The 69223-nt window shown below is 43.6% G+C and overlaps 1 protein-coding gene across 6 annotated transcripts; it reads left to right on the forward strand.

The window, feature by feature from the left end:
• Positions 1 to 15507: 15507 nt before the first annotated feature.
• ADNP2 (ADNP homeobox 2) lies at positions 15508 to 48306 on the forward strand. Of its 6 annotated transcripts, XM_041739495.1 has the most exons (5): positions 16051 to 16971; positions 17874 to 17993; positions 23746 to 23866; positions 38773 to 38862; positions 43047 to 48306. In XM_041739495.1, exons 3-5 carry the CDS (start codon positions 23759 to 23761, stop codon positions 46251 to 46253), a joined length of 3405 nt encoding a protein of 1134 aa, XP_041595429.1. In that variant the 5' UTR covers positions 16051 to 16971; positions 17874 to 17993; positions 23746 to 23758; the 3' UTR covers positions 46254 to 48306. The 6 variants fall into 6 exon arrangements, with proteins under 6 accessions (XP_041595432.1, XP_041595428.1, XP_041595429.1 ...); XM_041739498.1 differs by lacking the exons at positions 16051 to 16971; positions 17874 to 17993 and adding an exon at positions 15508 to 15772; XM_041739494.1 differs by lacking the exons at positions 16051 to 16971; positions 17874 to 17993 and adding an exon at positions 15602 to 15768.
• The last annotated feature ends 20917 nt before the right edge of the window (positions 48307 to 69223 follow it).

A 69223-nucleotide genomic window follows, 5' to 3' on the forward strand; every position in this document is an offset into this window, starting at 1 on the left:
TGTCCTTAGGTCTAAAATGAGTCTCTTGCAAACAGCAAATAGATGGGTCTTGCTTTTTTATCCAGTCTGACACCCTGCGCCTTTTGATGGGATCATTAAGCCCATTCACGTTCAGAGTTACTATTGAAACATATGAATTTAGTGTCATCATAATACCTATCCAGTCCCTGTTTTTGTGGATTGTTTCTTTGGACTTCCTCTTTCTTTTACAGAGTCCCCCTTATTATTTCTTGCAGAGCTGGTTTGGTGGTCACATATTCTTTCAGTTTCTGCCTATCTTGGAAGCTCTTTATCTCTCCTTCTATTCTGAATGAGAGCCTTGCTGGATAAAGTATTCTTGGCTGCAGGTTCTACTCATTTAGGACCCTGAATATATCCTGCCAGCCCTTTCTGGCCTGCCAGGTCTCTGTGGAGAGGTCTGCTGTTAACCTAATTCTTCTCTCCATAAAAGTTAGGGATTTCTTGTCTCTTGCTGCTTTAAGGATCTTCTCTTTATATTTGGAATTTGCAAGTTTCACTATTAAATGCCGGAGTGTTGAACGGTTTTTATTGATTTTAGGGGGGGATCCTTCTGTTTCCTGGATCTGAATGCCTGTTTCCCTTCCCAAGTTAGGGAGGTCCTCAGCTATGATTTGTTCAAATATACTTTCTGGTCCTCTGTCCCTTTTGGCGCCCTTGGGAACCCCAATTAAACGTAGATTTTTCCTTCTGAGGCTGTCATTTATTTTCCTTAACCTTTCCTCATGATCTTTTAATTGTTTTTCTCTTTTTTCCTCAGCTTCCTTCCTTGCCATCAACTTGTCTTCTAGGTCACTCACTTGTTCTTCTACCTCATTAACCCTCATCATTAGGACCTCCAGTTTCAATTGCATCTCATTTAATTGATTTTTAATTTTGGCCTGATTAGATCTAAATTCTGCAGTCATGAAGTCTCTTGAATCCTTTATGCTTTTTTCCAGAGCCACCAGTAGCTTTATAATTGTGCTTCTGAATTGGCCATCGGACATTGAATTGTAATCCAAATTTTGTAACTCTGTAGGAGAGAGGACTGTTTCTGATTCTTTCTTTTGTGGTGAGCTCTTCCTTCTAGTCATTTTGCTCAGTGCAGAGTGGCTGAAAACAAGTTGTACTGGAAAAAGGAAGGAAAAAGAGAAAAAAAGGGGAAAACAAACAAAAAACAATAAACAAGAAGGGGTATCCTCTGAAGCTATACACTGTAATTCCCTCGACTTCCCCTGGAACTTTCCAGCACTGCTTGGTCAAGAACTTGCTCTTCTACTGTCCTTCCAGCTGGTCTTTTGGGGGAGGGGCCTGCTGTGCTGATTCTCAGGTGTGTGCACCTGGGGGAGCTGCTTTTACCCCCTGCCAGGTGCACGGCTCAGTGGGAGCTGTTTATCCTGTGAAGCCCCTGCTCCCTGGCAGCCCTGCTCAGTCCCAGGCACAGGATGACACCAGGGAGAACAACAACAACAGTGGCGGTGGCCAGCTCTCCAGCTCTAGAGTCAGGCCCCGCAGTAACTCCTGCAGCTCCCAGTCCGCAGGGGCCTGGATGCTCTGGTGGCGGGGGGCGCCGACGTGCACAGCTCAGGGGCACCCAGCGGCAGGAGCGTCCTCACTGTCCTGTGTCCTCCTGGCCTCCGCCTGTCCCAAGAGGAGTGCCGGATCCTGGGCTGTATCCCCCGGTGCCTTGGGCTCCGGGGCCTGTGCGCTGGAATCACGCTCCCGGGTTGCTCAGCCCCCTCTGCCCGGAGCTGCTGCCAGAGCTGCCACCTGGGCTGCTCCCAGGGCCCCACCAGGCATGCGCTCCAGCCCTTTAAGGGCCTCGGCAATGGTGTGTGGCGCACTCTCTCCCGGGGTTCACTTCCTCTGTTAGTGACCCTGGGAGCCTGGGGGCTCCACTGCCCCTCCTGGGATCCTGCCTGAGTTCCCTGCGAGCGCCTTTCCATCAGGGAAGATTGGTAAAGTTCCTGCTTCTCTGGGACTATGCTTTTGTCCTGGAGTCTCTTGCCTGGCCTTAGCCTGGCTCCTGGCAGGGCCCCTCCGCCACTGGATTGTCTTTTATTTATTTATTTTCTGTTTTCCTACCTTGTTAGAAGCACAAACTCTTCTCTCTATAGCATTCCAGCTGTTCTCTCTTTGAATCTCAGGCCGAATTTGTAGGTTTTCAGGATGATTTTAAAGTTGTCTAGGTAAGTTGGTGGGGAGAGGTGACTTGGGGACCCTACTCTTCTGCCATTTTTCCCTGCCCCCTCATTTCATTTTCATACAAAATCTTGAGATAATATTATCCTTAATTCATAAATGTGGTGGTCTACAGAGGAGTTCCATAGTGGCCTGAGGATATTCAGCTCATACATGAAAGCCTATATTAAGACAAGTTTTGCCTGACCCTAAAGTCTGTGTTCCCTCTTTTATGTACTATGTCATTCTAGCAAGTTCCTTAGAGCTCTGCCAGTCACTGTGTCACCAAGGATAATTTATCTGTTATGTAAGGCCATATATGTCAATGCCATTGTTTTAAGATATGTGTGAAGCTGGTGCTTTCCCATATATTTAGACAATATTTATAAAACAGCATTTTCTCTTTACATAGTTATGGTCATAATCAATTATTAGACTTCAGACCAAAAGGCAAATGAATATAGTTGAGAATATATGAGTTAGCATACTTGTCAGTATAGTTTTTGTTTTACAATTGAGTCCTCTTTGATTGTGGGAAAATCCCTGACATCAAAAGCTTACTCTAAACCTGTGGGCCCATCACTTTGAGAAGAGGTTCTACCTCGGTTCTTTGGAAGGTCAGGGTCTCTCAAGGGGTGTGCCAAGCTGTCATCTATCTGCTCCCTCCCTAATATGCAGGGTTGGCATGTGGCCATCAGGCCTGCTAGCTGTTACTGCACAGCAGAAGGTCTGTGACAGAAGATGCACAGTGCCGCCCGGGTTCCTGGGTGTTTGTGAGCAGACAGTCAAGAAGACTGGAACAGCTTTAGATGGCGGCCTTAGGGGAACATCCCTTACCTCAGATGAGCAGATCCCAAGCCATGAACCCACCATTATCACTCCATTCTTTTTGTGTTAGAGACTTTCCTGGGTTAGAATACAAACACCTCAAGGAGGTATTGATTAACACCTGGATAACTCTCACTCCCCCACTGCTACCTGAGCTCAGATTAGGTAGGACCAAAGATCTGGAGTGAGATGAGTGATGGTGGTGGGTGAAAGGGGCTTGAGGGCCTTTGAGAGAGGACTGGACGGGCATGTGCTCCAGTAGCCTCATTTGTTTCACATTATTCTAGATCTTCCCCACACATGCTGCTGAAAACCTATGTGCTTCTGAGAAATTGTTTATTTTATCCCTTTAACAAAGGCTGTAGATCCTGACTGGCAGAATAGCCATACAAACGATGGTGGCCAGAGCCTACGACAATAGGACCTGGTCAGTGACTATAGCTGCTCTGTTGTCCACTCCTGTTTCTGACTCAAAGAAAGCCTGATTTCTTCCCCAAGCCCATGACATTGGTTGCCTCACTTCCAGGAGCCACTTTACAGCATACCCAGGCCCACAGCCTCCATCAGGACACCCCTGAAGTGTCCTTTGTTCCTGTTGAGTCTCTGACAAACCAAGGGATGGTGGCTGACCCGTTGGCCATAGCAAGCTTTGAATACATAACTTCTGCTTGTTTCCATTCACATGGCATCTATTTACTTCCACAGTTATGCAGGCTCTGCCAAGGCCCAGTCTGCCCTGTCCACACTGCAGCCCCACCAATGACCAGGTGTGGTCCCCACAGAGGCCCTTGTAGGTAAGCTGGCAGAGGGTCTGGACTCTGAATCTTTGATTGGAATTTCTAAGCTATTCTCATGTTTCTTCCCAGATCTTGTTATTGGTTCCTTTTTGTGTGCCATCGTTAGTGGGATCAGACCATTCCTTTCCTTTCCTTTTGCTGTCTTTGCATTCTTGTTTTTTATTATTTTTAAAAGATTTTATTTTTCAGTCAGCTCAGCACCCAATGTGGGGCTCGAACTCACAACCCTGACATCAAGAGTCACGTGGTCTACCAACTGAGCCAACCAGGTGCCCCTGTATTCTGGATTTGTGTTGTGCTGTCTAAAGTGTTTTGATTGTAATGATAAAGATTGCAGAGCAGACCTCCAGCATCAGCCCATGAGCCTGTGGTTTGAGCCAGCCTCACAGACAACTGGTTTGTAGCTCCCATGGACTGGTGTCTTCTTGGATAGACAGTTGCTGTGTCACCAATGAAACCAGATGAGGTTGTCTTTCTGTCCCAATCTTGTGTCCTGAGAGCCTGGCTTTGATTCAGAGAGAGCATTTTCTCTGGTTTTCCACTTGCTGGGACTACTATCAGGTGGGAGCCTGAGACACAAGGTGCATTCCTACCAGGCTTCATCAGCTCTCATATTCTGGGTCTAGAGCCTCTCCTCCAGGAAGACTCCTGCTTCTGATACATACTGTTGTTTATAACCTGAAGACTTGTGCCTGTCTTTCTCAATGGCATAACTCTACCGAGGATGATTTGGTCCAGTCTGAGGAACATATGGCTTGAAAAAAGTTGTTCATTTGAGATTTACAAAAGAAAGGAAATGAGATTTCTCAGGCCCAAATGGGCAGCATTGCTTGATTAGTAGGTAGAGCCCTCCAAACTATATTCTGAATAGAAAATTATTTCACTTGAAGGTTATTTAACCAAAGCTAATGAACAACTCAACACACTTTAGCAACAAACAGCTAGCGCAATCCCCTCAGGAGCACCTCCTATGCCCATAGGCCTATGCCTTCTCATCCCTTGTCCCCTCAGGAGCACCTCCTATGCCCATAGGCCTATGCCTTCTCATCCCTTGTCCCTGGTTGCTCTCCATCTGTACCTCTATTGGTTCCACCCTCTTCTTCTCATCATCCAGAAAGAACCCCTGACTTTCCCAACAATTCTCTTAAAACCTCAAATTACCAGTCTTCCAACAAAGTTCAAGAGCAGTTTTCTCATATGTGTCTTCCAACAGACAAAACCTCTGTCTTGAAGGTCATGAAGAGGCTGTTAGAATGATGTTGTGGGAAGGCATCCTTCACCTGCTGGTGATGGAGAGGGCAGCACATGAGTCCCTTGCAGTATTTCCCCATGTCTGTGTACAGCAGGGCAGGATTTAGCAGCAGAATTGAAGTCCCTAAATGCATAGGCTTTCCCCATTGCCAGGTCATAGGTAAGTGATGTGTCCTTGAGGGAGTAAACCATGTGGCTGTAAGGGCTAGTGGGGTACGTTTAGCCAAAGGAACTCAAGGTTTCTGGAAATTTTGCTAGTTTTAATTTAAGGATGTCTTTGGCTCTTTCAGCCTTTCCAGAATATTGTGGATTGCAAAGGTGGTATAGTTTTTAAGCAAGTAGTAACTCTTCACAGAATTCTTTCATAATGGTTCCTATACTGTGTACCTAGATCACTTGATATAAAAGTTGGGATGCACCTGGTTGAAAACAAAATCAGAGTTTTTAGCAACTGTAAAGGGCTATAGCTTTTTGGCAAGGAAATACTTCAACCCATCCTGAAAATATGCATACAATAACTAAAACATATTCAAATCCCATGGAGAGTGGAAGCCAGATAAAATCCATTGAGGTTATTTAAAAGGCTCTTGAAGCTTTGGTTCCAGGCCATGTTCCATTGTGTTGGTTAATTTTATGTGTGAAGATGATGGGGTACCCAGATTAAGCATTATTTCTGTGTGTCTGTGAGTGTATTTCCAGATAAGATTAGCATTTGAATTGGTGTACTCTGTAAAGCAGATTGCCCTCCCCATATGGGTGGGCATCATCCAAGCTACTGAGGGAATGAATAGAACAAAAGGAAGGAGGAATTAGCTCCTTTTATTCCTGCCTGCTTGCATTACCAACAGGCTGTGGACTGGCATTGCACCACTGGCTTTCTGGGTCTTCAGCTCACACAACAGATCATGGGACTTCTTAGCCTCCTTAATTGCGAGGGTCAGTTCCTCATCATAAGTCTTCCTAACCTATGACTTTGCTCATGTCCCTCTCTCCAAGATAAAGAATCAGTTATTTAAATCTATTGATAAAAACATCTATTGATCAGATTCTAGATAATTCTGGATTTTAATTCAACAACTTTCATAGAGCAATGGGCAAAATACCTGCCACCGGAAAGAGAGCAACAGAGATCTAAGGTAAGGCTTTGGTCTACATCTTTTTTTAAAAAATATTTTATTTATTTATTCATAGAGACAGACACAGAGAGAGAGACAGAGACACAGGCAGAGGGAGAAGCAGGCTCCATGCAGGGAGCCCAACGCAGGACTCGATCCCGGGTCTCCAGGATCACACCTCAGGCTGCAGGCAGCACTAAACCCCTGTGCCACAGGGGCTGCCCTGGTCTCCATCTTTGTCACAGGCAAGTCCCTTATTCCTGGATCTCCATGTGCCCTGGCTGGATACTACCTTTTTGGGGGCCAGGACAGTTGGTGCTGCTTGCCTCAGACTAATACCTCATTCACTAGGAGAAGTACTCTGAAGCTGGTCTGTATAGATAAGGTAGACACCACAAGGCTGTTAACCCTAACTTAGACATGAGCTCCAAAATGAGGCTACCTTGATCATTCAGACACTTTTCCTGGATGGCTTTCTGATTCACTGTGATGCCAACAACCACAGCAATGCTCCCAAAGGTGGAAACTCTACAAAGAGAAGGAGAGCTACTCTTTCCCCTAGAGAAACTGTGACCACCACTGCCCTGGAGCACTGTAGACTGGCATACATGGTGATGGGTGGTGGAGCTTGCTCTAGAGTCCTTTCTGGCTAGTCAGGGCAGGGTCTGTGCCACTGCTGATGCTTCTTGCTGTGTGTGGATCAATGAAACAGGCAAAGCGGATCAGACCACACATGGCTGTAAGGAAAAGCCATCTGTCTCTTGAACATGAATCCTCATGGTCTATGGGTTTTTTCTCTTGTTTGGGTTGGGCAAATGAAGTTTATAATTCCAAAGCACCCTATAGGACTATGAACTGGGGGCACCTGGGGGTTCAGTCAGTTAGGCATCTGACTCTTGATTTCAGCTCAGGTCATGATCTCAGAGTCATGGGATTGAGCCCTGTGTCAGACTCTGTCCTGGGTGTGAAGCCTACTTAAGATTCTCTCTGTCACTCTCTTCTGCCCCACCCCCAAGACTATGAATTGTTCTTGTCATTGTCCCAGTGGTCATGACATGACATTGCTCTGTCACATCCTGTCTTGAATTCTTGTGGGCAGCTACTTTCTCAGGTCAGCCGGTTGCCATGATGACACAGCAACAGAAAGAACAGATGTCATGATATGACTGACTGGAGCCAACGAGAGTCCCTGAGTTGTGAAGGTCATCAGCTGCCCATGAAGTGGTCAGCCTCTCACAGGTGTCAGAAAGACCAGCGAGGAGGGGGCATTGGGAGACTAAGTGGACATTTACAACAGTCTCTGTAGCCATCTGCCCAGAATGAGAAGGACTTGGTCAATGACTGCCGGCTTCTCCTATTTTCTCCTCTTCCAAATTAGGGCCAGCAGAAAAAAGTGACTCCCCACACTGTGTACCCCCAAGCATGAGCTGTCACAACTCCGCTTAGCCACTTCCAACTGCCCTGAGCCAACCGTCTCCAGTCAGAGTGTCCTCTTCTGCTTACTCTTGAGTTTCCACCAAACACAAGTGGTGGTGGCTGACTCACTTGTTGGTGCAGGATCTGAATAAATGGCAGCTGTTGTGTTCTCCCTTGGGTGATCTTCATTTGTTTCCACATGACAAACTGGATTTATGTAGATTATAAAACTGTGTAGAACAAACAGGTGATAAAAACTGAAACTGGAGTAACCTTTCCAAAACATACACTTGTTTAGATCATCCCCTTGCTTTAAAACCCTTTGCCCATTGCCCTTGGAATAAATCTACTCTTTGTAACTGGACATAATAATCCCTTATTGGTTTTCCAGCCTTCTCTCCCTTGCACTGGTAACCAAATTGGACTTCTTTTATTTTCTGTAAACATCTTGCTCTCTTTTCCTTTCAGGCTTTGGGACAGTCCATTTCTTCTACCTGGAACACTTTTCTATCTCTCTCTTCACCTGGGTACATTTTCAGTATAGACATCACTTCCCCTGCCAGCTCGTTCCAATGTTTGCCTGGGTAAGATGCTCCTCCTGTTGTTCCTGGACTACACCATTATTCCACAAGTTGCTATTCCATCGATTACCATACCATTGTAAGCTAAATTACACTGGTCATACATCACACCAAGCTTGACTCTGTCAACCCTCCCTGTAGTGTTACAATAGTTCATGTAGATAATCTGAATTAACATATGTGAAAATTTTCTTCTGAAGAAATGATTTCTAGAATTAATTATGATAAAATTACTTTCTATTGGCAGGGTATCTAATGTTTTGCCAATTACATAATAACACCAGTACCACCCTTTCATGAATATGGCGCGAAAGTCGAAGAAGGAAGCTCCTGCCTCTCCCAGAGCCGAAGCCAAAGCAAAGGCTTTGAAAACCAAGAAAGAGGTGCTGAAAGGCATCCAAAGTCACACTAAGAAGATCTGCACATCACCTACATTGAAACGATCTAAGACCCTGTGTCTCCGAAGCCAGCCCGAATACCCTGGAAAGAGCATCCTTAGGAGAATCAAGCTTGACCACTATGCCATCAAGATCCTCCAGACTACTGTGTCAGCCATGAAGAAGATAGAAGACACCACACTTGTGCTCATTGTGGATGTCAAGGCCAATAAGCACCAGATCAAACAGACTGTGAAGAAACTCTACGATATTGATTGGCCAAGGTCAACAGCTTGATCAGGCCTGATAGAGAGAAGGCCTGTATTTGACTGACTATGATGCTTTGGATGCCAAAAAAATTAGGATCATTTAAACTGAGTCCAGTTGGCTAAATATAAATATAATTTTTTAAATAAAAACCCCCACCAACACCAACTATAGAATTCACAAATTTATCTTATTGTTATCTTATTGTCCTAATAAACCTAGGAAGGTGGTTGCCTACAAAATGATTTGTATTTTAAATTTATTATTGTAGTGCAGCCCAGGTAGCTCAGCGGTTTAGTGCCAACTTCAGCCCAGGGCATGATCCTGGAGACCCGGGATCGAGTCCCATGTCGGGCTCCCTGCATGGAGCCTGCTTCTCCCTCTGCCTGTCTCTGCCTCTCTCTCTCTCTCTCTCTGTGTCTCTCATGAATAAATAAATAAAATCTTAAAAAATAGATTTATTATTGTATTAAAATATAGAATCACAGGGTAGATATGACTCCAAGAAGCAACTTTCCTGTAGTGCCTTTTTTTGTACTAGAACCTTTGTGTTTGGTTCTTTACTCTCTCATCAGTGTTCATAGCTTTATTATCACCTACATTATGGTAACTTTAAATTTATATTTCTACCCTGAGTTTTCAGATTCAGACACCCAGAAGTCTTTTTTTTTTTTTAAAACCTCCCATGAAGGGAGCCCAACGTGGGACTTGATCCTGGGACTCCAGGATCACACCCTGGGCCAAAGGCAGGCGCTAAACCGCTGAGCCACCCAGGTGTCCTGACACCTAGAAGTCTTAACAGTTATATCCAACATGGTTAAGATCAAATCTGTGATCCATAATTCTCTCTCCAGGGTTTCCACTGTCTGTCTCCCTCTTTTTTGAGGTTATTTATTCTATTTGATGACACACAGTGTTATGTTAGTTTCAGGGATACAATAATGATTCAACATCTCTATAGTACTGTGCTCACCACAAGCGTAGCTGCCACCCATCACCTTACGACACTATTACAATACCTGACTATATTACCTGTGCTGTACCTTTTATTCCTGTGATTTATTCATTCCATTACTGAACTCCTTTGCCAACTTTGCTCATTCCCTCTTCCCCTCTGGCAGCCATCAGTTTGTTCTCTGTATTTACAGGTGTGTTTGTTCATTTGTTTTGATTTTTAGATTCATGTATAAGTTAAATCATAGAGTATTTGTCTTTCTCTGTCTTATTTTCCTCAGCACATCCTTTAAGTCCATCTTTTCCGCAGATGGCAAGATCTTATTCTTTTTTATGGCTAATATTGCATTGTATATATACACCACATTCTTCTTTATCCATTCATCAGTCAAAGGACACTCGGGCTTCTTCCATATCTTGGCTGTTGTAAATAATGTTGCAATAAACATTGAAGTGCATGTATCTTTTTAAATTTGTGTTTTTGTTTTCTTAGGTTAAATACCCAGTAGTAGAATTACTGGATCACATTTCTATTTTTTATTTTTTTTGAGGACCCCCCCCCCCCCATACTGTTTTCCAGAGTGGCTGCTCCAGTTTGCATTCCCACCAACAGTGCATGAGGTCCCCCGTTTCTCCATGTCCTCACCAAATACTAGTTACACCTTGTAGTTTTGATTCAAGCCATTCTGACAGGTGTGATGCAATCTCATTGTGTTTTGATTTGCATTTCCCTGATGATGAGTGAAGCTGAGCATCTTTTCATGTGTCTGTTGGCCATTAGGGTGTCTTTTTTTGAGAAATGTCTGTCTAGGTCCTCTGCCCATCTTCAAATTACTTGGTGTTGAGTTGTTCAATGCCATCCTTCCTGACACTTCACTCACAGCAGTGTCCGAACTATCATCATGCCTTGTTCACGTCACCTCCTAATTATCTCTCATAGCTGTCCACTCCTCTCCATCTTCAGAGCTCCTACTATAATTTCAGCTCCAGATTACCATCATCTTCCAACATGTTCCTTGTTGGGTCACTCTAACAAGCTCCTAACTCTTGCTTTACATCTACCCTTCTCTCATCTCTACTGTTTCCTTCCTGATATAGCCAGCTATATTTTCCAGATGCAAATCTAATTCTATCAACCCATCCAGTGAAAACACTCAATTGGCTTTTCATTGGTCTTAGGAAGACCCAAGTGGCTTCATGATCTGGTCCCTCACCTACTCTCATAGCATTTTTCTTCCTGTGATGTGTGCTTCAGTTATTCTGGTTTCATTCCTCAGTCTGCCTAGGACATGCTCCTTCCAGGCACAGGGTCTCTGCAGGGGCTGTTCCTGCTGCCTGCAGTCACATCCCCTTACCAAATCTAGCTGTTTTGATCCACTAATGTTTTCTTGTCCCTCTGACTTCAGGTTGTTGCTTCCTTAAGACTGCTACTCTAGATCAAGTTTCTGCATCATAGATGCTTGGAGAACATATCTTCTTCAGGAGTGTTTACCTCAGTTTATAATTAAATTCTCATTGTGTAGCGATTTCACTGATGATGTTCTCCTCCGGTGGATTAAGCTTTTGTTTTCTGCTCATCATTGTCTCCTTGGCAATGACACACAAAAAGTATATATAGAACACAGGACAAAAAGTATACACACACAAAAAGTAGACACACAAAAAGTATATATAGAACACAGGCAAGAAAGACACACAAAAAGTATATATAGAACACAGGCAAGAAAGGAGTGATTAGATGTAACTTATTCATAAAGAATAACTGTCCCTCTTTTCTGTGGAAATTTCAGTGGTTTTAGATTAACCTTAGCAATTTATTTTATTGTAGATGAGCATGTGTACAGCTTGTCTGTTTATAGCTCAGTCAGGGGTGCCAAATATAGCTGTATGCTGTGCAGACCCCACAGGGAGACAAGCTAAGGTGGGGGCAGTTGGAGCTGAAATCAAGCCCACTCTGTTCACTCAGATCTGTCTCAGGATATGATGCTTCCCCCCTTTCTTTACACATAAAAGCACTTGTATCTCCCAGCTAGGGCCCTCAGGGCAGCAAGAGCCCATAGGGCTTCTCCCCTGTAACTGGGTACAAAGGTAGCTGTGGACAGACATGTCAGAGTCTGGGACTAGTTTAAGATTGTTCTCTGTTCTGTGGTCACTCGGATTGCACTCTCTATGCTGGACAATTATACTACAAATGCCGACGCTGATTATATGAGGTGAACTAGGAAAGATTCAGCCTACCCTCCTTTAAGCCCAACTGAACAAGTAAAATCAAAGCATCTATACTTATATTGACACCAAGTCGGTTAAGGAAAAGCAGAACACACTTGTGTGCTGTGACATGATTTGCTTACATCTTGGCCATGTGTTTTCCTGAGTCTTTGAAAAGAATCTTGACGAGTCTCACTGGGCCATATTGCTCATTCCTTCTATGGTGGGGAGGGACAGTCCTTTCAACACCAAAGCTGTTGATTATAGTTCGAAACATCACTCATATATCAATGCCGAAGTATTTAGGGATGTAGTGGGCTGATGCACTCTTTGAGTGCATCAAAAAAAAGAGCATGGATCAAGAGATGCAAACATAGATAGATAGCTGGGCGATAAAGCAAACAGCAAAATGTTAATTGTAAAAGTTCAGTGATGGTGTTCACTGTATACTTATTTCAACTTTTCAGTATGTTCAAAATATTTCATAATGAGATGGGTAAAACTTTTTTAACCAAATTTTATTAAAATTGTCTTATATAAAAATTTTTAAAAGATTTTATTTATTTGACAGAGACAGAGCTCGAGCACAGGCAGGGGGAGGGGCAGAGGAAGAGGGAGAAGCAGGCTCCCTCCAGGGATCTTGGTCTGACCCAAGACCCTGGGATCATGGCCTGACCCAAAGGCAGACGGAACCCTCAACTGACTGAGTCACCTGGGTGCCCCTAAAATTGTCTTATGTTTATTTTCTTTTTTTAAAGATTTTATTTATTTTTTTCATGATAGACACAGAGAGAGAAAGAGGCACAGACACAGGCAGAGGAAGAAGCAGGCTCCATGCAGGGAGCCTGACGTGGGATTCGATCCCGTATCTCCAGGATCACACCCTGGGCTGAAGGCGGTGCTAAACCGCTGAGCCACCCGGGCTGCCCTGTCTTATGTTTATTAAAATATTTATTTATATTATATTTCTTAAAGTAACCTAGGCATCAGAGATATAGTGGTGAAGAAGACATGGTTCCTATTGGTACAGCTCTTCTGACAGAGAAACACATTAGCAGATGGTGATGAAACAACCCAGTGAGTGCAGTGACAGACGCACAGAATGTTCTGGAATACCAAGGAGATGTGCCCACCACAGTTTGTAATGTTTCTGTGTGGAGTGGTAGCGGTCAGGGAGATTTTCCTGAAAGAGAGGGCAGCAGTATGCAGCCTTGAATGGGAATGGGATGAAAATTAGTTCTGGCAGTGGAGAGGATAGGAACCCTATGGGCACTGCATGGTGTTTCAGGAACAGGAGATGGGCTGGGACTGATCAAGCTTGGAGAGCTTGTGTGCTGTGCTGACCACTGGGCTTGTTCCTGGGAGGATGTGGAATGGCAGGGTCCAATTTGTCTTAGCTACATCACAAGGATGGCTGACTAGAGAATGTACCTGTGGAGCCAACGCTGGAGACAAGTTAGGTGCTTGTGTTGGTGTTCCTCAGGAGATGAGCTGAATTCCAAGGCTGCAAGTGAGATGACAGATTTGAGGATTGCTTAGAATGTAAAATTGGAAAACTGGAGATGGTAAAATGAAAGACAATCAATCACACCGCTTACTGTAATTACAAGGAAGGATGATAAGCTGTTTGTTTGGAACATTTTAAATCTGAGTGAGGGAGACCCAAGTGGGGCTGCCCAATTGGCAGCCAGAAAAATAAAAGTAAAGCTTAGGAAAGAGGTAGATATATTCATTTGGAATTGAAATAATGAAATTTGAATCTGCAATTGAGATTAAGAAGGGAGAGTATGCAGAGTAATAAAGTGAGAGGGATGGGATTTCTGATACCTAGTACAGCACCTGGCATATAGGATGTGGGTGATGAATATGTGTTGAAAAATGAATGAAAGTGAGCACAACCCTGGAGATCCACATTGAAGAATGCCACATTGAAGGCTGAGGAAGGGAAGTTGATGAAGACATAAGGAACAGAGATCTTGGAGAAGATGGAGGGGCATATCTGGAAGTGGTTAGGGAGAGAAGAGCTTCAGGAGAGGGAGATGGGTGACAAACGAAGGGTGAGGACTCACATCTGTTCTTGGGTCTAACGATAATGAGGTCGTCGGTTACCTAAGAGTTTCTGCAGAGTGCTGAGGGTTCAGAGCACAAGGATGTAGAGTTCAAGGTGCCCAGGCCACATTGGGAAAAATGTGACCAAATGCTCTCCTTATAACACCTTGATCTGGATCAAAGGGGACTGGAAGGCTTTAACTTTACTTTTCATCACACCCATGATTTCAAGGAAGATACATAAGGATATCATACCCATTTAGCACTGACTCATTAGCACATTAAATCATAACTCATAAATAAATATAAAGATTAAACTCTCCTTCAATTATGACTTGTATTCCTGTAGGGAAAAGGAGCAAACCGTGGTCATGTCATGCAGTTCAGAATTTAACACATTTTTAAATTACTTCCGTTATTTCGTGCCTGTTACGTTTTTGGTCACTGGGGAGGTCCACGGCAGGGCAGACTGGGGGAGGGGCATGGCCAGCACATCCTCTCAAACTAGGTCCATGGTGAGGGTGGTCGTTGAAGAAACAGGTGCGCATGGTGCCACCAGGAGGTCAAGGAACCTCCCGTCTGAGGGTCTTAGGGTTGTGGAAGGAGACATGGTCTTCTGCTGGAAGTGAAGTTGAGCAGGGCAGGTGCTCAGAGAAGGTCGATGAGGTGGGGATGGTCTGGAATGGTCATTAGGGAGCCAGAAGAGGACAGGGCCCCAAGAGGTAAAAGGAGGTGTTTGCATGCGCACCCAGCCTCTCACTAAAGTGCAAGATCCCTGAGGGCGGTGTGGTCCTTGTCTTCCCCCGCAAGTCTGACTCAAGGGATGAAGACCCTTCTGAAAGCTCCCACTCCATGTGGAATATCATATTATGGCTTCACAATTAAAATTTGGGCAAAAGTGAACTTTTAGGCCAGTTAAGAGTTTTTACAAGTGTATGCAATTAACCTCTTCTCTACACAACGTATAGTAGCTCTAACTAAAAAAAATCAGACTTCTCAAGAAAAAGTGTGACAACTTTCTCAGGAAATAATCGTGAGGTCAGGAGCCCCCATCAGTCCAAGGGCATTCTTGTTAAAGCTCTGAGAGCCCAACTTGTGTCCTCCAATGGCAGCGCAGGATTCTCCTCGCAGCTGGCTTCCCATTGGCTCTGAGATGTGGGCGGGGCCTCCCATTCCTGCCCCTGCCACTAGCTCCACCCCCATTCCATGTAAATGAAGTCAAAGCTCTGGTGAGCACACGTGATTGGTCACGTGGTGGACGGCGCCCTCGCCCCGCCCCTTCAATGACGTCATCAGCCACTCAAACTCTCGAGAGAGTTTGCAGAGATGCTAGTGAGAGGCTGGCAGGCCAGCCCACTGTGGCAGGAAAGGGGTGAGGGGCGGGGGCTCCAACAGGGACCCTCCCCCCACCCCCACTCCAGAGCTTCCAGTCCAGCTTCAGGGAGGGGCCCCAGGGGTCCTGTGGGCAGTGCCCAGGGGGGGTCCCATGCATACTCTCCTCCCATTGGCTGGCTGTACTGGCATGCAAATGAGGGTGCGCGTCACTTCCGGAGGCAAATCGAGCGCCATTTTCTCTTTCTGGCCGTGCTGGGAGGAGGGGACGGGGTCGCGCGGGGGTGGGCGCGCGCCGAGGCGGGGGTCCCGCCGCGCGGGGCGGAGGCGGGCGGGAGCGCGGGGCCCCGACGGGCCACGGCGGCGCGGCGAGAGGCGACGGGGGACGCAGCGGCGCTCCGAGCGCCCAGCGGTAGGTACGACCCAGGCCCAGCCCCGCGGCGACGCCCCCGGCCCTGCCCGGCCCAGGCCCGCGGAGGCCCGACGGCGGCCGCGCCCCGCCCAGCCCCGCCCACAGCCCGCGGCCGGCGGCCGCCTCCCGCCTCCCGCCTCCCGCCTCCCGCCTCCCGCCTCCCGCCTCCCGCCTCCCGAAGCCTGCGATGTTGGCCCGGCGTGGGGTTCGCGGCCCGGGCGGCGGCCGTCATCCCTCCGCATCACGTGGGCGTCGGGGGTGGTCGCGGGGGGCGGCGGGGCAGGACGCGGCGGGGCGGGGACGGCCGAGGGACGGAGGGACGGAGGGAGGGAGGGAGGGCGGCCCGCTTGCTCCGCGCAGCCTGCGCCCGGGGAGCCCGGCGGGAGCGCCCAGGTCGGCCGTGCGGGTCCGGGGGCGCGGAGCTGGGTCCGGGGCGGGCTCCCCTCGCGGGCTCCCCCCGCGCCCCCGGCGCCCACGATCCCGCTGCCTCCGCGGAGCCCGCCGACCCGGACGGTCAGACGGACTCCGTGCGGACCGTGCGCACTTGCATAATCCGAGTCAGGGGTGTTACGTGTCCGAGTATGGGCGGGAGACTCGCCGGAGTGCTGCTCGCACGCGTCCTGGTGGGACGGAAGGTGCTCACGGTCCCCGGAGGCCCCGAGGGGCCGGCTGTGGGGGGGGGCCGCCGGCGCACGGGCGCGACCCCCGGGGCGGCAGGGCACGGAGTGCAGGGATATCCCGCGGAGGCCACGGCCACCGGGCTGCGGCGGGGTGACAATCGAGTGCCGTCAGGTGGGCTGGCATCGGGGCTGCTTGCAGGTGGTCCGTCGGCGCGGAGGGGGGCCGAGGGGGCGGGGCTGCTGGGGTCTGCGGTCGAAGGCGGGCACCCCGCTTTGCCCGGCGCGCTTGCAGCATTGGCGGGTGCTGCGGCCCCGGACCCTGACCCATGTTCCGCACCCCGGCTGTCTCACCGTGTTAGGGCCTGTCTACACGGCCCCTGGGAGGCCGCAGCTCGGTGCCGCAGGATTGTGAGCGTGCAGTGGTCTGCTGCGGTGGTCCGGACGCTTCATTGGATGCTGGTGGTCACCGTGCCTCTGGTCCCCGCCCCGGGGACAGACCACTTAACTACAGCTCGTGGTTGTGGACCCAGTTGGAATCCAGGACGTGCCCTAATGGACTCTGCTGCTGAGACTGCTGTGCAGTGTGGGTGTTTTTGGCACATCCCTCTATAACTTCAGTTTCACACGATCTCCCAAGTTCCTGTGAGATGACCTGAACCACTCATTTTTGGAGTGGACTTTTTCCAGAATGAAATGATCTTAAGTGATCTTGATCCTAAAAAAACAAAAGAAACTGTAAGTGCTCCCTTGGGAAATCGTATTTTCTTGTGCAGTGAGTGGAATTTGGGGGAGGCCCACGTGTATCACCCACCGATAGGAAATGTGCAATTGACCACTTAGGTGGACAGGGTCGTGCGGCCACCTTCTGCTGCTGTGTCCTAATGAGGAAGGTATGCATTTAACCTGCTTGGGAGCCACAGTAACCATGGTGAGGGAATGGGGTGCTTACATTTGAGAATCAAAGTTCTTGTTCTCCAGATTCAGGAAAGGACAGACAGTTCCTTGGCCCTACTCCCAAGGCTTCAGCAGGTAACTACAGGGCCTAGTTGCTGACAGCCTCATTTCCTGTCCTCCTGAGAGTTAGCCAGGCTGCAACAGCCTCTGGGAACCAGCCTCTGATGATGCGCCCATCCCCAAACTAGTGCTCAAAGTCCACTAGTGCTTGGATGCTGTGCTTCTCAGAACCCGGTGGTAAGATCCAGTTTCAAGATTAGTGCTTACCATGTGAAGCCATCCTTCTTTGCCTGCAGTAAATGTAGCTTGCTTCCTTGTTTCAGATACAAGTGGGTGATGGTTTTAACCTTGGACAGGTCTGTTTAACAGCTCTGGGGAAAAGGAGAACCCCAAAGGATGGAGAACAGATGGAACTTTAAGGATGAAATGAAAGCAAGTAGAGTTGAGTGGAAAGCATCTAACAGTGATTTTCATTGAGGCTTGCTCTGGCTGAGGAAGCCAGTGTGGGCTTGAAAGTGACCTTGTGTTTAGCTTTTAGGAACACCCTCATGAGGTGCTTGACAGCTCCTCAGTGAGGCTCTGGGGCTTGAACTCATGACCCTGAGATTAAGAGTCAGACGCCCAACCTGCTGAGGCACCAGGCGCTCCCAGGTGAGGCTTTTGAAGGCTAGAACCCATATGTGCATTTCATTTTTAATAATTTTATAATTTTTAACTTTATTTCTTAGGATTTAATGTTCTTCAATTATAAAGTGCTAAATGATCCTTCAGTCTCTCCTTCTACTGAACCTAAGATACACTTTTGACATAGACGATGAGATTTGGAAAACTCACTCCAAATTAGCTTTTCAGAAACTTTTTGTTTCCCTTGTACCTACTGGGAATTCCTCCCTCTTACAGGTTAACCCTTCCTCCCTCTGCCCCACCCATTTGATTCCAGTCTGCCTCTTTGGTTTTATTTACCTTTGGTCAAATATATGGAGACTTTTTTTTCCTTTACCTCGGTCCTTTTTTGGTTCTGATCTGTTCACCTAGACTGTCTTGGGCTCCAACTGTAAACCCTCCCATAGCCGTTTTAAACCTTTATGGCGCTTCCCACACGTCTTATGATTCCTGTTTTATTTTTATCTCTTTTGTTCATTTATTGTGAACGCTTGCTGTATGTTATACTCTGTGATTGGCCCCATGCAAAGAAAACATGATTCCTACCCTGGAGGAGTTTAACCTAATAGAAGAAATAGATATATAAATGGATCATTGCAACAGGGTGCCATGCAAGAAGCATAAACTCTGAGGGGCACCAGGCATGCACTGCGGGAAGAGGGGTGACAAGAGGAGTGTAAAAGTGGAATTGCTGACTCACAGATGTTGTCATTTAAAATCTTGGGAAATATGGCCAAACTGCTTCTGAACATGTAGAAATTATGATTTTTCCACTTAGTTTCACTGCTAGTGGATATTATCAATGTTTAAAAGTTACTGTTCTGTTAGTAAGATTGGCATTCGTTATTTTAACCTGATGTTTTTTAACTTGAACTTGATTTTTTTAGTGTGATAGCTTACACATTAAAAAAACTTTGAAATAGTTGCAGACTTATAGAAAGCTGCAAATATAATACAAAGAACTTTTTTCTCCTGAAACATTTAAAAGAAATTAGCTAAGCAAGATGCCACATTACCCCAAATATTGTCTGTTTCCTACAATAAGAGCAGTCTCCTACATCCAGAATAAAACCATCAGAATCAGGAAATGAATAATTATCATCAAATCCTCAGATTCCACTGAAATTTTTCCAGTGTTCCAATAATATTTCTAGTAAAAGAATTAACTTAGAATTGCACTTTGTATTTACTCATTTTTAGTCTCTTTCAGCGGGCAACAGTTCTGTAGTTTTCCTTCCGTATATATATTTTTAAAGTGTGTAATTCATGTCAAATTATATAGTCCAATGAAAGAACATTTCTGGTACACTCCAAAAAACCTGTTTTCATTCCCAGCCAACTGCTAACCTACCTTCTATCGCTGTAGTGTTGTCTCTTCTGAATATTTCACATAAGTGGAGTCAGATGATGTGAGGACTTTTGCATCTGGCTTCTTGCACTTAGCGTGATGCTTTTGAATTCATTTGTTTTGTGGTGTGTATCAGTACCTAGTTTTTTGTTTTTGTTTTTGTTTTTAAGATTTTATTTATTTATTCATGAGAGACACTCAGAGAAGCAGAGACACAGGCAGAGGGAGAAGGAAGCTTCATGCAGGGACCCCGATGTGGAACTCGATCCTGGGACTCCAGAATCATGCCCTGGGCTGAAGGCAGGTGGTAAACCGCTGAGCCATCCAGGGATCCCCAGTACCTCGTTTTTAATGCCAAGAAACATTCTGTTGTATGGGTATACCACATTGTGTTTATCCATTTACCATTTGAAGGACATTTCAATTTCCATGTTTTGGCTGTTATGAATAGTGCTACCTTGTATGGTCTGGACACTTTCGAATAGTATAGGCTATTTTGTGCAGTGTCTATTAATTTGGGTTGAGAAGTCTACCAGACTTCTGTGAATTACTCTTCTTCCTTTGGTATTTATTTACTTGTTTATTTAGAGGATGAGGAGGGACAGAGAGAGGGGGAAAGAGAGAGTCTCAAGCAAACTCCATGCCCAGTGTGGAGCCTGACTCAGGGCATGACCTCACAACTCTGAGATTATGACCTGGGCTGAAATCAGGAATTGGATGCTTAACCAGCTGAGGCACTTATGGCGCCCCTTACTTAATTATTAAGTAATTTTAGGGAGGTGCTTGGAAATCATGTACATATCTCACTCCTCATCAGATTTTCAATATATTTAATTTTTATCACCATGTTGATGATTACCAAATCACGCCACAATTTTGTAGAATAAAGCATTTGGTTAAAATTCAGTAATTCTTTGAATCTAGAGTTCAGACTGGAGCAGGGGAAATGGCTTATTTCTGTTCCTTATCTAGGAAGACTCAAAGGCAGAGGTGACTTGAGAGCCAGGTGTCTAGAAGTGTCTTCACTTACTTGTCTGGTGGTTGAGGTTGGAACATCTCTGTATGGTCTCCATGTGGGCTAATTGAGCTGCCTCATGACATGGTGTCTGGATTCCAAGGTGATGGTGCTCAGAGAGTGAGCAGAAGCTTGCTCTAGTCTTGGAAGTCACATGGGATGACCTCTGTCATACTTTACGGGTTGAGTCAGCCACAGAGTTCTGCCCAAGTTTAAGGGGTGAGGCATAAGTGCCCCACTTTGGGGGAGAATTGTCAAGATCATATATATTTTTTTAAAGATTTACTTATTTATTAGAGCATGTGCAGAGAGAGTGGGAGAGGGTGAGAGAGAATGTGAAGCAGTGCCCAGTGCAGTGCCCAATGTGGGGCTCGATCTCATAACTCCGAGCTCACAACTGAGCCAAAATCAAGAGTCAGACGCTTGACTGACAGAGCCACCCAGGTGCCCAAGGTCATATTGCAAAAGAGCATGTGGGGTGGGAAGTACTGTTGCATTGTGTTTTGAAAAATTCAGTGCCACAGGTTGTAATCTATTACTGTCATTTATTTTTTGCCCAAATTGTCTCATATTTGGGTGGTGGGAACTTTTTTTTCTTTTTTAAGATTTTATTTATTTATTTATTCACCAGAGACTAGAGAAGGGGCGGGGGTGGGGGGAGAGGCAGGCAAAGATACAGACAGAGGGAGAAGCAGGCTCCATGTAGGGAGCCTGATGCGGGACTTGATCCTGGGACTCTAGGACCACGTCCTGGGCCAAAGGCAGACACTAAACCACTGAGCCACCCAGGGATCCCCAGTGGGAACTTCTTTAAGCTGGTTTCTTTTGAGTCCTTTTGACACGTCTCACCATTCTTTGAACAACTTGCTTATTTTCTGGTGTAGGACAGTCTTAGCTTGTCTTATCTTTTCCATGCTTCAGCCCTAGAATCAACCATTTTTCTAAGGAGTCCTGGTTCTTTGTGGAAAGCGGTATTTAGAAAGTAAGATCTGGGCGGGGGGTGGTGGTGCCTGGGTGGCACAGTCAGTTAAACATCCAGCTCTTGGTTTTGGCTCAGGTCCTGATCTCAGGGTCATGATATCAAGCCCATGTGGGGCTCTGTGCTTGGTGCCTCATCTGCTTGATATTCTCCCTCTGCCCCTCCCTGAACCCACTTGCTCTCATTCTGTCTTTCAAGTAAATAAATAAATCTTTAAAAAAAAGAAAAGAAAAGAGTAAGATTTGGGCTTTAGGAGTGCTCACTGTTATTGGAGTGTGTAACTGCCTCTAGACTCTCTTAGTAGACAGAGCTATGGAATATATATGTACAGGTTTACAACTGTATCTTTTATGTATGTATTAAAAACAATACAGTCACACCTGCATTCTGATTAAGTACCACAGGATTTAGTTTAATTTTATGCCTTTTCAGATACTTTAAAAACAGCTTTATGGAAATATAATTTATAACCATACAGTTCACCTGCTTATTAATTTAAAAAATATTATTTATTTATTCATGAGAGACAGAGAGAGAGAGAGGCAGAGACACAGGCAGAGGGAGAAGCAGGTTCCATGCAGGAAGCCCGACACGGGACTCGATCCTGGGTCTCCAGGATCAGGCCCTGGGCTTGAAGGTGGCGCTAAACTGCTGAGCCATCCGGGCTGCCCCAGTTTACCTGTTTAAAGTGTATATGTGTGTGTGTATATATAATTATAGTTCACTGGTGTTTAGTATATTCAGAGAGTTGTGCATACATCACCACAGTTGGTTTTTTAGAACACTGTCATTGTTCTAAAGTCCTGTTCCCCTTACTCATCACCTTCCAGTCCTCCTCAGCCCTAGGCAACTGGGACAACTAGTATTCTACTTTCTGTCTCCACAAATTTGCCCTGAACACTTTATATGAAATACAACATGTGGTTCTACATGTCTTTCACTTAGCATAATCTTCCTCAGGGGAAATCCACATCATAGCAAACGTCAGTACTTCATTTCTTTTTTGGCCAAATCTTTCATTGTGTGGATATACCACGTTTTATTTATTCATTCATCAGTTGATGGACATGTGGATTGTTTCCACTTTTTGGCTCTTGTGAATAATACTGCTGTGAACAAGTTTTTGTTTGAATGCATGTTTTTAATTTCTCTTGGGTGAAATTGATGGTTCATATAGCACCTATATATTTCATCTTTTGCGGAACTGCCAGACTGTTTTCCAAAGTGGCTGCACTGTTTTACTTTACCACAGCATATGAGAGATTCAGTTGCTCCACATCCTTTCCAACACTTGTGTTTTTTCTTTCTTCTTCTTCTTTTTTTTATATTATAGTCCTGTTAGTAGGTATAAAGTTACATATTTCACTGTGGTTTTGAGTTTCATTTCCCCACAGCTAATGTTGTTTAGCATCTTTTTATGTGCTTAACAGCCATTTGTATATTATCTTTGGAGAAATATTCAAATTTTTGCCCATCTTCTTTTTTTAAGATTTATTATTTTTTTTTTAGAGAGTATGAGCAGGAAGGGCAAAGGTGGGGAGAGAGAATCTCAAGCAGGCTGAGCACAGAGCCTGATGTGGGGCTGCATCTCACGACCTTGAGATCATGACCTGAGCTGAAACCAAGAGGTGGACACTTGACTGGCAGTGCCACCCAGGTGCCCCTCTTTTGCCCATTTTTAAGTTGGGTTGTATTTTAATTATTGAGTTATAAGAGTTGTAAGTTCCTGATCAGAAATATGATTTGCAAATGTTTCTTCTTGTTTTGCGGTTTCTTCTTTTTTTTTTTTTTTTTTTTTTTTTTGCTTTTTTGATGGTTTCCTTTGAGGTGTAAAAGTGTTATATTCGATGAAATCCAACTTACCCCTTTTTCTTTAGTTGTTAGTTGGTTTTTGGTGTCTTATCTAAGGGTCCATTGCCAAATCCAAGGCCATGAAAATTTATGCCTGTTTTCTTTTAAGAGATTCAAAGTTTAAGCTCTTACATGGAGACGTATGATCCATTTTGAGTTAATTTTTGTGTGTGATGAAAGGAAAGTCCCAACTTCATTCTTTGGCATGTGGATATATAGTTGTCCTAGCATAATTTGTTGAAAATTACTCTTTTTTTTTTTTTTTTTTTTTAAGATTTATTTATTTGAGAGAGGATTTGAGCATGCATGTGTGTGAGGTAGGGATGGGCAGGGGGGGAGAGCCTCAGGCAGACTCCATGCCGAGCATGGAGCGTCATGTGGGGCTCCATCTCAAGACCCCAAGGTCACAACCTGAGCTGAAACCAAGAGTCGGACAACCAACTGACTGTGCCACCCAGGCACCCTGAAAATTACTAGTTTGCCAGCTCTGTTAAATATAGATGTAGATATAGGTACTCAGTTTTCTTTTCTTTTTTCTTTTTTCAAGGAAAAATTAAAAAATGTTTCAAATTCCTGTGGAAAATCTTGACAACATCAGGAAGGTACGAAAAAAGGTGAAAGGCATTCTTGTGGATATTGGGCTTGACAGCTGCAAGGAATTGCTGAAGGTAAGAGTCCATAAGTGAGATTAAGAGAAGACATTTCAGTGATGTAGGGTTGGCTTTATGGAGGTGATTTGAGAGTGTTTTGAGGAATGAGTAAGGTTCCTCAAGGTGGAAATTGCTAGTATTTCAGAAGACTGCTTGAGAGCATCATTAGTTCTTTTTTTTTTTTGAGCATCATTTGTTCTTATTTCAAGGTCCTGAATGGGAAAAATCTGCAGCCAAGAATACTGTCTGGCAAGTCATTTAGAATAGAAGGAGAGATGAAGAGCTTCCTAGATGAAAACTAACAAGAGTTTGTGACACTAAACCAGACCTGCAAGAAATGATCTTTTTTTTTTTTTAAAGATTTTATTTATTTATTCATGAGAGACACACAGAGAGAGAGAGGCAGGGACACAGAGCAGAGGGAGAAGCAAGTCTCATGCAGGGAGCCTGACGTGGGACTCGACCTTGCATCCCCAGGATTATGCCCTGGGCTGAAGGCGGTGCTAATAGACTGCTGAGCCACCCAGGCTGCCCAAGAAGTATTCTTTTATGTCTTTCTTAAAGTGAGCTATTTTAAGCTATTCAAGTTTTTAAAGTCTTTTTTTTTTTTTTTTTTTTTTTTTTTATGATAGTCACACACACACAGAGAGAGAGGCAGAGACATAGGCAGAGGGAGAAGCAGGCTCCATGCACCAGGAGCCCGACGTGGGATTCGATCCCCGGTCTCCAGGATCACGCCCTGGGCTAAACCGCTGTGCCACTCAGGGATCCTTATTCAAGTTTTTAAAAGTTACTTTTAGGTGGTGCTTTATGTAGTTACTAGTTATCAAATATGTTTGTTCTTGATCTTTGAAGGGAATGTGTTGAATTATTTGTTATTTTAGCCGAAGAAGACCCTGACTTAACTCCCTAGATGGTTGGAGTAATTACCAAATGGGGATTCATGTGATGGGGCTTTTCTGCTTTGTGAATTTAATATATGTAATTTTAACAAAAGTTTAAAAATTAAGGTCACAGTCATACTCTGATAAGTTATGTTCTTTTAATTTTCTCCTTTCTTATTAACTTGAGGCTCTATTGCCAGCTATATATTTTCAAGTTAAGAAATAGAAATTGTGGAGTGAGGCTTGATGTGTATGCTTAAAGCCATTGATAGTTCTGTGCATGTTTGTTTTATTCATAACTATCGAAATAAGGACCATGTCTACTTTGACTTTTTTTTTAGACTTGTGAACAATTCAGTTCACAGTATTGGCCTCGGAAGGGTTTGGTTTCTTTTTTTTTTTTTTTTTTTTTTTTTAAATTTTTATTTATTTATGATAGTCACACACAGAGAGAGAGAGAGATAGGCGGAGACATAGGCCGAGGGAGAAGCAGGCTCCATGCACCAGGAGCCCGACGTGGGATTCGATCCCGGGTCTCCAGGATCGCGCCCTGGGCCAAAGGCAGGCGCTAAACCGCTGCGCCACCCAGGGATCCCAAGGGTTTGGTTTCTTAATTTTCAAATCTCAGACTTTCAGCCAGATTGATTTTATTTATAAAAAGGTGGCCTAATACTGAAAGACTAATAATTACCAGGATCCTCATTAATGGCCAGAATTTATTTTTGCCCTCATGTAGACAAATACTAATTTCTAAAAGGTTGCAGGTAATTTTCTGTTGAGACATTGCCACCTCAGAGAGCTCTTCCCTCTGAAATGCTGCCTTCCCTGTGCTCTCCTGGCTTACCAACTCTGTTGTACTTCAGAGTTCTCATGGTACCTGATATTATTTTTTTATCTTTCTCCCCCACTTGAATAAAAGTAGACAAGGACCTCTTGTTTTGTTCATCGACGGTATTACCTGTGATCAGAATTATGGTCTGGTGCATAGGTGTGTAACAGATACATCTATATTTTTAATAAATATTTTTTGAATGAACAAAAATATAAACAGTACTTTTAATAACAGACTATGACTGAAAGTCCATTTGCAAATAAAAGGATGGGGAAGATATAAGTGGAAACCTTGGGTAGATCATACCGCTTAGGAACAGTCTTACAGTGAGAGAACCTTGGAGTTCTTTGCATCTCTATTTATTTTATTTTATTTTATTTTATTTATTTTAATAAATTTATTTTTTATTGGTGTTCAATTCGCCAACATAGAATAACACCTAGTGCTCATCCCATCAAGTGCCCCCGTCACCCAGTCACCCCCACCCCCCACCCCCTGCCTACCTCCCTTTCTACCACCCCTAGTTCGTTTCCCAGAGTTAGGAGTCTCTCATGTTCTGTCTCCCTTTCTGATATTTCCCACTCATTTTTTTCTCCTTTCCCCTTTATTCCCTTTCACTATTTTTTATATTCCCCAAATGAATGAGACCATATAATGTTTGTCCTTCTCCGACTGACTTATTTCACTCGGCATAATATCCTTCAGTTCCATCCACATTGAAGCAAATGGTGGGTATTTGTCGTTTCTAATGGCTGAGTAATATTCCACTGTATACATAGACCACATCTTCTTTATCCATCTTTTGATGGACACCGAGGCTCCTTCAACAGTTTGGCTATTGTGGACATTGCTGCTATAAACATCGGGGTGCAGGTGTCCCGACATTTCACTGCATCTGTATCTTTGGGTAAATCCCCAGCTGCATCTCTGTTTATAAGTCATTTTATGCATGGGGTTTAAGAAAGCAAGGCCATTATTTGGAGACAAAATTAAGCAGATAAATAGGAGACATAGTCCAGGGATGCCTGGATGGCTCAGCAGTTGAGCGTCTGCCTTCAGCTCAGGGCGTGATCCCAGGATCTGGGATCGAGTACCACATTGGGCTCCCTGCAAGGAGCCTGCTTCTCCCTCTGCCTTATGTCTCTGCCTCTCTCTCTCTGTGTCTCTCATGAATAAATAAATCTTTAAAAAAAAAAAAAAAACAGACATAGTCCATTAGTAACAGATAAGTCTTATAAAGTTCCTGGACCCAGTTCTGACACAACACCAGGGGTTCTGGTTTCCCAAGTGTGGAAGCTCACCAAAGCAGGGAATAAAATTCTTACTGAGGCTTCATTAATAGTCAGAATTGATTAAGTCATTGGCTGATTCAACCTCCAGCCCCCCTCCCTTCCCCAGAAGGTTCTAATCCTCAAATAATGTGATCGGTCCTCTGGGGAACCAACTGTATGTACCCTTGGGTACATACAACAGAATGACCCCCTTGGGCAGGGTCTACAAGTCACCTTTATGGTTTTGAAGCATTTTCAGGAACTCTGAATGAAGACCACATTTATCTGAGAAATACATATTTAATCATCTGAATGACCTTATAAGTAAGTTTTTTTATAACTTTCTTATAAATCATTTTATTGCAGCAAGTACATGTATTGAAGTAATATTTGTAGAGAATATATAAATAAGCTAAGAACACAAGTGTATGTATATAGATACGGGGTATTTCAAATGATAATATATGGGAACCTCCTACAGTGGTGCCTGGCATGTGGTGTACATGGTGATGCTCAGAAAGCGAACCCTGAAGATATCAGACTGAGAGTACCCTTAGGTCACTGGGATACCTTGTTTTTAATCTTGCCTTTTATTTTAATCTTGTCTCTTACCTAATTATGTGCCCTTGGGCAAATCAGTTCCTCTTTAGGCCTTTGGGCCTGTGTCCTTACTCCATTGAAGGACTGTAGAGATGAGGGCACTAGGGTCGTTACCCAGGAGAGGGAGGCAGTTGAGCAGGAGCTCAGAGACACACTGGCAGAACTGTCACTTCTGGCTTGGGGGGCTTGTGTGGCCTTTAGGGAGGTGAGATTGGAACTGTTTTTGTTTTTAAAGAACGAGTAGGATTACCTAGTGGAAAGAATTAGAAAGGGTATTCCAGGAATCTGGAATTTAAAACCACAACCAAATTGATTAACCCCCATCAAACCAGGCTGAGTGAATTCAGAAACACATTACCCTTTAACCAGATTAACCAGTCATTCTCATTTTATTCTGTTTGGTTTAACGTTGGCTCACTTGTTTGTGTGTGTGTGTGTGTGTGTGTGTGTAATACTTCACATGTGTGTTTTCTAAGAATAAGGACAGTCTCTTACCTTAACACAGGGTGATTGTCAGCTCAAGTAAACTGGTATTTTTATCTTTCTGATCTGGTATTTTTATCTTTTGTCTGATCATTTATAGCTCCTCCAGGTCCGCGATGGGCCCAGTCTAGGAGCAGGCATGGCCTTTAGTTGTCATGTCTTTCTTGCATCTCCTTGAATATGAATTCACTTTTTGAATGGAATTCTGTTCCAAAATTTGTTTTGTTTTATTCTTATATAAAACATCAGTAATAACTAAAGTTTTTCATCCTAGTGTCCTTGTTTTTGACTTTGTATAGAAAATATTCCTCACTGACTTTTGCTTCCTTATTAGTCAGCCTAAGAATGTGTTTACTCATCTGAATTTGTTCAAGGCTTGTTTACTTTCTTGACTGTGCTGACATAGAAGCGTACATACTTCTCAAGGGAAAATTGAGAGATTTAGGGACGCCTGGGTGGTTCAGTGGTTGAGCATCTGCCTTTGGCTCTGGGTGTGATCCTGGTCTTGGGATCGAGTCCCATGTCGGGCTCCCTGTGAGGAGCCTGCTTCTCCCTCTATGTCTCTGCCTCTCTATCTCTCTGTGTTTCTCATGACTAAATAAAATCTTAAAAAAAAAAAAGAAAATTGAGAGATTTGAATGGTGTACAACTATTAGGTTAGTTAAACTCTTAGGTTAAATGTTACAAATTCTTTTGGGGGAAAGTTTTGTTTTTCTAAAACTATAGTTCTGTGTTTTATAAAATTGTTTAAAATTCAAGCTATGTGAAGTTCAGTTTAGAAAAATAAGAAAATATATGCAGAAACATGGATACAAGAAGACTCATTTGTAAGCCATTACCCAAAATCTCTCCCATTATTAATATTTTTGTATGTCTATCTAGATTTTTTTATAAGTGGGAGAGATCAAACTAAGATACTAGCTTTGTTTTGTCTTTTCACTGAATTTCATATTAAGAATTATTTTCCATGTCAGATGCATTTATTCCTAATCCCCCAGAGTATTTAGAATTTCTTGGTTTCAAGCAGCAGAAACCAACACTAGACCAAGTTGAGCAACAGGGAATTTACTGGCAGACTGAGGCTTCCAGGAATGGAAGGAGCTGAGGGAACACCTGTCCATGCTGCTTTCTACTTCTTACCCAGCCAGCATTTCAGATTTCAGTGAGATGTCACTCTGCCTTCTCTAATTTGTCCCAAGAGTTAGGACCTCAGATTTTAGGCTATACAACTCTTGTTGAAAGCCTCTCTGAGAAAAATGAACTTGAGAGAAGAGAGACGCTTCCAAGAACCTTATCTTCTTTTTTAAAAGTAGTTCTAAACCCTGCTACTCATTAGAGTCTCTTGATTTTTTTGAAAGTTTACATTTGGTCAGTTAAATATGGGCTGGCTCTTTAGTTTACAGGGCATTGGGCACAGTGAAAATGTGGACCTGCGCTGGCCCACAGGCCTGTTGTCCCAACCCACAGCACGTGGGTGGCTCCCAAGGGAGAGGAGCCTCTGTGCTGGGATGCTTATGGTACCTGGAGCCTGGCAGGGTTCCAGGTCCCCACCTTGCCTCCTCCCCTGCTCCAGCCTGTGCTAGGCTGCCATGGGAGGTGACCGTGGGATGTGGACTTCCTGACAGTGTGCTAATTGCCCCATGTCGTGGAGGACAGAGGGATGTAGAATGGGGGCTGAGAGAAGGGTGTTGGGTGAGTGGAAGACAGAGCAGGGACAGAATCTTTCCCAGGAATACTGGAGGGTAGGACCATGCATGAGCTGGAGCTCCAAGCTCCTAAAATGTGCCTCATGGTCTTTTTTTTTTTTTTTTTAAATTTATTTATTCATGAAAGAGACGGAGAGAAGCAGAGGGAGAAGCAGGCTTCCCACGGGGAGCCTGATGTGGGACTCAATCCTAGGACCTTGGGATCACGACCTGAGCTGAAGGCAGATGCTCAACCACTGAGCCACCCAGGTGCCCCAGTGGTGCTCTATTATCCTATTAGAGTTTAACTCAAATGTAAAATTATTAACAATTTCAAGATGGTGAAAACAGAGTGTTAAACCCTGGCGGCACTAGGCCTGTGTCCCTGGAGTCAGCCCTCGCTGGTGTCAGACCCACAACTCTGGGATCATGACCTGAGCTGAAGGCAGACACTTCACCAATTGAGACACCCAAGTGCCCCAGATTTTTTTTTAATATTTAATAATTTAGTTTACTTAACCTCATATATTAAAAATATTTCAGTATGAAATCAATATAAAGTAAGTAATGAAATATGTTGCTTTTTTTCTCTAATATCTTCCAATGATATTTAAAGATGTTTTTATTAGAGTAAAATATATATAATAAAGAATTTGCCATCTTTCCCATTTTTAAGTACACAGTACATTAGCATTAATCATATTCACACTGTTTTGTGACTATCTGCACTATCTGTAGTTGACGCCTGCACATCCGGGAGGGCTAGGGGCACCAACCACCTTTCCTCTGCACACTCAAACCTGGATATAACTTTAGATTCCCCCAAACTTAACTATTACTAGTCCACTGTTGCCCAGAATCCTTACTGACAGCATTGGCAGTCAGCACACATATGTTATATGTGTGATATACTGTCTTCTTACGATAAAGTAAGCTAGAGAAAAAAAAATTTTTTTTTAAAGATGTTATTTATTTATTCATGAGAGACACAGAGAGAAGCAGAGACACAGGCAGAGGGAGAAGCAAGCTCTATGCAGGGAGCCCAATGTGGGACTCGAACCCAGGAATCTGGGATCATATCCTGAGCCAAAGGCAGGTGCTTAACTGCTGAGCCACTGAGGCATCCCTAGAGAAATAATGTTAAGAAATCATAAGAGAAAATATGTTTATAAAACTTTTTTTTTTTTTAATTTATTTTATTTTTTTAAATTTTATGATAGTCACAGAGAGAGAGAGAGAGAGAGAGAGGCAGAGACACAGGCAGAGGGAGAAGCAGGCTCCATGCACCGGGAGCCCGACGTGGGATTCGATCCCGGGTCTCCAGGATCGCGCCCTGGGCCAAAGGCAGGCGCCAAACCGCCGCGCCACCCAGGGATCCCCTGTTTATAAAACTTATGTATATTCATTGAGAAAAAAAATCTATGTAGAAGTGGACTCATGCAGTTCAAACCTCTGTTGTTTAAGAGTCTGCTGTGTTCCCAAAGTTATCATCTCAAACAAACTAAGCATGAGATAGTCCCTGTCCACCTGTCCAACCACCCCCCACCCCCTGCTAACCCGTAATCTACCCTAGCTCCACGGTTGGCCTGTTAGGGATGTTTCATGTAAGCATAGTTCTTTTGTGTCTGGCTTATTTCACTTACGTTAATGTTCTCAAGCTTCGTCCATGTTGTAGCATGTCTCAAAATGTAATTCCTTTTTATGGCTAAATCACATCTGTTGTATGGATGCACCACATTTTGTTGAACAGCTCATCTCTTGATAGACATTTGGGTTGATCCCATGTTTTGGCTTTTGTGAAGGATGCTACAGTGAACTTTGGCATACAAGTATCTATTTGAGCTTGTTTTCAGTTTTTTTTAGTATATACTTAGGAGTACAATTGCTAGGTCATGTGATAATTTCATATTTAGCATTTTGAGGAACTACCAACCTGTTTCCATGCTGGCTTCACCCTTCTCCACTCCTGTCATCAGAGAGTGAGGACTCAACTTTGTCCACGTCCCTGCCAACACTTGCTATTTTCTCCCTTTTTTCATCTTCCTGTTTCTCTCCCTGCTTGTTTGCCATCTGGTGGCTAAGGATGTTGAGCATCTTTCATGTACTTTTTGGTCATTTGTATATCTTAAGAGATTTCTGTTTAAATCCTTTGCCCAGTTTTTTTTTTTTTTTTAAATTTTTATTTATTTATAATAGTCACATAGAGAGAGGCAGAGACACAGGCAGAGGGAGAAGCAGGCTCCATGCACCGGGAGCCCGATGTGGGATTCGATCCCGGGTCTCCAGGATCGCGCCCTGGGCCAAAGGCAGGCGCCAAACCGCTGCGCCACCCAGGGATCCCCTTTGCCCAGTTTTTAATTGGATTATTTGTCTTTCCATTGTTGAATTGCAGTTATTTTGGATATTAAACTCTTATTAGATGTGATCTGCACATATTTTCTCCTGTTCTGTAGGTTTCTTTTGAGTTTCTTTTTTTAAAAATTTATTCATGAGAGAGAGAGAGAGGCAGAGGGAAAAGCAGGCTCCATGCAGGGAGCCTGAGGTGGGATTTGATCCCGGGGCCCCGGGATCACGCCCTGAGCCAGAGGCAGACAGACGCTCAACCGCTGAGCCACCTAGGCGTCCCTCTTGACTTTCTTGATAGTATCTTTCAATGCACAAAAATTTTAAATTTTGATAAAGTCCAGTTTACCTATTTTTGTTATTGTTGCTGTTACTTTTTATATCATATCTGAGAATCCATTACCAAATCCAGTCATGAAGATTCTTTTGTATGTTTTCTTCTAAGAGGTTTATGGTTGTATTTCTTTTTGTTTAAATTGTTGAACCAAAAAAAAAAAAATTGTTGAACCATTTTGAATTCATTTTTGAATGTGTTGTGAAGTTGGAGTCCAGCTTTGTTCTTTTGCCTGTGGAAATTCAGTGTTCCAGTACCATTTATTGAAGAGACCATTTTCCGCTCATTGGACTTGGCATCCTTGTCAAAATCATTTGGCCTTGGATGTTTGAGTTTATTTCTGCTGTCTCTTCTATTCCATTGCTCTATATGTCTGTCCTTTTGCCGGTACTACACTTTTTTTTTTTTTTTTTGAAGATTATATTTTTAAGTCAACTCTATACCCAACCTGGGGCTTAAACCCACAGCTTCAAGATCAAGAGTCACATGCTCTGTAGAATGAGCCAGCCAGGTGCCCCTACACTAATCATTATTTTACCTTTATAGTACGTTTTGAAAAGTGTGAATCTTCCAACTTTATTATTTTTTTTCTTTCAGTATTGTTTTGGATATTTGGGACCCCTTGCAGTTCCATATGAATTTGAGGATTGAGTAATCCATTTCTGCAAAAGAGACTTGGAATTTCGATAGGGATTGTGCTATAGGTCACTTTGGGTAGTACTGATATCTTAACAATATCCACACCCATGAATATAGAGTGTCTTTCTGTTTATTTAGGTACTTATTCTTGGTTCCTCACTGTATCATATTTCTTTCTTTGCTGCCCTGTTCAGAGTGACCATTTCTGAGGGTGACCCTACACTTAAGTTCTGTGCATCAAGTCAGATATTAGATTGAGACATTAAATCAGTGCTTACAAATTGTCATGTCCTAAACCCACCCTTGATGGCAGGCATGCTTTAGAGACCTATGTATGTATAAAGAGATGTTCAAAAGTTTATTTTTTTAAATTTTTTATTTATTTTTTAAGATTTTATTTATTCATGAGAGAGAGAGGGGTGGGGGGCAGAGGGAGAAGCAGGCTCCATGCAGGGAGCCTGATGTGGGACTTGATCCTGGGTCTCCAGGATCACACCGTGGGCTGAAGGCGGTGCTAAACCATTGGGCCACCGGGGCTGCCCAGATGTTCAAAAGTTTAACCTGTTTCTACATCTTATCTATAAAAGCATATTGAAATGTTTTTAGTATCTTCTATTTATTTCCTAATAATTGTTTTTTTCTAACTAGCTCTTTTATTTTTCCCCTGCAACTGGTGTTGGAAAGCACTGCTTCCTTTAAATTCACTTCCCTTATCTCTTCTGTGACAAAACATTGCTGTCTTTCTTCTTTTCCAGTATTTTCTTATGAAAAATTTAAGCCTAAAAGAAAACCCATCTATCTACCACCTAATTTCTGTAAAATCAACATTACATAGATGTGTGTATGCATATATATAAATCATCATCTGTAAGTTACATATATGTATACATAAACAACTGTATGTTTAAGAATTATGTATTTACAAATACATAATTTAGCCCATCATTCTATCTTATTTTTTGATGAATTTCAAAGAAAGTTGCAGCAGCAGTACATTTTACCCTTGTACTCTATCATCTATCAGTATGTGTCAGTAGAGTTTAGTGTTAGTTTTTTTGGGAGAGGGAAGGAATTTATATGCTGTGAAATGCACTTAAGTTTTTGCACATGATGATTTTTGATGTGCAAGTCCTACTGTAATACAAGTCTCCCATCAGGATAGAAGACAATTCCATCAGTCTGGAAGGTTTTCCTCAAGCTCTGTTCTAGTCAGTCCCTGTCCCCACTCCATGGCTACCAGAGTTCTGAAATTTTGTACTATGGAATAGATTTGCCTCTTTTACAGTTTTATGGGAATGAGATTTCGATGTACTCCTGTGAAAGATTTTGTGTGGTTGCAGTACTCCATCACATGGACGGATTAGTTTATTGGTCCTTTCTCCTGGTGGTGGACACCTAGGCTGTTCCCACTTTTGGTTATTATGAATAAGCTTCTCCTTATGAATATTCTTATAGAAGTATTTTTGAGAACATCTGTTTAGTTTTATAGGAAATGGCCATTGTATGATTCCACACTCCTGCCAGTAGTGTGTGAGGGTTTCACTTGTACCCCTTACCATTTGGTAGTGTTGGTTTTTAAAAAATCTTTGAAGGGGATCCCTGGGTGGCGCAGCGGTTTGGCGCCTGCCTTTGGCCCGGGGCGCGATCCTGGAGACCCAGGATCGAATCCCACGTCAGGCTCTCTGCGTGGAGCCTGCTTCTCCCTCTGTCTGTGTCTCTGCCTCCCTGTCTCTCTCTGTGTGACTATCATGAATAAATAAATAAAATCTTTAAAAAAAAAATCTTTGAAATAGAGTTTACAGTAGCAGTAAGCATGTTCATGATGTTAGCTAACGATGTGATTGTTAGCTGCCTGTTCTTCATAGATCCCTCTTTCAGGGTTAGGAAGTTCCTACCTTGGTGAAAGTGATTTTTCTGTGTCAAGATAATTCTCTTTTTAAAGCCTAATATAGTGAAAAGCGTAGTTTGACTTTCTTTTTTAAAAATAAACTGTTAGGGTTCCTGGGTGGCTCAGTGGTTGAGTGTCTGCTTTCGGCTCAGGTCGTGATCCTGGGGTCCCCAGATCAAGTCCTACATTGGGCTCCCCACAGGGAGCCTGCTTCTCCCTCTGTCTCTGCCTCTCTCTGTGTGTCTCATAAATAAATAAAATATTTTATTTATTTATATAAATAAATAAAGATTTTATTAATTTATTCATGCGCTCAACCACTGAGCCACCCAGGCGTCCCTAGGTAAAATCTTTAAAAAAACAAACTGGGGATCCCTGGGTGGCTCGGCAGTTTAGTGCATGCCTTTGGCCCGGGGCACGATCCTTGAGTCCCAGGATCGAGTCCCACGTTGGGCTCCCTGCATGGAGCCTGCTTCTCCCTCTGCCTGTGTCTCTGCCTCTGTCTCTCTCTCTCTCTGTGTTGATCATGAATAAATATAATATTAAAAACAAACAAATAAACTGTTAAAGCAATCTGTATTCCTGGGAGAAATTCTACTTAGTTCTTTTTATATGTTGATTTGCAAAATTTTTGTTAATGATTTTTGTATCTATATGCATGAGTGCTGTGGTGTGTAGTTTTAATTTTTTGTAATATCTTTGTCTAGTTTTGGTGTCAGGATAATTGTGGCCTCAGAATGAACTGGGAATTGTTTCTTCCCCTTTAGATTTTCCAGAAGTTTGTCAATTGATAATGTTTCTTCTGCAAATGTTTAGTGGAATTACTAACAAAGCTATCTAGAGTTGGAGTTTTCTTTGTGCAAAGTTTTGTTTTTGTTTTATCTTTTAGAGAGAGAGAGAGAATGGGGGAATTGGCAGGGGGAGAGTCTCCAGCAGACTCCCTGATGAGTGTGGAGCCCCACATGGGTCCCGAGATCACGACCTGAGCTGAGATTAAGAGACAGATACTTAATTGACTGAGCCACCTAGGCACCCACTTTGTGGGAAGTTTTTTTTTTTTTTTAAGATTTTATTTATTAGAGACACAGAGAAAGAGAGAGACAGGCAGAGGGAGAAGCAGGCTCCATGCAGGGAGCCCGACATGGGACTCGATCCCGGGTCTCCAGGATCATGCCCTGGGCTGAAGGCAGTGCTAAACCTCTGAGCCACTGGGGCTGCCCTGTGGGAAGGTTTTTAACCATGAATTCAATTTCTTGACCAAGTAGCAGCCTATTATGTTATCTAATTTTTTTTGAGTGAGCTTTGGTAGTTTGTCTTCTTTTGTGGAATTTATTCATTTCAGCCTAAGTGGTCAGATTTATTGGCATAGAGTTGTTCCCATCATTTACTTATTTGTAGAAGCTGTAGTGACCTTGTTATGGGGCTTTGTTTCCTCAGCACTTAATGCTCTAAGCTTCCCTTTATGTGTTGCTTTAGAAGCATTCTACAAATTTGATTTATTGTATTTCCACTTTTACTTAGTTTTAAGATACTGTCTACTTTTGCTCGTGATTTCTTCTTCTATCCATGGATTAGAGGTATGTTGTTTAATATCTAGAATTTGGGGATTTTCTAGGCATCTTTAGTTCCAGATTTCTGTGTCAATTTGGGTTACTTAGCCATACTTCATGATTATTTTAGTCCTTTTAAATTTATTGAGACTTTCTGGCTCTGATAAGGTCTGTGTTGGGAATGTTTCACGTGTGTTTGCTGGTGTTGGGTGGAGACGTCTGTTAGTGTTAGGTCAGGTGTCTGGTTGTGTCTGGTTGTGTCTGGTCCTCTCCATCCTTCCTGTTTTTTCTGGAAGTGTTGTACCACTCAGTGTGCAAAGAGGGGCATTGACATTTCCAACCATCAATTTGGATTTGATTCTTTACCTTTTCAGTTCAATAGTTTTTGCCTCATGTACTTACTCTGAGTGCATACTTGTTTGGATTGCTTTGTTCTGCTAATAAATTGATCCTATTACCATTATGAATTGACTTCCTATCCATTTTGATATTCTTTTTTTCCTCCATGAAACCTAGTTTGTGTGATGTAATTTCCTCCAGCTGTTGTTTGATTAGGGAGAGTGACCTGACCCATCTCTTTCAATCTTTTTATCTTTAACCTGTCTGTCTTCATATTTAGAGTGAGATTTCTGTAGGTAGCATATAATTGGGTCTTGTTTTATGTGCCTGTACATTTCAGTATTGAGACCAGGGAGGGTGGCTTGCTGTCTGTTTTGTAGATAGACTTTCTTGGAATGTAGCCATGCTTGTTGGTGTTTATGGCTACTCTTGTGCATGGTGGTGGCACTGAGTGGTTGTGAGAGCAGAGCCCTCAGTATTTACTAACTGCCCTTTACCATAGGGGGAGTTTCCTGCCCCTGTTAATTTCGTGTTAAGTCATCGTTATTGATAGGGTTGGGTTTCAGTGTCCTGTCTCGCTGTTTACTAGTCTTCTCTGTTTTTTCATTCTGTCTCCACTTTCTTTTGGTTTGACTATTTTTTATGATTCCATTGTATCTCCTTTATTGGCTTATTAGCTCTGTGTGTTTACCTTTCTGATATACTGCTTCACATTTAAGGACCCTACAAGGGGCACCTGGCTGGCTCTCGTCAGTGGAATGTGTGACTCTTGATCTTGGGGTTATGAGTTTGTAGGGGTTAGAGATAACTTAAAAAATAAATAAAAATAAAAAAGAACCTTACAATACTAGGCTTCCGTTTCCCACTCTAGCCATTGTGTTGCTGTTACCATACATTTTCTATATATGTTATAGACCTCAGAATACGTTATTTCCAATTTAAATCCTTGTAATAATTTGTACTTTTCTGTAGTTCTGAATGGACTCAGTAAGCAGTGTACTAGGATAGGCATATTTTTTTTTAATTTATTTTTTTATTATTTTTTATTTTTTTAAAATTTATTTATTTATGATAGTCACAGAGAGAGAGGGGGGAGGGCAGAGACACAGGCAGAGGGAGAAGCAGGCTCCATGCACCAGGAGCCCGATGTGGGATTCGATCCCGGGTCTCCAGGATCGCGCCCTGGGCCAAAGGCAGGCGCCAAACTGCTGCGCCACCCAGGGATCCCCAGGATAGGCATATTTGAAGGCAATTGTTATATTATTATCTGGCTTAACTAATTTTTTATGTTACAAGTCTTTAATTATAAAAATAGCAATACAATCTGTAAAAGTTAGAAAATACAGGTGGTCATTTCTTTAGAAAATAAAATTCAAAATGCCATACTCCTGCCTGTTAACATCTTGTTGTTCAGTGTCTTCTTTGTGTAGTGAGCCACAGTGAGCTCATATTGATGATGCTTTTGTAGTACTTTTCAGTTACCTTCCATCCTTGTGTCATTAAATGTTTGTCTTTTTTATCTGACAGTCCATATTCATGTCTTTCCAATGTCCCCAAATGTGTTTTACACTTGGTTTGTTTAACCCAGGTTCAGTGTGAACTGCATTGCATCTGGTTTTTTGGTTCTCAGTGTCGTGTCCTGTCTGACCCATCTCCTCACCACTTTCTGTTGTGTTGTCCACTTCCTTGTCCACACAACAGGGCTGATTCTGGGTATCCTTGGTCAGGCACACACTGGGACCTCCCACTTCATATTCTCTGGCAAATCCTCCCAGGTGCTTGCCAGTGATGGAAGACCGTGTTCACTCATGCAGCTTTGCTCTTCTCATCTCTTTACTACTTATAAAACTGTAATTTTTAACTATAATTTAAAACTTTAATTTTTACTTAGATCATTTCAGCCTTTTTCTCCGTTTTTATGCTTTATGAGTGCTCTGCCACAGTTTGCTCATGGGCTGTGTTTTCATTTTACTTTCCCATGCAGATTTCTTAGGAGCTAACATAATCCCTTCAGGTTATTAAATATTTCCTTCTCTTGAAATTGCTTAACGATCTCTTTTTCTCCCCTTTTAAAAGGACCTTAAAGGCTTTGACCCAGGAGAGAAGTACTTTTTTAACACATCGTGGGGAGATATTTCTCTCTGGGAACCTTCTGGAAAGAAAGTGGTATGTATTTTTGTATTTGATTTTTATATTTCCTCAGAAGTTGGGGGTAAGTGTTGGTTCAATTCTGAGGAACATCCCACGTATTGGGATCATGGATGTATAAGGGGAGGCATGTAAAGTTCAGGGAAGGAGAACCAACAACAAATGCTTTATAGTATAGAGTCATTGTTACTTTGAGAGTTTTCTGTGTCTAAGGTTGATAATGAGATACAGTGAAACTATGATTTGTTGATAATAAGACTGCCACTCATGCAAGAAGGGCCTTGGATTTATCACTCTTCTGAGGAAAAAGAATTGCCGTGTCATTACATATGATGAAGGTTCATCCTGGTTTCAGGAAGCTTAATTAAAAATATCTTTGAGATGAAAAACACAATTTATGATAATTTGAGACATACACCTAAGCAGATTCAAGCTAAATTCTTTAATAGTGTTTTTTTTTCTGGAAAACCGTTTCTACCACCCAGCCCTCCATAACATCAGCACCTTCATCAGTACCAAGCTCCGCATGTCCCTGATTTGACTCCGCCACCTGCCCACTTTCCTCTCTCCCTCCATTCGTCCAAGCCATGTTGGCCTTGGGACTTTGGGCTTTAAAAAGATTTTCCAATTACTAGTCAATCATTGCTGTGTCACAGATTTCTTTAAAAGCATTTCTGTTGTCAACTGTCCTCCTGAGTTGTACTTTTCTGCCTCTGTTTTGTGTCCCACCTGTTGGTCTCCTGCCCTCCTTGACCCACCACACCCCTCTTTACCATCAGACACAAGATGCCTACTTGATTTGGTTATTCTGCTTGAAACAGCACATGGCTGTTCAAATATGCCTTTGGCTTTGAGGACCTTGACGTCATGAATCTTTTCTTACATGTCACTGATTTTCCTCTTCTGAATTCTCAAAAAATCCCAAAAGGTAACATGTAGTATAATAGATAATTTGAGCTTTTCTTTTTTCTTTTTTTTTTTAAGATTTTATTTATTCATTCATGAGAGACAGAGAGAGAGAGAGGCAGAGACACAGGCAGAGGAGCCTGACATGGGACTCGATCCTGGGTCCCCAGGATCACGTGCTGGACTGAAGGCTGCGCTAAACCGCTGAGCCACCCAGGCTGCCCTAATTTAAGCTTACATCAAGAAACGCTTTTTGAGTGCCTGGTACAAATAGGTTCAAGTTAGTTTTTATCCCTTAAGGGGGCTTGTTTTTTGGGGGGTGAATAGGGCTTCAGCATAAAGTGTTAAATGACCGTATGAAATAGTAGAGATTGAATTTGTTGATTAGGTTCTGTATTTGGAAACACCACCCCTGCCCAATGAGGTAGGGACTGTGCTGTCTGCTAGTTCAGCACCTCCTCTTCGTTCAGGAGGCGGCAGAGATGTGCGCTCCTGCTGGAGCATGTGGTTGCAATGAGGTTCTTAAGGGCTCTGAGAACAGAGATTTGCTAGATGTTTGGATTTTGGGGACCGAGACATGCTAAGGTTCTAGCAAGTGACAGAGCTGAGTTAGCATGGGACATAAGGAAGCAGCCACAGGCTGATGGGGATGGTGCCCAGTCCAGGGTGAGGGTTTCTGCTGGCACCCAGTCCTCCTCACTGCACTGTTGTGCATCTGGCCCCGGTCATCTTTCTTCCTCTGTTGCCAGGAGGGCCCAGCTCTCATACTCACCTTGTTCTGAACGATCACTCTTCCTAGAGCTTTCGCAGGGGACTTTAATGGGAACATAGGCTTTCATTTTTTCTGGGTAAGGGCCTAGGATTGAAATTGTTGGACTCTATATGGTAAATAAGTGTATATTTATCTTTATTTTTTATTTATTTATTTTTTATATTTATCTTTATAACAGACTGCCAAACTGTTTTTCAAAGTGACTATACCATTTTGCTTTTCCCTGATGTGGTGTGGGTGGTCTGCATCTAAGTTACTCTGCATTTAAACTAGACTTGATTCTGTCTGGGTTGTGGTGCTTATGGATTTATCCATTAATTTTCTATTTTAATAGGTATGTAGTGGCACCTTCTCTGGTTTTACTTTGCAATTCCCTGTCGCCTAATGATGTTGAACATCTTTCCATATGTTTATTTGGCATCTGGATGCCCTCTTGGATAAAGTGTTCAAATCTTTTGCCCATTTGCTAAAAATTGTTTTTTTAAATTATTGAGACTTGTACATGCCTACAACATGTTTTCGGGATACAAGCCCTTTATTAGGTATGAGATTTGCAAATGTTGTTTCCTAGCCAGTGGCTTGTCTTTTTAAACAGTGTCTTTCACAGAACAGAAACTTTCTTACTTCGATGAGGTCCAGTTATGGGTCATGTTTATGTTTTCATATTGAAGAAATCTTTCCCTGGCCCAAAAATAGTAACATGCAACTTTAGTGATTTCTGTTGGCTCTTTCATTGAGTGTAATTTTCATTGACTAACTGGTTTTTCACTACAGTATTTCATTGAGTATGAAACGTACCGTTAAAAAAAATGTCTTATTGGGGCACCTGGCTAGCTAAACTAAACTCTTCATTAGGGGTTGTAAATTCTAGCCCCATGCTGGGTATAGAGATTACTTAGAAATAAAAAATTCTAAAAAAAAGATGTATTATTTAAGTATCGTTGACATCCGGTGTTACAAGTTTCAGGTGCACAACTGTGATTCGGTAACTACATTTCTCAGTGCTTGCCATGGTAAGTGTAGTCACCATCTGTTATCGTCCGTTACTACAAAAGTATTGACTCTGTTCTGAGACACACCATTTTTTTAATGAACCTCTAAATAAAACTAAAGCAATATTTCATTTAAACTGAGTTGTACCATTAAACTATTAGTTGTAAAGTGTATCCAGATTTTTGAGATAGTAAAATCGGGGGAAAAAGTCTTTTAGAATCAGTGAAATATGGGTTATTTTTTCTGGTTTGTGGTATGGGGTTGGCTGTTGCCCTAGGTTTATTCTAGATCCTATCAGAAATGCCAGAACTTGGGAAATTGCTAATTGCTGAGAATACAGTTCCACGTTGTTGAACATGCTTGAGTGATTTCTCTGCCTTGTGGTAGGAGGGAAACCTGTGTGAACAGGAGAGAGGGTGACGGAAAGTACAAAATGTTTGTGGGGGGACATGAGAGCGCAGGGTTAGGAAGGGCCAGCAAGAAGTGGTGTCACAAGCAGGTCTTTCCCTCATGTGAAGCATTAGTTGGCCCAGGTCTACCTTCCTCCTCTGTGAAAGGAGGGCCAGGCAGTCGGTGGTTCACCAGCTCTAGGGTCTGGAGGAGACTCATGAGACCAGAGACTTCGTGGCCCTCAAACCTTCACCAACCAGCACATTTTCGGATGTTAGAACATCACATTTCTCATTTGGCCAGCTCTTGTACAGATGCCCCAAGCTTGTTGAATTCCCCTGTGTTTGCCCCAAAGAGAAACTACATCGTTGGTCTGTGTTCTGGCCTGGAGTTCCCTCAGGATTGTCGTCGTGCTTTAGGTACAGCCCTCTTTTCTTACGGTTTTATCACATAGTTTACGGGACCCTTGGATATGGTGAGCACTGTCATTTGGCTCCTCTCTGGAATGAGGGAAATAAAAGCAAGTAATGACGTGTTTAACAGTTTGCATGTTAGGTTATTTGCAGACAAGTTCTAGAGGTTTTAGAATTTGGAGTAAAAACAACATTGGAGCTATGGGAAATGGAATACTTACTAGCTTTCTCTCTCAGAGAATTGAGTGAATTTCTTCAATTGGAGTAATGGGTTGTGGTTTAGGAGCTGGGTTCACAGGGCCAGTGGGGCAGAGCTGTGGGCCGGGTTCTGTGTGCATGGTTGCAGGTAGGAGTAGCTGCTACATTTTCAGATGTTTGAGAAGAAAGAAATGAATATTATTTTGTAACATGAAATTTCTATGAAATTTGAATTAGGGCCTATCATTTCATTGGCACAAAGCCATGCTTTAGATTTGCATATTATCTGTGGGTGCTCTTGTGTTACAATGGTGGCACCAAGTAGTTGGCATAGAGGCAGTATTAATTTACTCTCTGGCCCTTTGAGAAAAAACTTGCCCTGGTTTAGAAAAAACACTGTTCTGTGAGGGGTGATAGTGTTAAATTATCTAGCACATTAAATGAAGAAGAATAATTTAGTTTTGAACTATAGAAGGTGTAGCAACTGATTTTTTTATTAAAGCATGCTTGACTTTGTTTTCTTTTAACAGAGATATCGAACAAAGCCATACTGTTGTAGCCTCTGTAAATACTCTACAAAAGTGCTTACTTCATTCAAAAATCATTTACATCGTTACCATGAAGACGAAATTGATCAGGAGCTGGTGATCCCTTGCCCAAACTGTGTGTTTTCTTCTCAACCCAAAACTGTGGGAAGGCACTTCAGAATGTTTCATGCACCTGTTCGGAAAGTCCAGAACTACACAGTAAATATTTTAGGTGAAACGAAATCTAGGAGTGATGTGATAAGTTTTACATGTTTAAAATGTAACTTTTCAAACACTTTGTACTACAGCATGAAGAAGCATGTGCTGGTAGCCCATTTTCACTACTTAATTAACTCCTACTTTGGCCTGCGAACTGAGGAAATGGGTGAGCAACCCAAAACTGAGGATAGCCTTTCTACTGAGAAGATGCCACCATCTGACAAGTATTATTGTAAAAAGTGCAATGCCAATGCCAGCAGCCAGGATGCTTTAATGTATCATATTTTGACATCAGACATACACAGGGATTTGGAGAATAAACTTAGGTCCGTGATTTCAGAACATATTAAGAAACCTGGACTTTTGAAGCAAATGCACATTGCTCCAAAACCAGCAGCGCCTTTGGCTGCACCACCAAACAGCAGCGCTCCAGGCATCACAGCCACATCCCCTTGCTTTCGTCTTGCCTTGCCACAGAATGGTCAGAGCCAGACCATGGTCCAGCCAGTGACTGTGGCCTCAGGCACATCTGGAAGCCTCACGCACTCTCCGCCTGCTGTGGTGCAGTCCCACGTGACTCTAGTCTCCAGTCCTCTCCCTCCCTCTGCTCCCCAGCCTGTCTTTCTTTCTCATGGAGTCCCACTTACTCAGTCAGCAAATTCTCCTGTGTTGCCCTTGAGTCAGCCAGTTGGACCTATAAATAAGTCTGTTGGAACTGGTGTCCTCCCTATAAACCAGACCATCCGCCCTGGAGCTTTACCCCTTAGCCAGCCTGTTGGGCCTAGCGTTCTTTCAGTCAGCAGACCTGCTGGGCCTGGCGTCCTTCCTGTCAGTCCATCGGTCACCCCTGGGGTTCTTCAGGCCGTCTCACCAGGGGTCATTTCTGTGAGTAGGACTGTCCCATCAGGGGTCCTTCCTGCAGGCCAGATGACCCCTGCTGGGGTTATCCCTTCAGGACAGACGGCGACTTCTGGGGTTCTTCCTGCTGGCCAGGTGGTCCAGTCAGGGGTTCTCCCCATTGGCCAGACGGCCCCATCAGGGGTTCTCCCCACTGGGCTGACAGTCCCGTCCCGGGTTCTCCCTCCTGGCCAGACGGTACCACTGAGGGTGCTGCCTGCAGGCCAGGTGGTCGCTCCTGGGCTTCTTTCTCCCAACCAGTCAGTATCGTCAGGTGTCCTCCCTGTGAACCAGGGTATTAATTCTGGTGTTCTTCAGCTTAGCCAGCCTGTCATGTCAGGAGTGCTCCCCGTAGGCCAGCCAGTTAGGCCTGGGGTCCTGCAACTTAATCAGTCTGTGAGCACCAACATCCTGCCTGCAAGTCAGCCAGTTAGGCCTGGCGCTTCTCAGAACACCACCTTCCTCACGTCGGGCTCTATTCTCAGACAGCTCATCCCTACAGGGAAGCAGGTGAACGGGATTCCCACGTATACCCTTGCCCCTGTGTCTGTCACTTTGCCTGTGCCTCCGGGTGGTGTGGCAGCTGTCCCTCCCTCCCAGATGCCCATCCAGCTCCTGCCTTCGGGCCCAGCTGCACAGATGGCCAGTTCTGTGGCCAGCATGCCCTCCCCTCCGGTGCTCGTCAGTGCCACTCAGAGTGTGTTTGTTCAGGCCTCTCCGTCTGTGGTAGAAGCGAACCAGGCACTCAAACAAGCGAAGCAGTGGAAAACCTGTCCAGTTTGCAATGAGCTCTTCCCTTCCAACGTCTACCAGGTTCATATGGAAGTGGCTCATAAGCACAGCGAGTCCAAATCTGCTGAAAAACTGGAGCCTGAAAAGCTGGCAGCATGTGCACCATTTTTAAAGTGGATGAGAGAGAAAACAGTTCGGTGTCTCTCTTGTAAATGCTTAGTGTCCGAGGAAGAGCTCATCCATCACTTGCTAATGCACGGCCTGGGGTGCCTCTTCTGTCCGTGCACTTTCCATGACATTAAAGGTCTTTCAGAGCACAGCAGGACTATGCACCGGGGAAAGAAGAAGTTACCTGTGGACTATAGTAACAAAGGTTTCCAGTTGGATGTCGATGCCAATGGCAACCTGATGTTTCCCCATCTTGATTTCATTACCATTCTGCCAAAGGAAGAGCTTGGGGAGCGGGAGGTCTATTTGGCAATACTGGCTGGGATCCACTCCAAGTCCCTGGTCCCCGTGTATATTAAAGTGAGACCCCAGGGAGAGGGTGCCTCCGGGAGCCCTGGCAAACAAGCACTGACTTGCCCATTTTGTTTTGGCACCTTCGTGACGACTGAGGCTTATGAGGTTCATTTGAAGGAGAGGCACCACATCACGCCAACGGTCCACACCATTCTGAAATCCCCAGCGTTCAAGTGCATCCACTGCTGTGGAGTCTACACTGGCAACATGACCCTGGCAGCCATTGCCATACACCTGCTGCGCTGCAGAAGTGCTCCAAAGGACAGCAGCTCAGACCTCCAGATCCAGCCTAATTTTATTGAGAACAGCGAAGTGCTCTTACTGAATGGTGAGGTGGTCCATGACACTAGTTTTTCTGTAAAGAGAAAGTTGCCCGATGGCCACTTAGGGGCAGAAGACCAGAGGGATGCAGAGGAGCAGCCTCTTGTTATCAGCAGTGATGCAGCCCTGGCTCCTGAAAAGGTGGCAAGTGTGGTGCCTTTTAAAAGACAGAGGAATGAAATCAGGACAGAGGGGGGGCCGCTGGTTAATGATGAGGCTCTTCAGATTTTAGCATTAAACCCTAAAAAATATGAAGACCGTTCTTATGAAGAGAAAAAGCAATTTCTTAGAGATTATTTCCACAAGAGACCATATCCTAGTAAAAAGGAAATAGAACTTCTTTCTTCACTCTTGTGGGTGTGGAAAATCGATGTGGCTTCATTTTTTGGGAAAAGAAGATATATTTGCATGAAAGCAATAAAAAATCACAAGCCTTCTGTACTTTTGGGCTTTGATATGTCTGAACTTAAAAATGTTAAACACAGGTTGAACTTTGAGTATGAGCCACAAAACTTGTAAAAAAAAAAAAAGGAAATCTAAAGTACTAGATAATTAGTGTTTTTTTCAATTGAGATTTAAAAATGTTATTTTCTTCACTGTATGTTGAATTAATCAATTTCAGTGGTCCTTATGCTGCTCTTTATAGATTTATTTCAGGTGCTCAGAAGGACTTCTATATAAAAGAAGTGAATAGTTCTTTCAGATTTATTGTTTCCTGCAGTTTGATTTTGTAACAAGTATTTTTAGTTCTTCCCTGTCATGTAAATGAAATCCTTGGAACTTTCATGCACGTCCTATTACCCAGTAGTGTCAGTATGATGAAACTGAAATCTGTATGTTTGTGTTTTCATTTAAGGAAATTTCAGCTTGTTTCAGAATACTTGATTATCTGTGCTGCTGTCCTCAGCTTCATGGGTAGCGGCCAGCGATGAGTGTCTGAGCTGAGAGAGTGAGCACACAGCCTGGGGAGGTGGGCGCCCCGAGGATACACTGCATTAACTCACGCTGGTTCCTTCTCTGCAAGTATTTGCTTACTAGACTATGAGTTTGACTTAGATTGTTTCAAGTTCATCCTAGCAGCTGTTTTTTATTACAAATCATAGAAAACCAAATGTTTTCCTTTGTTAGAATCACACTGAACCTGAAGCCTATTTATATTTAGCTCGTAAGAGTTATTTTATAAACAAAGCAATTCAGTAGGTGCAGAAATACTTTCAGTGTAGACTTCTCCCCGTTTTGATATGGTGGTAAGTCATTTCTCCATTCAAAAGTAAGACAATAAATTTTTAGTGCCTTTAGAATAAATGCTGAACACACACAAACTCCTCCTAACCTAACTGTTCATAAACCAGTGAAAGGGAAGGACCATGTTACTCAGGAATAAAACTTTTACCCCTGAGTGTGGATACTAACTGAAATGTAGACATGGGTTTTCAGGGGACAAAGCGAAGTGAGTAGAGTGAGAGTGGTCTCTGTGTTGGTATATTAACTCTCTGCAGTGTCCCAGAGGTCAGCGTATTTGTTCTAGGCTCTCCTGCAGCCCAGTTGTGTGCATTACTGGGACGTGGTATTGCTAAAGAGCTCCACTGTGTTCCTGTGCTTTGTGCAGTTAAACCCTCGGTTCCTCCCACCCCCCAAGTAACTCAGAGCACCAGAACCAGCAATGGAGACCAGCCAGTTTAGACCTTAAATCATTTTCCTGGCGACACACGGCAGAGGCACTTGTCCAGCATACTAAGAGGATGTGACGGTCTCTGGAAATAAGATAATGTTACCATATGGATTTTAAAACATAGAATACTTGCATGTAATTGCTGTAATGTGCATTTTTGAGGCAGTTGTGAAACTGGTCTGTGATTGTTGGTGTACTCTGTTGTAAATCCAAAAAGAGCTTGTTGAAGTTTATTTTTTTTTTAACCTATTGTTTCAGAGTGTCTATTTTGAATTAAAATTTGTTATACCACTGCAAACAGAACTGTTTAATTATTTTAACAGATAGGTCACTGTGACTCAAGAATATTCTAAATGTGGAAATAGATACCACGTTTATTTGCCAAAAAACCATTGTCACTATGAAAGTTAGCATAACCCAGAAGGCTAATACCACTGTCCATAAGAGGTGTGGCTGCAGGTTCCTGACGTGTCTGTAACGCTGGTCCCCTAAGGGTCGAGGTGGATGTTGGGTAGCTGTGAACTTGGCCTGTGTCGAGTCTGCGCTGGGTGGGATCAGGGCACTGGAGGCCAGGTTTGGCGGTGCTGGTAGGCAGTTTGCTGTGTGTGGGGCTGGAGGGGCAGCTGGCCCACCTGTCTTTAGTCCTGCAAGTCAGGGTTTCGGCTGGTGTTTGGGGGGCACCTGCCTACTGTGGTGTTGGGGCCCCACCCCTGGCCAACACCTGCTTGAGTTAGTGGCACTGCTTCCCCAGGTGTAACCAGGGGTGTGCAGTGTCCCTGGGAGGCAGCACCGGCTCTGGCGAGGAGTTCTGATTTCCAGTTATGCTGTCGCTCGCTGTTGCTCAGCCTTTGATGCCAAGTGTCTACCTTGTGCTGGTCACGGTTAACGCTTTCTTTTGCTCCCTTCCTCCCCTCCCCCACATTGCCTACTGCCTGCTGGTTGGGACTCTGCCATCCAGTTACGTCTTGCTTGGGAGGTCTGCTTGCCTTAGTAGTGGAATGGCAGTTTCTCAAGCAGCTGAGGGGTCTGGATGCTCTGTCTTGGGCCTTAGTGTTACTTTAAGGCTCACGAATGTTTTCTTTTAAAAGCTGCAGGTGAGGGCACCTGGGTGGCTCAGTGGTTGAGTGTCTGCCTTTGGCTCAGCGCATGATACCAGGGTCCTGGGATCGAGTCCCACTTTGGGCTCCCCGCAGGGAGCCTGCTTCTCCCTCTGTGTCTCTGCCTCTCTCTTTGTGTCTCGTGAATAAATAAAATCTTAAAAAAGCTGCAGGTGAATGACCTAGAAAGGGCAGAGGCATGAGCTGGAACCTGGCAGAAGGCCGGAGGATGGCCACCACGGCTCTAATGGACAGCAGGCCCCAAAGGCTGCAGGTGCAGAAAGCAGGGGGACGATCTCAGTTGTGGGGAGGGTATGCCTTTAGCTTCTGTAACATGGGCAACAGGGCAGACATCTGGATGCTTGCAGCACCATGATGAAGGCTCACAGTGCTGGGTACAGTAGCAGCATTGGTGCCATCATCGAAGATGAGCTGGACCCGTGGCATCGCTCCAGCACAGTGCAGACGGTGTCCGGGACTCGCCCTTCACCTCTATCACTGAGACCAGACACAGTGGAGGAGTCAGGCTGGTCCCAAAAAGCCACCGGGGAGCTGGAAGACCCTAGTCTACGTCCCACCAGATAACTCCAGAAACATGCTGCCTGGGTGCTGTGTCCCCACATTGGATGCGTACCTCTGGGCGCATATGTTTCCAGAGTCCTAGAATGGTCCTTGTGGTTATCAGGAAAGGGCTGTTGCTCATAAAAACCTTTGACACCTGGCCTTCTTGGTGTTGGGTGTGCGTTAGCCTTTCCTCAAGCTCAGGTGAGTTTAATCTCCCCTGCAAAAGTCCATGTGGTTCTTCTTCATAATGTTTTGAAGTCAGACCTCTGAAAATGCTGCGCTCCAGCTGATCCTTTACCGTCCTTCCCTTGCTTTCACAGGCAACAGCTGGGGCCAGGCTGCCAGTAGACAGGCTCTTCTGCAGCAAGTTCCTGGCGGGGGGTGGGCGGCCGGGAAGGCGGACAGACGAGCACCTGCTCTTACACCCTCATCCTGCAGCCCCTTTAACCTGCTGGTTACTGTGCAGGCCCAGAGTTGGTAATAGTGTCCTAAACACCGCAACATGTGACTCTAAGAAGGAAAACCTGGCCCCAAACTCCACCCTCGTTTTTACATTAGTTTTTAAGCAGTGTTTCTCAGCATCTGTCGGCTGCTTCCTGTTGCTAAGAGATGGGCTGGTTACTGTCATAATAGTGCTAATGACAGTGTCACTGTTCACCTCTGCCAGAGAGCAGTCTGTGCCCTTGCAGTCCTCACAGCACCTGTGCAGAGTAAGAGGAGGCTCCCATCTCAAGTGCATGGGGATGGATGGGCACGGGGCATGCGGTGCCCAAGGGGGAAGGGCCATGGTAATACTCGGGAGGACAGCTTCACACTCTGGATGGGTAAGGTGTGCTCCTCTTGTTTTATCTGTATTTCACAGGCGGAGAAACGGGGCCACAGGGAGAGTGACCAGCTGTCCCAGTTTGCTCTGGACTTGACAGTACCCAAGCTGGGAACATCCAAGCAAGGAGGGACAAAGTGGTCACTCTGCTCACAGACCGTGTACTCCCCAGGGTGACTGCCCCTTCATGGTGTCCCTAATGCTGCACCTGCTGTCTCCAGACACAGACCTGGTTCTTTGTGAATCGAGGTCTAGAGGGTGTCCTGCTATAGTGGAAAGTCACACTAGAAATCTGTTGTCTGTGTCCACTGTGTTGTCATATCGAGAACAAACGCTAATACCAGTCATTCAGGCACACGATCTGCCGACACATGACTGTGGAAGCATCTAGAAGGTGCTGAGTAGGTGATTGGGGGAACTTTCTATAGATAGCCCTTACAGAAGGTGCTCCCCTGATCACTGTTCTTTGTCCCACTCAAAATCATGAGCTTCGTGTTTATTTTTAAAAAGACACATGAAATTCTTTTCAGAAGGGAAGCTTTTCCAATAAAAATTTTAAATTTTATTAAAATTTAAATCATAAACCAAACTTTAGCAATTGTATAGGCATACTTAGTACAAAGATTGTGTCATCTTACATTCAAATACAAATTCAGAATTAGTTATGAATGAATATATTTTTTCAGAAATTGATTTCTTACAGCTTACAGTCCATGATCTGGAAAGTTTAATGTTAAATAATCTACCATTTACCTACAAATGAGCTACAGGAAATTGAATAATAGCAACGAATAATGCGGTTTTAATGGCTTAGTTTTTAAGACAACTTTTCTGTAAAGATATATGGATCTATCTTCAAAGATAATATTGGGGGCAGCCCCAGTGGCTCGGTGGTTTGGCACTGCCTTTAGCACGGGGTGTGATCCTGGAGACCCGGGATCAAGTCCCACGTCAGGCTCCCTGCATGGAGCCTGCTTCTCTCTCTTTCTGTGTGTCTCTCATGAATAATTAACAAAATCTTAAAAAAAAAAAAATGTTAGTTGAGCTGTAAGATCCATAAAAAACAGTTTTGCCAGAGTTTACAGATAGGTTGTCTCATTTTGCTTCCCCAGCCCCCACCAAGCAGCTTTCAAAACTGGAAGACTGAAGACATAGAAAACCCTATGCATCTATGAAATAATCGTGCAGAGAAAAGCAGCGGAAAATAAGCAGAAAAGCCCACGTTCCCAGCACCGTGGATGCGGGAGAGAGTTCGCAGGCAGATTCCCCTACAGTTGGCTGTTTTATGGAAGAGGACTTCTGGAAACAACGGGAAATTCAGAAAGATCATTTACAGGGAATTAGGCACTTTGCAGGGAAGGTAATTTTTGGTTATTTTAAGAAACGTCTAAATTTTATATTTGTTTTTTTTTTTTTTAAGATCTTATTTATTTATTCACGAGAGACACAGGGGCAGAGACACAGGAGGAGGGAGGAGCAGGCTCCCTGCAGAGAGCCCAATGTGAGACTGGATTCCAGGACCCTGGGATCATGTGCTGGGCCAAGGGCAGATGCTCAATTGCTGAGCCACCCAGGCATCCCTATATGTGCTTTCAAATGACTAAACAGAATGACTGTATGTCAGGAAGATAACTTACACAAGCAGACACACAGTGATCCATGTGGGAGTTTCTGACATGTGCCAGGAGCCCTGAGGACCTAGGACCCCCGCGACCCAGGAGCCCTATGACTCAGGAGCCCTAGAGGACCTAGGAGCTCTGAGACCCAGGAACCCTGAGACCCTGGAGCCCCACAGCCAGCCCCTCCCACTCGCTGCCCCACTCTGGTCACAGGACCCCCATGTCATCCTCAAGGGCTTACAGCTACATTAGGTCCAGGGTGCTCTTGTAGTGACTCAAAGTCAAGAACGTGGTCTCACTGGATGCAGCTCCTGCAGGGCTCGTCATAAGGTGTTTCACTCTGACTTGGTTTTTCTTGCACGGTGGTCCAGAGTGGTTCTGACTTAGATGTGAGCAGTAACCAGAGGACACACATGGACACCCACCACTCTGCTTTCTAGCTGTTGACATGTCTGTGTAACCTTCTGTGTTAATGGATTTGATGAGATACTAACAATAGATTTATTGCTACTGAAATGTGAAATGTATTGATTCAGTATTTTATTTATTTATTTATTTGGATTCAGTGTTTTAAAAACTAAATGAAAAAGTTGGTAAATTCAATGTGAGACCTATTCAGTAATACAAGTTTAATGGTCTAGGGACATTACCAGGTCTCTAAGTCCCACTTAGAGATAAATCCTTAAATACGTGTTTAGAACTGCCCACTGTTGGGGCGCCTGGGGGGTTGTGGGTGGAGCTTCTGCCTTCAGCTCAGGTCATGACCTAAGGGTCCTGGGATTGAGCCCTGAGTCAGGCTCCCTGCTCAGTGTGGAGTCTGCTTCTCCCTTCACCTCTGCCTCTACCCCTGCTTGTGCTCTCTCTCACTCTCAAATAGATAAATAAAATCTTAAAATGAACTGCACACTGTTGTCCAAATGAAACATATGTTCTTTTCACGGTCAAAATACTTACTATAATGTCTGAGGGACTTAGTGTAATTTAAACAATATCCCCTCATTTCTCAACATTTAGGAAGTTCTGAAAAGAATTATTTAACCTTATTCCGTGTGAGAATGGATGCCAAGTTGTTGGCCCATAGGCTGGTTTTTCCATTTACAAAATGGTGGGTGACGGGGTGCTGGTTCCTTCTGTGTTTCATAAGAAATGGTCTCAGTATCATCATGCATCTTATTTTCCATCCACTGGGAGTAGAGAATGCATCTTTGTCATTCCTAAACACTTAATTAACAGCCTGCTTACTTGCAGTGAACTGTGTAAGGATAATAGTCGGTCTATAACTTGCTTTCCCACAGGGTTGCCAGTGGCTGCCCAGAAAGACTAGACACCTGGGTGGCTCAGTCGGTTGGGTGCCTGACTCTTGGTTTTGGCTCAGGTCATGATCTCAGAGTCATGAAATTGAATCCTGCATCCGGCTCACGCTCAGTGTGGAGTCTGCTTGTCTCTCCTCCTTTGCCCCTCCCCCCACAGTCTCTCTCAAATAAATTAAATTTAGTATTTATTTGAAAAGTTCATTTGGTGATGTTATATTCTTCCAATGGGTGTTTTCTCATTAAAACTCTGGGCATCCTCTGAGATTATCAGCAACATTACGGTATTTTATAAATATTTCACTTAATAATAGTGACCGCTGGTTCAACTGGGTTCCCATCTTTTTCCTCGTTCCTCCCTCACTGCTGTTAGTTGTTGAACTGAGAACATCGTTATCACATGCTGGGCTGGCACACCACATGTGAGATGTGGTGCGTAGCAACTAGTGAGGTCATAGAGCGGCAGGCACAGCCATCTAGGTCTCCCCTGCCACCGTTCCCTCCATAATGAATAACAATGGTAGAGCGAGCAGGTGGGTGCTCAGGTTGACACCTCATGGTGCGTCCTGACCTGAGCAGCAGTTGAACACCTGCCCCTCTTGTCTGGATAAGAAACCTGTCCCCCTAAGCTTATCTTTTCCAGTGGGAGGGAGAGTGTTCATACTACTTGAACCATGTAAACTGTGAGTAGAGAAACTTTCTTTAAAGGCCATTTTTGAGAATTCCAATGGGAAATAGGTATGTTTTTTTGGGGGGTTTCGGTAGAATGCTTCTTGAGAGTATATTCTACATTTATGTAGTGCCTACAGCCTGCCCATCGGAGTCTATTGTCCTGTGCAAGCGACACATAAGGCTTTTCTTTTTACAAACACGCAAATGGGCCCAGAGGGTTGGAGGCCTTTCTTAGGTCATATGGAACAGTGGTTGGTAGAATCCAGATCTAAACTGGAGCTATTATTTCCTAGCAGAAGCTAGTCTTTATTTATTTAGAGAGGGGGAGGGGGGGGAGAATCTGAAGCAGGCTCCATGCCCATCAGAGTCCTACTGGGGCTCCATCTCAGGACCCTGAGATCATGATCTGAGCTGAAATCAAGAGTCAGATGCTTCATCGACTGAACCACACAGGTGCCCCAACACAGGTCTTTAGAAAAACAATGTTTAAAGTATGTGATAACGACTGACCTCCATGAGCTGACGGTCCAGCAGGAAGGAGGGTGAGGAGGGGTGCGATGGCTCCTGAACACTGCTCTCAAGCTGGCCTAACGCCAGCCTTCCACTTCACATCCCTGTGATTGTGCGGGCAAGGGAAGCTGGGCCTTCATCAACCCGGGCTTGGCTTTAGGCTCCCTAAAAGCGTTTGCAACGGGGGAGGCCAGAAAACACTACAGAAGAGAAAATCACAGAAAGAACAGAAAGATCAAAAAAAAAAAAAAAAAAAAAAAAACCCCAGAAAGATAAGGAGAGAAAGATCCTTGTGGAAGTGCAAACAAATTACAAGTTGCCAAAAGATGTTGCAAACGTGATTGCAGCATCCCTGCCTATACCCCCGCCGCCGGTTCCCAGAGGATGGCTCCCGTGTTGAGGGCTGCTCAGGTCGTGCTGGGGAAGGTCCGCTGCCTAAGTGAAGGCTCCCAGATCTGACCGAGTCGTGTGTGAGGAGCTGCCGGCTTCACAGGTCCAGAAAAAGCTCCGGCTAAGCCCTTACAGCGTCTGCGCCTCCCCTTTGGCGGGGGTGAGGAGAGCCTAGGTGGGGCCCCCAGGGTGGGCGCCGATGCTGCGGGCGGAGCAATGATGCTGGGCAGCTGCGCAGCATCACCGTGTGAATGGTGCAGAGGTTCTGTGTCGGCGGGCAATCGGTGCTGCTCCTGTGGGTTTGCATGTTCCTGCACGGGATTCAGGTTACCGCACCCGACGTCACGCCGTTTCCCTCTTCCCCACCTCCCTCTTCCCGCGGGAGACACTCCCAGCTGTGCTGCTGTCAGCGATCATGCTTTGTTTCTTGCAGCTGCAGACTAGCCCAGTACCTGCCTGCTGGGAGATCAGCGTAATTGGGGGATGGTTCACCAACCATTTTCACACGGGCTGCGGTGATTCGCTGCTCCGTGTAGTCTTGGTCCTAGAGTGTTCTCAGGCCACAGGAAACAGGACAGGTTTGTGCAGAAGAGCGGAGTCCGCGGGCACTCTAAACAGAGGAGGAAGTAGTTTCCAGGAGGCAGCAGTCACAGATCCAAAGTGTATTTCTACAGAGTGTGCAGCTGGAAATTCGTACTCCTTTGCTTTTTAAATTTCGAGTTTTAAATTCCAGTTAACATACAGTATGCTGTTAGTTTCAGGAAGGAGTAGGATTTAGTGATTCATCACTTAACACCTAATATGTGGCACTCGCCACACCTTAATGCTCGACACCTGCTGGCCCATTTCCCCTCCAGCAGCCCTGGGTTCTCTGTCATTAGGAGTCCGTTTTGTGTTTGCTTCTTTCTTTCCTTTCTCCCATGTTCATCTGTTTTGTTTCTTATATTCCATATTCCACACATGAGTGAGATTATATAGTGTTTGTCCTTCTCTGACTGACCTATTTCCTATAGCATCATACCCTCTAGCTCCATCCATATCCTTGCAAATGGCAAGATTTCATACTTCCCGATGGCTGAGGAATATTCCATTGTGAATACAGACGACATCCCCTTTATCCATTCATCTGTCAAAGGACATCGAGGCTCCTTCCACAGTTTGGCTCCTGTGGACATGGCTGCTGTGAACATTGTGGCGTGAGTGCCCCCTTCTAATGTGCATTCTTGTCCTCTTTGGGTAAATACCTAGTACTGCAATTGCTGGATTGTAGGGTAGCATATTTTCACCTTTTTGAGGGGTCTCCATCCTATTTTTCAGAGTGGCTGCACCAGCTTGCATTCCTACCAGCAATGGAATAGGGCTCCCCTTTCTCTGCATCCTCACCAACACCTGCTGTTTCTTATGTTGTTAACTTTAGACATCCTGACAGGTGTGAGGTGGTATCTTATCATAGTTTTAATTTGTATTTCCCTGATGATGACTGATATTGAGCATCTTTACACGTGCCTGTTGGCCCCCTACATGTCCTCTTTGAGAAAAACATCTGTTCATGTCTCCTGCTTGTTTTTTAACTGGGTTGTTTGTTTCTTAGGTGTTAAGTTTAGTAAGTTCTTTATAGACCTTGGGTACTAGCCCTTTTTCTGATATGTCATTTGCAAATATCTTCTCCCATTCTGTAGGTTGTCTTTTAATTTTGTTGACTGTTTGCTTTGCTGTGCAGAAGCTTTTTATCTTGATGAAGTCCCAAGAGTTCATTTTTGCTGCTGTTTCCTTTGCCTTCATAGATGTGTCTTGCAAGAAGTTGCTGTGACCAAGGTTGAAGAGGTTGCTACCTGTGTTCTTCTCTAGGATTTTGATGGATTCTTGTTTCACATTTAGATCTTTGAACCATTTTGAGTGTATCTTTGTGTCTGGCATAAGAGAATGGTCTAGTTTCATTCTTCTGCACGTGGCTGTCCAGTTTTCCCAGCACCATTTGTTGAAGACACTGTCCTTCTTCCATTGCATATTGTTTCCTGCTTTGTGACCATAGAGTCGAGGGCCCATTTTTGGGTTATCTATTCTGTTCATTGATCTCTGTGTCTGATTTTGTGCCAGGATTATACAGTCTTGATGATCACAGCTTTGTAATAAAGCTTGAAGTCAGGCATTGTGATACCTCCAGAATTGCTTTTCTTTTTCAGACTTACTTTGGCTATCAGGGTCTATTTTGGTTCCATACAAATCTTAGGATTGCTTGTTCTAGCTCTGTGAAAAATGCTGGTGGTATTTTGATAGGGATTGCATTAAATGTGTAGATTGCTTTGGGTAGTACAGACGTTTAACAATATTTGTTCTTCCAATCCATGAGCATGGAATACTTTTCCATTTCTTTGTGTCATCTTCAATTTCTTTCATAAGCGTTCTGTAGTTATCAGAATATAGATCCTTTACTTCTTTGGTTAGGTTTATTCCTAAGTATCTTATGGTTTGGGTGCATTTGTAAATGGGATCAATTCCTTAATTTCTTATCATTAGTTTATAGAAATGCAACAGGTTTCTGTACATTGATTTTATGTACTGCAACTTTGCTGAATTCATGCTTTGGTCCTAGCAAGTTTTTGGTGGTCTTTCAGGTTTTCTACATAGAGTATCATGTTGTCTGCAAATAGTGGAAGTCTGACTTCTTCCTTGTGATTCTGAGACCTTTTATTTCTTTTTGTTGTCTCATTGCTGAGGCTGAGACTTCCAGGACTATGTTACATAGTAATGGAGAGAGTGGGAGTCCTTGTCTTGTTTCTTGACTATAGAGGAAAAGCTCTCTTTCTCCCCATTGAGGATAATATTAGCTGTGGGTTTTTCATATATGGCCTTCATGACATTGAGGTATCTTCCCTCTATCACTACTTTGTTCAGGGTGTTTATCAAGAGATGATGCTATATTTTGTCAAATGCTTTTTCTGCATCTATTGACAGCATCATATGGTTCATTCTTTTATTAACATGGTGTATCACCTTGACTAATTTGTGAATATGGAACCACCCTTGCAGCCCAGGAATAAATCCCACTTGATCATGTTGAATGATTCTTTTAATGTACTGTTGAATTCGATTTGCTAGTATTTTATGAAGAATTTTTGCATCTGTGTTCACCAGGGTTATTGGTCTGTAATTCTCCTTTTTGTGGGGTCTTTGTCTGATTTTGGAATCAAGGTAATTCTGGCCTTATAGAATGAGTTTAGAGGTTTTCCTTCCATTTCTATTTTTTTGGGAACAGTTTGAGGAGAATAGGTATTAACTCTTCTTTAAATGTCTGGTAGTATTCCACTGGGCATCCATCCAGCCCTGGATTTTTGTTAGAAGATTTTAGATTCCTGATTCCGTTTCTTTGCTGGTTATGGGCATGATCAAATTTTCTATTTCTTTCTGTTTCACTTTAGTAGTTTGTGGGTTTCTAGGAATTTGTCCATTTCTTCCAGATTGCCCAGTTTGTTGGCATATTATTTTTCATAATATTCCCTTATAATTGTATTTCTGTGGTGTTGGTTGTGATCTCTCCTCTTTCATTCATGATTTCATCTATTTGGGTCCTTTCTATTTTCTTTTTGATAAATCTGCTTAGGGGCTTATCAATTTTATTAATTCTTTCAAAGAACCAGTTCTTAATCTATTCTACTGGGTTTTTTGTTTCGATACCAATTATTTATGCTCCAATCTTTATTATTTCCCTTCTTCTGCTGGTTTTAGGCTTGATTTGCTGTTCCTTTTCTAGCTCCGTTAGGTGTAGGGTTAGGTTGTGTGTTTGAAGCTTTTCTTGCTTCTTAAGGTAGGCCTGTATTGCTATATACTTCCTTCTTAAGACTGCCTTTGCTGTATCCCAAAGGTTTGGACATACGTGTTTTATTTTTATTTGTTTCCATGTATTTAAAAAATTTTCTTCTTTAATTTCCTGGTTACCCCTATTCATTCTTTAGTAGGATGTTCTTTAATCCATGTATTTGTGGTCTTTTCAAAATTTTTCTTGTGGTTGACTTCAAGTTCCATAGCGTTGTGGCCTGAAAATATGCCTGGTATGGTGTCAGTCTTTTTGTACTTGTTGAGGGCTGATTTGTGACCTAGTATGTGATCTGTTTTGGAGAATTGTTCCATGCACACTCGAAAAGAATGTGTATTCTGCTGCTTTAGGATGAAGTTTTATAATATATTTGTTAAGTCAATCTTGTCCAATGTGTCATTCAATATCACTGTTTTCTTGTTGATTTTCTGCTTAGGTGATCTGTCCATTGCTGTAAAGTGGGGTGTTAAAAAGTCCCCTACCATTTTATTGTTATTTTAAAGATTTTATTTATTTGAGAGAGAGAAAGCATGTGAGAGAGAGCACAAGCTAAGGGAGGGACAGGGGGAGAAGCAGACTCCCATTAAGCAGGGAGCTTGATCCCAGGGTCCTGAGATCATGACCTGAGCTGAAGACAGGATGCTTCACTGACTGACCCACCCAGGCACTCCTATTATTTTATTATCAATGAGTTTCTTTATGTTTATTAGTTGATTTAAATATTTAGGTGGTCCTAATTGGGGGCAAAAATATTACAATTGTTAGATCTTCATGATGGGTGGACCCCTTAATTATGGTATAATGACCTTCTTCATCTCTTGTTACAGTCTTTGTTTCAAAATCTAGTTTGTCTGGGGGAGCCTGGGTGGCTCAGTCAGTTAAGTGTCTGCCTTTGGCTCAGGTCCTGATGCCAGGGTTGGGCTCCACACTGGGAGCCTTTTTGGGGTTTTCTCTTTCCCTCTCCCCCTGTCCTTCTCCCTTTGTGTGCTTTCTCTCTAAAAAACAAGTAAGTAAATAACAATAAATCTAGTTTATCTGATATAAGTATGGCTACTCTGGCTTTCTTTTGACATCCATTAACATGATGGATGTTTCTCCATCCCCTCACTTTGAATCTGCAGATATCTCTAGGTCTAAAATGAGTCTCTTGTAGGCAGCATATAGATTGATCTTGTTTTTTGTATCCATTCCGATACTGCCTTTCTTTTTTTTTTCTCTTTTTTTTTCTTTTATTTATTTATGATAGTCACACAGAGAGAAGGAGAGAGGCAGAGAGAGAAGCAGGCTCCATGCACTGGGAGCCCAACATGGGATTCGATCCCGGGTCTTCAGGATCGCGCCCTGGGCCAAAGGCAGGCGCCAAACCACTGCGCCACCCAGGGATCCCTGATACTGCCTTTCAATTGGAGTATTTAGTCCATTTACATTCAGAGTGATTATTGAACAATATGAATTTATTGCCACTGTGTTACCTGTAGAGTTGGTGTCTGGTGATGTTCTCTGGACCCTTGTAGTCTTTGTTGATTTGTCTTTTTATTTCTCCACTAGAAGAGTCCCCGTTAAAATTTCTTACAGGGATGGTTTAGTGTTCATGAACTCCTTTGGTTTTTATCTGGGAAACTCTTTATCTTTCCTTCTATTCTGAATGACTGCATTGCTGGATAAAGAATTCTTGGCTGCATGTTTTTCCCACTCAACATGTTGAATATATCGTGCCACTTCTTTCTGGCTTGTCTAGTCTCTATGGACAGATCTGCTGCAAACCTGATCTGTCTTCTCTTGTAGGTTAAGGATATTTTTTCCCTTGCTGCTTTCAGGATTCTTTCCTTGTCTGTGAATTTTGTGAATTTGATTATGCCATGCCTTGGCAATGGTCAGCTTTTGTTGAATTTAATGGCAGTTCTCTGTGCTTATTGGATTTTTTTTCTTTAAAGATTTTATGTATTCATGAGAGACACAGAGAGAGAGAGACAGAGACAGAGACACAGGCAGAGGGAGAAGCAGGCTCCATGCAGGGAGCCTGATGCGGGACTCGATCCTGGGACTCCAGGATCATGCCCTGGGTTGAAGGCAGGCACCAGACTGCTAAGCCACCCAGGGATCCCTGGATTTTTATTTCTGTGTCCTTCCCCAGATTAGGGAAGGTTTCAGCTATAATTCATCTGAGTAAACCTTCTACCCCTTTTTCTCTCTCTTCATTTTCTGGAACTATGACATGGATATTATTATGTTTTAATAAGTCGCTGACTTCCCTAATTATATCTTCATGATCCATTACCCTTCTTTCCCTCCTTTTTTTCAGCTTCATCATTTTTCATCACTGTATCACTGACTCGCTCCTCTGCTCCATCCATCCTTGTTTTCATGGCTTACACTTGGGATTACATCTTGGTTACAGCATTTTTAATTTCAGCCCGACTAGATTTTAGTTCTTTTATCTCTGCATTAAGGGATTCTCTAGTGTCTTCTATGCTTATTTCAAGCCCAGTTAGTATCCTTATAATTGTTTTAAATTCTAGTTCAGACATCTTAGTGATATCTATATTGATTTAATCCCTGGCCATGAGTTCTACTTCCTGTTCTTTTTTTGGAGGGGGATGAATTTCTCTGTCATTTCATTTTGTCCAGAAAAGAAAAGAAGAAAAAGAAAAAACCCACAAACCACACACAAAAAAACTGGATTCTGGATGTGTTTTGGTCTGCTTGTTAAAAGAATCTAGATCCCAGGGGTACCTGGGTGGCTCAGTTGTTAAGTGTCTAACTCTTGATTTCAGTTGAGGTCATGATCTTAGAGTTGTGGGATTGAGCCCTGCATCAGGCTCCATGCTCAGCAGAGTCTGGTTGAAAGTCTCTCTCTGCCCTTCCCCCTGCTTGTATGTTCTCTCTCTCTCTAAAATAAATAAAATATTAAAGAATCTAAATCCCAAAATAAAAAAAAAAAATAAAAGAAGGGCACCTGGGTGGCTCAGTGGTTGAGCATCTGCCTTCAGCTCAGGTCGTGATCCCAGGGTCCTGGGATTGAGTCCCAGATCAGGTTCTCTACAGGGAGCCTGCTTCTCCCTCAACCTATGGCTCTGCCTCTCTCTCTGTGTTTATCATAAATAAACAATAAATAAATAAATAAAATCTTAAAAAATGAAAGTAAACAAAAAATAAAGTATATATAAAATAAGATTAATAAATAAAGGAATGAGGGATCCCTGGGTGGCGCAGCCGTTTGGCGCCTGCCTTTGGCCCAGGGCGCGATCCTGGAGATCCGGGATCGAATCCCACGTCAGGCTCCCGGTGCATGGAGCCTGCTTCTCCCTCTGCCTGTGTCTCTGCCTCTCTCTCACTGTGTTCCTATCATAAATAAATAAAAAAATTTAAAAAAAATAAATAAAGGAATGAATAAGAAAATAGATAAAAAAATAATAAAGAATAAAAGTAAAAAGGAAGCTAGATCCTATTTTGTCTGGAGCTGACGCTTTGGAGCACTCTGATCAGTAAACTTGGTGCAAACAAGTTGTTTGTGCTGGTTTTCTGTGGGAGGAGCCTGTTGTGCGGATTCTCAGGTGGATTCACCCTAGTGGAAACATGCCTCCAGGGCACAAGGAGGTGGGGCTTGGTGAACAGGGCTCCTGACTCTGCTGGTGGCACTGTTTTGCTCCCTGAAGGCTCTCAGCACTGATGGGCAGGATGAATAGGGCTGTGCCCAGCTCTCTAGTCTCCCACTCTTCCTGAGTCCTCACAGAAGAGCAATTAATCACTCTGTGTCCTCAGTTTCCACCAGAATCCTGCATTCACCCTACATCATCTGAGCACACCACTGAGTTTCAAAACTCCAAATTTTAGGGACTCTCCTGGTGAGGATCCTTGCTATTCCTCCTGGAGAGGGTCTTGCCGTGCTTTTGCCACTTGCCAGGCAGTCCCAGGAAAGTGGTCACCTAATTGCAGTTTATGAAGTTTATGGCAAAACAGAGCAGAGAGCCGACACCTGCTGCTCTCAGCCCGCTTCCCTGCACCTGCACTTGGGCACTTGGGCACCACCTGTTCTTGCGACCTGGGGCTCCTGAGACCATGCAGTCACACCTGGGATTTCACCACCTGAGCACCTTTAAGCCACGCATGTCCCTCCACTGCAGCAGACTTCTGAAAGTTCTGAATTTATGCTTTGTTGCTTATAATACTTAGCAGTAGCCTTCATAAGCAAGCTCCCTCCCTGTGTCTACATCCACAGATATGTCTTCCCCAGTTTAACTCTGTACTGCCTACCTTCCAAAAGGTGGTTGCTGCTCTATTTGTAGACTTGCAGGTTTTGTTCTTTCAGAGTGATTTCTCAGGGGTTCAGAATGATTTGATAACTAGTGTTTGAGAGACGAGATAAGCTTAGGTTCCCCTAATCCTCAGCCATCTTAACTCCTCCTCCTGTTTATTTCTGATTTCATATACTTGATCCCTCTCTTTTTCCTGGGGGAATCTAGCTAAAGGTTTGTCAGTTTTATCTTTTCAATTATCTAGTTCTCAGTTTCATTTTTTAAAAAGATTTTATTTATTCATGAGAGACAGACAGAGAGAGAGAGAGAGAGAGAGAGGCAGAGACACAAGCAGAGGGAGAAGCAGGCTCCATGCAGGGAGCCTGATGTGGGACTCGATCCTGGGCCTCCAGGATCACACCCTGGGCTGAAGGTGGCGCTAAACCCCTGAGCCACCAGGGCTGCCCTAGTTCTCAGTTTCATTGATCTTTTCTATTGTCTTTTTAGTCTATTTATTTCTGCACTGATATTTATAATTTCCTTCTTTCTACTACTTTCAGGCTTTGTTCTTTTTCTAGTTCTTTGAGGTGTAAAGCTAGATTGTTTATTTGAGATTTTTCTTGTTTCTTGAGATAGTCATGTATTGCTATGAACTTCCCTCTTAGAACTGCTCTTGCTGCATTCTATAAATTTTGGTAGGTTGTATTTCCATTTTCATTTGTTTCAAGTTCTTGATTTCTTCATTGACTAACCATTATTCAGTAGCATTTGAGAATTTTCTAGTTTCCTTTTGTGATTGATTACTAGTTTTATATCATTGTGGTCAGAAAAGATGTTTGATATGATATCTTCTTAAAGATAAGAAGACCTGCCTGTTGGTCTAACCTTGGGGTATCCTGGAGAACGTTCCATGTGCATTTGAGAAGAATGTGTATTTTGCTGCTTTCAGATGGAATGTTCTGTGTAAATTTGTTAAGTCCTTCTGGTCTAATGTGTCATCTAAGACTGATGTTTCCTCATTTGATTTTCTGTTTTGATGGTCTATTCATTGATTAAAGTTTGGTATTAAATCTCTCTACTATTATTGTATTGCTATTTCTCCTTTTAAATCTGTTAATATTTGTGTTATATATTTAGAAGCTTCTATGTTGGGTGCATAAATATTTACAAACATTCTATCTTTTATTAGATTCCCCCTTATCATTATGTAATGTTCTTCTTTGTCTCGTAAAGTCTGTTTTTTCTTTTTTTAAAAATATTTATTTATGAGAGAGAGCAAGAGAAGGAGAGAGAGAGAGCGCACAAGCTGAGGGGAGAAGGAAAGGGAGAAGCAGACTTCCCGCTGAGCAGGGAGCCCCATGTGGGGCTTGATCCCAGGACCCCAGGACTATGACCTGAGCTGAAGGCAGACACTTAACTTAGTGAGCCACCTGGGTGCCCCTAAAGTCTATTTTTTCTGATATGGGTATATAGTACCTTTCTTTCTTTTGGTTTCCTTTTGCATTATTCCATTCCTTCATTTTCAGTCTGTGGGTATCCTTACATCTGATGTGAGTCTCTTGTAGGCAGCATATAAATAGATTATATTGGTAAAACCATTAAAATAAGTTTTTATCTGTTTATTGAAGTATAAAAAATACAGAAAAGTACAAACCACAAATGCACAGCTCAGTGAATTTTTTTTTTTTTAACAAAACGAATACACCAAGGACAAGAAAAAGAATGTGACCAGACCCCCAAAGTCCTCATACTATCTCCCAGGCCCCCTCTCTGCTCTGCTCCTCGGTGATTATTACTGTCCTGCCTCCCAACACCATCACATAGTGTTTGCTGACTTTCATATAAATGAAATAATTCAATATGTTTGTGTTTAGCTTTTTTTTTTGTTCAACATTATGGTTGGAAATTCATCTGTGTTGCAGTACATAGCTGTGATTTGTTTTCCCGTAAATATTCCACTATAGTAACATTATTTATTTGTCCATTCTACTATTGGTGGGCATTTTGTGCTTTTGGTTTTGGCCTTCAGCATTTGCTGCTACAAACATTCTTGTACACAACTTGTGTTGTGCTTGGGCCCACATTTCTGTCAAGTGGTTTTTAAAAAAATCCAACCATTGTGTCTTTTGATTAGAGAATTCAGTCCCTATACATTTAAAGTAATTATCCATGGCCATGTAGTTACTACCATTTTGTTAATTACTTCTGGCTATTTTGCTGTTCCTCTGTTTCTTCTTCTCTTTCTTTCTTTGTGGTTTGATTATTTTTTTCTATAGTATGTTTAGATTCCTTTTCCTTTGTCTTCTCTGTATCTACTAAGTGGTTACTGTCTGGAAAACTCTGTCTTTTCATCAATTCTGAATGATAATTTTGCTGGGTAGAGTAATCTTGGTTGGAAGTTTTTTCCAGCATTTTGTATATATTGTGTCACCTCCTTTTGAGCTGCCAAGTTTCTGCTGCAAATTCTGCTGCAACTTGTACATAACAAGTTGTTTTTCTCTTGCTGTTTTGAAGATTCTGTCTTTAACTTTTGATATTTTGATTGTAATATGTCTCAGTGTGGGTCTCTTTGTGTTTGTCTTATTTGGAGCTCTCTAGGCTCTCCTGGATCTGGATGTGTTTCCTTCCCCAGTTTAGGGAAGTTTTCAGCCACTATTCCTTCAAATAATTTCCTGCCCCTTACTCTCTCTTCTTCTGGGAGCCCTATCCTGGGACTGTTTGTCCTTCAAAGTCCTTTAAGCCCCATAAGATGTCTTCACTTTTTTCATCCTTTTTTCTTTTTTTTAATTTTTATTTATTTTTATGATAGTCACACACACAGAGAGAGAGAGAGAGAGAGAGAGGCAGAAACATAGGCAGAGGGAGAAGCAGGCTCCATGCACCGGGAGCCCGATGTGGGATTCGATCCCGGGTCTCCAGGATTGCGCCCTGGGCCAAAGGCAGGCGCCAAACCGCTGTGCCACCCACAGATCCCACATCCTTTTTTCTTTTTACTGCTCTGTGCTTGAGTTCATTGATTTCTTTCTTCTGATTCATATAGTCTGCTATTGAACCCTTTCAATGTATTTTTTAAATTCAGTTATTGTACTCTTCAGCCTGTGACTTCTAATTGGTACTTTCTTACATTTCCTCCCTCTTTGTTGAAGTTTTCACTGTGTTGATCCATGCTTCTCTCAAGTTTGGTAAGCATCTTTGTGAACACTACTTTGACTTCTTCATCAGGTAAACTATCTCCATTTCATTAAGGTTATTTTCTGAAGGTTTATCTTGTTCTTTTGTTTAGAATGTATTCCTCTGTTTCCTCAGTTTACTTGATTCTTTGGTGCGTTTCTTTCCTTTTTTTAAAAAAAAAATTATTTATTTGAGAGAGAGTGAGAGAGAGCAAGGGCATAGGCAGGGAGAGGAGCAGAGAGAAGCAGGCTCCCCGATGATCAGGGAGCCCAATGAGGGGCTTGATCCTGGGATTCTGGGATCATGACCTGAGCTGAAGGCAGATGTTTAACTGACTGAGCCACCCAGGCCCCCCTCTCTGTGTGTTTTTTTGTATTAGATGAAACCATTTTTCTCCATTCTAAAGGAATGGCCTTCTGTGGGAGATGACCCTTCTTGTTCAAACTTGCCCTAGCTCTTTGTTGTCTCTAGAACCTTTGTGATTGTCCAAGCAGCATATTTTAACAGCTCCCAGTTGTTGACGGTGCACCAGGGCCTGTCAGTGTTCCAGTGGGTGATATCTCTCTCAGCATCTAGATTCAGGCTGAATGGAAGCCAGCCACTCAGGCAGCAGCTTGTATGCAAATATGTACGGTCCTGTGGGATCACAAGCATAAGCCCTGTTGGCCACTAGAACAGATGATCTGGAGGTCCCCTGGCCTCTGTACCCTGAGAGCAGCACTGGAGCTTCTAGATGTGTGCCAAATCTGAAGCATGCCCCTGAGGCTGAAGCCCCAGGACAAGCAAATAGCCCATTTTTACAGAGAAACTCAGGATATGTTCCAATCTGCTGTCTGCAGTGGCCTGGGAGTGGTAGGCTACCAAGAACAGCCTCTGTTGCAGCTCCAGGGGAGACCCAGGAGTGTAAGCCCCTTGGCCACGAGAGCCAGTCATTCAAGGGGGTGTCCAGGGTGGCCTCCACAAAAATTAGGACACTAGATGCACACCAGCTGGAGCACGGCAGAGGGAGAGCATGAAGGTAGAATCCACCTTCCCAGGTCTCTAGGAGAGTTCATGGTCAACCCTTAGATGTATGTTTGATTAGAAGCCTGTTCCTCTGGCTGTGGCACTGAATAGCTTATAGGCCTCTTTCTCCAAAAGACTGAACTCTGGGCTCTGTTGCCTCTTACTCTGACCTGGGGGTGGTAGCTGTTTGGGAGCTTGTTCTCCATTGGTTACAGGCCTAGGGGACCCGTGAGCATAAAGCCCCATGGAGCCAGGTGATGTAGAGGTGGTCCCTGGCAGCAGCTGCAGAAGCTGGGGTGCCAGAAAGGTATAAGCTCCCACCTGGGTGATCCCAGTGAGCTGCAGTGAGGCAGAGGAGAGTATACACTGGCCTCTGCTCCCCGAGAGCACCTCCGTAGCCCCCAGATGTGTGCGGAACTGGAGCCTGCCTCTTTCTTGGAGAGATGGAAGTAGGTTTCAGACTGCTGTCTGTTCAGTGACCTTGGGGAGGTATTTTGCCAACAGCTGTCTCTGATTTTTACAGTCCTGTGGGCCCCCAAGCCCTCTGGCTTCAACAGCCAGACTTGTTCCTTGGCTGTAGCTGCAAGAACCAGGGCACCAGGTATGTGTAAAAGCTCCTCTCTGGGAAATACTATTATTGTGGAGTGTGGCAGAAGGGGAGCATAAACACGGTGCCTGCCATGCCTCTGTCCCCAGAGAACAGGCCAGGCCCTGGCCCCTCAGGCCAATGCTGTAAGATTAGCAAATGGATCTAAGGCACTTTTCACACTGCTGCTTCGCCCTGGCCCAGGGTGCTGAGTGGATGCGACCCCTGAGGAAGCATTTCTCCGGTTCTCTAGCACTCTGGGTCTCGTGGTCACCTGCCCCATTGTTTCTCAAAACCACGTTTTGAGGTTTTGTTCCTCCAGTGCAGCTCTTAGACGTTGGGGTGCTGATGCAGGGCAGAATACTTTGCTCATCAGGGAGAAGGTCTGGGTTTGTGAGTTCCCTCCCGATTGTGGGTCATTGCACTGGGGGTAGTGATTCTGGTGAAATCAAGACTTAGCCTCTCCTGCCTGCGGTGGTGTGGCTCTTGTTTCCAGATGTGAGGAAAATGAGTAGGTGCTCCACTCACTTCAGAGGCACTTATTTTATGTGTGATGGTAGATTTGGCTCATCCATGGGTTTCAGTGGCTGTCCTGGGGCTCCGCAGGAGAACATCCTCTTGGTAGAAAGTTGTAACTAACAGTTCTGAGGCATGGGTTTGGCTACTCACTCTTCACCCTTTGGCTGTATTTGTAACTTTTCTGTGAGATTTTTTTTTTGAACTTCCAAAGTGTTCATACCTTTTCTTTTTTTAATATTTCATTTGACAGAGAGAGAGAGAGAAAGCAAGAGAGAGGGAGAGCGAGCGAGCACATAAGCAGAGGGAGGGGTAGACGGAGAGTGAGAAGCAGACTCCCCCACTGAGCAGGGAGCTTGATGCAGAACTTGATCCCAAGACCCTGAGATCATGACCTGAGCCACCCAGGTGCCCCTGTTCATACTCTGTTGATTTCATTTCTAGCAGTCTGACCTAAGCAAATAATCAGAAACCCAAGCTAAGATTTAGGTACAAAGCTTACACACTTTTTGTAAATAACCCAATATCTATCTGGAAAATGGCAACTTAACCCAGGTACAGTTCCTATTTTGCAGCTAATTAATTAATCAATTAAAAATATTTATTTATTCACAGGAGACACAAAGAGAGAGAGAGAGACAGAGACATAGGCAGAGGGAGAAGCAGGTTCCCTGAAGGGAACCTGATGTGGGACTCGATTCTAGGACTCCGGGGTCAGGACCTGAGCCGAAGGCAGACACTCAACCATGGAGCCACCCAGGTGTCCCTGTAGCTATTTAAATACTGTTTTGGAACAATTTTTATTGCTTCAGGAAAATTCTTGTACTATATTACATGAGAAAGTAAGATGTATCTTGCTGGGTAGTCTCTCCATTACATATCTAGCATCTCTTGAGTTATATGTCTGATGACTTCCAAGGAAGCCCCTGAACATCAACATGATTGTCTGCTGGGGTTACTGTGGGTGGTTTTCTTCTTTATGCACATGCTATTTTTCAGATTTTCCAGAAGGAGAGCATATGTAATTTTTTTAATGAAAAGAAAAAAGTTAAAAAAACAGACATAATCCCACTGTCTCCCAGGAACCTTTCAGAGGCTTCAAAGGAGTCTGGGCACTTGAAGTCCTGTAAGCACATGGCAGTCCTAGGGCTTCTCTGTTACTGTCATTTGCTCTGTTTACTTTACTTTCCTTCTTTTTAAGTGAGAGATTCTGTATTTTTTCTGACTTCAGAATGGATTACTTGCATTTTTCTGAAAACCTCATTCCGAGATAACTGGTTTTCATGTTCATGCCTTACATTAATGTTTTGGTGTTGACCTGTGTGGATGTCTGTGCTGCTCTTTCCTCAGGGGTTGTGTGCCTGAGATTCACACTTTCTGCAGCACTTTGTGGGTAGTTTGGGTTGGTGCACTTGGAGACAAGAGGGCAGGAAAAGGCTCTGAGAGTCAAAATTGTGGTTCGGTACGTGAAGACACCTGGTGTGAACTGTACAAGCCTCACATTT

Source organism: Vulpes lagopus, chromosome 24, assembly GCF_018345385.1.
Source record: "Vulpes lagopus strain Blue_001 chromosome 24, ASM1834538v1, whole genome shotgun sequence".
NCBI classification, from domain to species: Eukaryota; Metazoa; Chordata; class Mammalia; order Carnivora; family Canidae; genus Vulpes; species Vulpes lagopus.

What these genes read in the sequence shown, in the direction of transcription:
- ADNP2 (XM_041739498.1), top strand. Translation starts at nt 23,759, where the DNA reads ATGTTTCAAATTCCTGTGGAAAATCTTGACAACATCAGGAAGGTACGA. An exon ending in GCTGCAAGGAATTGCTGAAG is followed by an intron (nt 23,867 to 38,772) that starts GTAAGAGTCCAT and finishes CCCTTTTAAAAG; the next exon opens with GACCTTAAAGGCTTTGACCC. An exon ending in AACCTTCTGGAAAGAAAGTG is followed by an intron (nt 38,863 to 43,046) that starts GTATGTATTTTT and finishes TTCTTTTAACAG; the next exon opens with AGATATCGAACAAAGCCATA.